This window comes from Salminus brasiliensis, chromosome 21 (assembly GCF_030463535.1).
Source record: "Salminus brasiliensis chromosome 21, fSalBra1.hap2, whole genome shotgun sequence".
NCBI lineage: Eukaryota > Metazoa > Chordata > Actinopteri > Characiformes > Bryconidae > Salminus > Salminus brasiliensis.
In genome coordinates this window covers 33,649,966-33,713,404 of record NC_132898.1, presented here as the reverse complement: position 1 = coordinate 33,713,404, position 63,439 = coordinate 33,649,966, and the positions used below count along the sequence as shown (strand labels likewise).

General features: G+C 42.0%; 3 protein-coding genes across 3 annotated transcripts; 1 reads left to right on the top strand and 2 right to left on the bottom strand.

Annotated features, from left to right (window-relative positions):
• Nucleotides 1-2,701: 2,701 nt before the first annotated feature.
• On the bottom strand, nt 2,702-3,851 carry gpr25 (G protein-coupled receptor 25). The gene has a single exon (XM_072666306.1). It carries the CDS (start codon nt 3,849-3,851, stop codon nt 2,730-2,732), a length of 1,122 nt encoding a protein of 373 aa, XP_072522407.1. The 3' UTR covers nt 2,702-2,729.
• Nucleotides 3,852-25,139: 21,288 nt separating this feature from the next.
• Nucleotides 25,140-31,197, top strand: olfml3b (olfactomedin-like 3b). The gene is made up of 3 exons (XM_072665483.1): nt 25,140-25,512; nt 27,478-27,763; nt 29,583-31,197. Exons 1-3 carry the CDS (start codon nt 25,249-25,251, stop codon nt 30,365-30,367), a joined length of 1,335 nt encoding a protein of 444 aa, XP_072521584.1. The 5' UTR covers nt 25,140-25,248; the 3' UTR covers nt 30,368-31,197.
• Nucleotides 31,198-31,337: 140 nt separating this feature from the next.
• Nucleotides 31,338-40,216, bottom strand: syt6b (synaptotagmin VIb). Its single transcript, XM_072665482.1, has 6 exons — nt 39,847-40,216; nt 37,880-38,450; nt 35,417-35,537; nt 35,131-35,302; nt 34,390-34,540; nt 31,338-33,351 (listed from the first exon to the last, which is right to left on the bottom strand). The coding sequence occupies exons 1-6, from the start codon at nt 40,128-40,130 to the stop codon at nt 33,280-33,282; spliced, it is 1,371 nt and encodes a 456-aa protein (XP_072521583.1). The 5' UTR covers nt 40,131-40,216; the 3' UTR covers nt 31,338-33,279.
• Nucleotides 40,217-63,439: the final 23,223 nt, after the last annotated feature.

Below are 63,439 nucleotides of genomic sequence, written 5' to 3'. Positions count from 1 at the left end.
AGTCATACAGGAGGAGATGTGCATGGGTAAGTTTATGAAATGTGGTGCTCGCTTTTACATCCACCCACTACACTCCTAAAAAGAAGTGGAACTTTTATTTTCTTAGAGAATCTTTAAAGACTCAGATTTGTGTTTATGAGACGCACAGGTGTGAGGAAATCCAGGATCTGAAGGAAAACCAGAAAAACCTCCACACAATGTAAAGCTGCCACTGTAGGTGTCCCTTACATCCAGACATCCAAGCCATGGACCACTTAAAATTTTTTCAGGCTTAGGTTCAGTAGGCTGTGCAGGAGAAGGTCTGTGTAGGTTAAAGACAGAAGACAGAAGATCGGTTCTACCCAGGTTTGTTCTGTTCCCTCAGAACCTTCTGCTTTAATACCCCATATGGCAAGGTGGCAGTCTTTCCTGAGAACTGTTGCCCACACACGTCCTTAAGAATTAAATTCATAAATCAGTGAATTAATGAAGGTTCTTTTTTAGTTCTCTAAAAACCTTCAAAAAAATGTGAAGAACCATTTGAAAGTTTTAAAAACTGAAGAACCCTGAAATTAGAACCTGTACATTAGGTACAATACGGTTTCTTTAAATTGTACAAAGGTTCTTCACCCTGGTGATGGGAAATCTCCTCAAAAGGCTTCTTCAGGGAACTGAAAGTGGTTGTTCCATTGCATCACCCAAGAAACCCTTGGTGCCACCTTTCATTTGAGGAGTGTTATTGACCCTATTCACGGTACCGACTGGTTTAGGTGGAGCAGATGGTAAGACACTGTAGCTGGTAATAAAAGCAGTATAATATTAATATTTTAGGTGAGTGAAGTTGAGCTTCAAGTTATAGTGACCCGTGTAGTGAACTCATGGAAATGCCAGGCGAGATGTTTTTCCCCACTGCCTCAGACTGATCGCCGTGAATCATTTCAAAACTCCTGTGCCAACAACATGAACTGCTGAACTCTTGCTGTCTGCCCTCATGACTGATTTGAGTCGTAAATGATGGGCATCAAAAGTAGGCTATCTATAATCAATAACGTCTTTTCTGAGTTTTAAAGCTCTGTGGAAAGTTATTCACTTCGACAAAAATGTTTTTAATTTTTCAAATGAATTTCAGAAGCCGTGTGTGTCAGTAAATTAGTAAACACACCATGTCCTCTTTCAGTCGTTTCACTTGCTCGACTGCTTCTGTTTAGACCTGAAAGAATATATTTTAATTTACTTAATTTTTATTTTTTATTATTTTGTCTATTTTTTAATTAATTAAATTAATTTAACACGCCAATTTACAATACAAATCAATAGAATTTCAATTGTAATGATTTAATTAAAAGCAACAGAAAAGCCCAGTGTCAGTGCTGTCATTCCCTGTTAGACAGAAAGGTGCTACGGACGGCTCTTTGAGCGAGGCCATGTCTTTATGTTCTCTATGGAACCAAACACGGTTCTTCTAGACCCATTTGTAGAATCTTCATTGTTAGCAGAGATCTTCAGGGCTCTCAGGCTGTGCTGAGAACGCTGCTCACTTTTTGACCACTGTTGCCGAGCCACAGGCTGAAAGTTCACGCTGGCATATACGGTAACCATTGTCTCTGAAAAGCCGCTGTGTGACTCATTTCTAAGGGGAACAGCAGAACTGTGTGGCCAGGCATGAACCATTGAACTCTCATGTCTCACAACAGCTCACTCCGGTTCTCGTGAGAAAAAAGGCTTTTATGCAGAGCTGTAATTTCTCCTGCCTGGTTTGATCATTTCTGTGAGAATGTCCAGAATGAATCGCAGAGGCCTTTCCGTCTCCCCGCCGAGACGCGTCCATTACAGGCAGGCTGAGCTGTAACGGTATAGCTACCGTCCCCGAACGAGGTAGGAGAGCATTATGTTGGGTCAACAGGTGCCAAAAGTCTGATCAATGTCTGATGAGGATTTAGAAGGGGGGGGGGTAATGAAATGTGAAATAATACTTTCATAGATTTATTTGATTGACAGACTACCTTGATTTGACGGGGCACGAAAAAACACATCACTGACACTGCTGAACAGAAATGCTGACAGACAGTCCAACACACTGAGACCAGCTACAATAATAATACAACAATAATACAAAATAAAAAGCATAAAAATGAGATATTTAAATGTTTTAAATGAATGCTTTAAGCTTAGTGAGGGTAAATAATCAGCTGTGATAGTATAGTTCAGTCCTGCTGTTCATCTGCAGTCTTTATATGGAGTTTAAATAAAAGTACAGATCTACAGAACAGCTGAAGTACAGCATAATACTGATGTGCTCTTTTAGACATTTACTCAAATCTCAGCACGGGCTTTTCTGAAAGCTTAAAGGAAAGAGCTTGGGGCACATTTCCCCTGTACGGTTTAGAGATCAACAGACAGAAAACCACATTAAAAGGCTGTAAATGTCTTGTTTTGCTGGCAATGTTCATAAAAACTGTATTAAACACTATAGTTTGGCTCACAGAAATGTATCTAAAAGAATGAATATTTCATAAGTATAAAATCTGATCAGTTTTTAATACACACCATAACACAGATCCCTTTGAACCAGTTCATGTTTGGCAGCATTCCTTCTTCTTCTTCTTCTTCTTATTATTATTATTATGGTTTTTATTATTATGGTTATTATTATTATTATTATTATTATTATTATTATATTTTATTATTATTATAATAAGACTAAAGCAGTAATGCATGGAAAATAAAAAGGTTTGGCCAAAAGCTTCAGTTCAGGTCTTCTGGGTGAGGGAGAACAGGCGACCACGGCTCGACACGCTCCCCAGGCTCTCCGTGGTGCCATTGGAGAAGGAGTTGGAGGAGACGTAGCTGTGCTGCGTATCTCCATGGCCCAGGCAGTTCCAGCACAGTGCCGCCGCGCTCCGCCTGAAATGCTTATCCAGAAACAGGTAAATGGCCGGGTTCACACAGCTGTTGATGAAGGCCAGGCAGGAGGAAACAATCAGCCCCTGAATCAGGCTGTACTGGATGTCATCATCTAGCACAGTGTTACTCATACTGGAGATCACCTGGATGGTCTTGAACACGTTGTAGGGCAGCCAGGACACCAGAAAGGCTGTGATGATGGTGAAGACGATCTTGAGGGAGTGTCGGCGTCTGGCTTCGGCGCGTGGGTTGCCGGCAGAGATGGAGTGACTGCGCAGTTTGACCAGGATGGATCCATAGCACAAGACGATGATCAGCACGGGCAGCATGAAGGTCAGGAAGACTGTCAGCAGAATGATGGCTCTGAAGAAGGAGGAATTTAGATCATCTATGCAGGAGCCATCTTCTTCATTGCTCAGGTCTCGGTAGACCAGTGAGGGAGCTCCAAAGAGCAGAGACACTACCCACACCACCCCGCAGGTGAGGTGTACACACTTGCTGCTCCGGAGAACATGGGAGTCCAGGAGACGCACCACGGCCAGGTAGCGGTCCACGCTCATGCATGTGAGGAAGAAGATGTTGGAGAAGCGGTTGACGGCAATGATGTAGCTGCTGATCTTGCACATGACGCTCCCGAAGGGCCACCGATGATCCTGCCCGGCCGAGACGGCCCACAAGGGCAGAGTGAAGACAAACACCAGGTCGGCCAGAGCCAGGTTGAGCACGAAGATGTCGACCAGGCGCCTGCTCCTCTTGTGTCTACTGCCGATCACAACCAGCACAAACAGGTTCCCTGAGAAGCCAGCGAAGAACATGATGAAGTAGAAGACAGGCAGGTAGATGTAGGACGTGTCCAACACCCCTGAGCCATTTGTGTAGTTGAAATAATCCTCCTCGTAGTAGTACACCTCCTGAGTTTTGTTGTCCATTGTGTGATGAGCCAGAGCTGCTTCTGAGCTGCTTACCATCTGTGCACATCAGACTGGCAAAGGAAAGAAAACCTATTTAGTCACATGCTTGAAAACCACAAACAGCAACATCTCCTTTTTGTTGACCTGATGCATATGTCTGTCAGAAGCATCAGGCTTAACTTGCAGTTTCTTCATCGAGTACAGGATCTAGCTCTCCGGTCTGAACCCCTGAGCTTGTAGTTTATTGATGGAGAGTGGACAGACCACACTGAGCATAATTTCTGCTCCTTTAAACATGTTTAGAACCCCCCTCTCTTTAATCAGTGTGAAACTTCCACACACATCAGTCCAGCAGGCTCAGCACCACCAGCAGCCACAACAGCTCACAGACAGGTCAGAACCGGGTCACAACAGTAGAAATGGCTCCAGTAAGCAGGGTTCGAGCTGCAGATAAGAGCGGTGGAAGTTTAGCTGCATGTTGAACAGCCTGCCACAGCTTTACACACACAGGCTTTGAGGCGTTTTAACTGTCGCTGTGGTTTCCTGATATTCCTCTGAAGATAGATTTACAAACATGTCGCACACGGCAAGTAGTTTTCTTTATGCAAATTATGTTCATGTTCTACAAGAAACTCCAGAAAATCCACTGATTCAAGCAATGTATCAGAGGATTCATATTTATTATCATATGTACTTAGAAATCAATTATATATAATATAATACACTGTACAATACAATATAAAACACTGCTAGTTCAATACTCAGGCAGTTCTGAAAATGCTTTAACACCGTTTATCTCAGCAGTAAGTGAACATTAGAATAAATGCAATAAACTTAAATACAGAAGTCAGGAGTCAGAGTGTGCAGTTTGTCAGTTCATTTAATGGGATGTTTGGAATTGAGAAAATGAACATTTGCATTTTTACAGTAAAAGCAGTTTGGTAAAAATGAAGAATTAATTTTCTGTTCAGCGTGTATCAAACAATGCATAGGTTTTTTCATATTCGACCATAGTAACAATAATCTGTGACTCTGTTGTGGCTTTACTCTGCAACCATAATAAGTCACAGTATTGAGAAATGAAAAGGTGACAATAGATTTGATTCTGCATCGTCATCAGTTACAGCTGTAGCTTTAGATTCATGAATTTTAAATCAGAAATTTCAAATTTCCAAACTAAAAATAACAATATGTTAAATAAACACACACATATATTTACATAGATACAGATATTTTGGACTCTATACTTTTACTTTATATTCATGACTCAACCAAATAAAAACGCCTCAGTATATCAACAGACAAATATATTAATGTTAAAGGTACAAATATCAATATAAAAAGACCTGTTTTGTGGTTTGGGCCTGTAGCTGATGGTACTGTGCAGGAGTTCCTCTATGTAAGGCATCAAAGGCATTTCCCACGTCTCAACAAAGGACTTCAGGACATTCAAAAGTCTGGACACTTTAAACTGAAATGTTTTGACATTCAAACAGGAAATGTGGTTCTAAGACAAACATAAATAGTTAAAGGTTGAGTTTTATATATGGATTTATGACTTAAGTAAACATTTCCATCAAATGTAAATAAACCAATTAATTAATTTAAATTGTACCTAATATTAAACACACCTCATCCCTGCCAACACAGTCTCAGTATATGTGGGAATTTGAGCAGTTTCAGATTGGATGGTATTCTGCCCTCTTGTATTACTCTGGGTCCAAAAACATAAAACTACTGAACTAAGAATATTTTGAACTTGATTTAATTTGTAGATAAAACTAAAGTTATTCACCCACTTCATGTTTACAAATACGCTCAAATAAGAAGGCCTCTACACCTTTAAAGAAGCATCCCAGAATCACTCCACCTATTGAACACAAGTTGAGGACGAAGAGTGGAAAAAAGTAAAGTCAAACACAGAGTGAAACTTCAAGAAAACCAACAAAACCAGCCTTTAGGAATTCAGCGAGAACCACAGCTACACACACGAGAAGTAAACAGCCTATCACCTATCACAGGCTACTCCAGTGGGCCTTAAGCTATTTCACAAGTGTAACAACAATGCACTGCAGTCATGTATATGTTATCTGCAGAGGCAGAAGTAGAAGAAGTGACAGGATGGCTTTGAAGCACCTTTGGGGCTGAAGAACAAGAAGAAAGCTGCTGACAGTGAGATCAAACAACAAGATACACGCTGCTACACGTATCACTCCTACAAATCAGCACTAGGGTCTCCAGTGTCCTTAAAGAGTGACAGGGTTCGAAAGCACTTGGTCTCTGGTTCTTTTTGATGCTAGAGCTCCCAGGAGGGTTGAGCTAGATCTCTTCTGCAATGGCGTTGTGATCCCTATGTAGCACACTACGTAGGTCCTGCAATTATGACAAATGCATTATTTGGGGCTAGTGGTGCGCAATATATAGGGGATTGGGGGCAGATAGTCATTAAAGGAACAACCTAAACAACTAGTCTGAAACAGATGTTTATCTTAGGATGTCCTAAAATGATGGAATTATTATTGACTTTGTCTGAGGAAAATGTAGAAAGAGTAAATTAAGGTGAGACTGGACTGTTGGGGCAGTGTTAGCAGCAGGTGTCTGTAAGGGGATTTTATGTGTATGTGAAAACAGTTCAACACTTCAGAAGAGGATGCATGTGGTTTGGGTAAAGTGGGCCCTATGTCAAGTTTTGCTTAGATGAAAGGATCGCCACTGGCTTTACCCATTTCAGAACCACTGAAATATTTGTTTTGTTGTTTGTAAATTTCTGAGCAGGTGTAAAGCAGGCAGGTGCACACCGCCCTGTATACATTCACACCATTGCATTGCAGTTTGGTCCAAAAAACTCTGTTGTGCTTGAAAATGTCTTTCAGTTTAGTGAACTGCTTAAGTGAGAAAGTTTACTCATTTGTTTACATTTAATGGTATAAAAAAGTGATAAAGTAATTCCCATATAGCAGCAAATTATATTGTTATTTATTGTACAAATAATAATCAGCTTTATGTAAAATGTTTTTGTCTATTGTAAATAAAACCTGTTTAAATGTTTAATATGAAGCAGACTCAAACTTCTCTGAAAACTGTACTCTACAGCACAATCAAAATCAATTATAAAAGACATGAGAAAAAACAATATGTCAGTCCAGTCCAGCGAACTACAGCACAGACCATCATCTCCATTTGCTTTCAGTTAAATTCAGTTTACCCAGTCAGCCTATATGAGAACAGTCATGGTGCTGCTGGTGTGTTAGTGTGGGAGGCTTTAGGACCTGGGCAGCTTGCTGTGTCTGAAAAATACATTTTCAACCCGATATTCCCGCAGGACCTGAGGTCCGAACCCTCCAGTTTGGCTGAATTTACACAGCAACCCGCTCAGGTGTGAAAGACTGATCCCCAGTTATAGGAAGTGTTTAGCACATGTTTAGGGGGTAATAACTTTTTCACATGAGAGTTACAAAACTATTGATCTTTAATGAATGAATGATGATTAAAAACAGGGTTTAGTGTTTTCTCAGATCAGTTCTGTAGAAGAAATGAAACCCTTCAGTGAGAGATGTGTACTGCTGCTGGCAGGGGGAGAGTGAAGTAAGGGTTCTGCTCTAAAAATTAAAGTTTATAATAAAAAATCATATCAACTGTGAAATAAACATTTTAACACAGTTAAGAGTCAAGACTTACCTCTGTGCACTAGCTCGTCCACACACGTGACTTTCTGTAGTTTTCTGGATTTATTTCAATAAAATCATGAGAATTTAACTGATTAAACAAAAAATTAAATGTAAAAGGTCATTTTGAATTAGTACATTTTTAATCTATTTTAAAGTAAATATTTTGAGTCACAGGATTCACACCTATAGAATTTTAATTAGCATCCCAATGGCTGTGAGATGTGAGATTGTACTCAGCCAGGCTAAAGTACAACCTCCACACAGCAGGATTAGCTTAAACAGGCTGATGGACAGACAGACATGTTTTTAGCCTGGTTTAGATCTTACTTGACAGACAGATGTTGAGTGTGTTAGTGTAAACAAGGAAATTTATAAACATAGAAATGTGCAATATGGTGTTCCATATATACACACACACACTAAAAGTATCATTACATTTTATTATATAATAGCTTTCGTTAATGGTCTCCAGATCAGACTCGAGTACCAGCACTATTATTAGTGCTATTCCTGTGTGGGTATTGTGAGCTGCTGCGTGGGCAGACTGGATCTGCTGGTGTCAAACATTAACCTGAAGGAAAAGTAACGGCGGCACAGTGGCAGCGCAAACAGTATGTGTGCTGCACATCTCCCAACGAACCCGAGTTTGTGGGCTGGATCTTGGCTCTGGTTTCTGTCTGTGAGGATTTCGGTGTGTTGTAATCTAACCTGAGTTTCCTCCAGGTGCTCTGGTTTCCTTCCACCTGTGTTTGGTACATGAATTGGCCGTTTTCTCAGTGTTGTGATGTAATTCAGAAATGGAGCGGTCGGGGTCACGCTGAGGTTTTTATAACACCAAGAAAACTTCCAGAGAGAACTGCATGTAGATTCATAGAAATCCTCCTGTGTCCTGAGGCAGACTGCAGCAGACTCTGGAGTGGTTCTACGGTTCTGCTGTTCTGGATTATCATTAATTCGTCATAAAATCTCATCAAAAAATATCAGTCAAATCTAAATCTACAGCAACTGATACAGATATGACTGTGCATCCTCGCTTAATTTAGCCCTAATCTGAGGACATTTTATGGAGAATAGAATTAATATGGTATAATTAGTTAATCATACTAATGTCTATAAACCTGTGATTTGAATGTGTTTTTATTTGCTAAAGCTGCACATGAGGAGGTTCATCCACGAGGCACTCTTTCTCTTTTCTGTGTCAGTTTACCACGCAGTAAATACTCCGCATTCAGGTTGCATTTTGACTGTTGATGACTGTACAGAGGAAGTCTGACATCGAAATTTCAGAATGGGTTTCCTATGAAACGTGTTTATGCCCCCTTACACTCCTCACATGTGTGTGAGTCAAACTGCCCTTATTCAGTCGCCTACCATGCTTTACTGACTACACTGAAGTGCTGCTGGTTTGGCTGACACTCTTATCCAGGGTGACTTACATTTAAATGAATTTGCACAGGAAGGAAACTGTAGGGATAGGAGTCTTACCCGGGGGTCTGTGTGGTTGCCTGGCCAGGGAATCAAACCCTACACCAACTGCATGAGCAGCTGCAGGGCACTCTACCCGGGCTCGGCAAGCTGCCACTGTTGGGCCCTTGAGCAAGGCCCTTCACCCTCTTTGCTCCCTGGGTACTGGAGTAATGTATAATGTATAAAAAAAAGGAGCAGGATCTTCTTCAACACGATCTCTCAGCACTCTTTTATCAGTTCTTCCTCATGCACATGTATTTTGCTCAACAGCACTACTAGTGGTTGAGAAGGTAGGTCATATTTTCAGTCTGAAACAATGAGCTTTTTTGGTCGTTTCTATTCTGATCATGTTGATCAGGTTTCTGAAAAGGAGAATGAAAGGAAATTAATGGATGGAAAAAAGATCTTCTGACCTGTACGTGACTTTACACCACATGGAACAGGCCTGCGTAGGCAATACTGAGGAGACGTTGTAGTACGTAACTGAGATAGCATGTCGTTGGACCTGTGGTCTAAACCCACTTCTTCATTCTCAAAACATTCCCAAACAGCCACTGTTTCACAGAGTCCTGTGACAAAAGGCCTGAACAAACAGCCACCATGACTCAGTAAAAACACAGAGAAATCTGATCCACGCCCTCATTTGATCAAGCCAGAGGCAACTGTGCCGAGGACAAACCCCCCAGATGTTGATAGAAACCACCCCCCTCCCCCGGCTGGTAAGTTTCTCTTCACTACTTTTGGGGTAAATTGGGGAACTGGGTTTATATCAGAATTCCCTGCCAAACCAAGTTTATTATCAGAGCAATTTAGAGCACTTATAGGTGACAAAGCTCAACTGTAGTTGTCTCAGAGCAGATATGAGTTATGGGTTACATTATAGGGATTTTAACTGCTGGGGAATTAGGTAGATCTTACCTAGACAAGTCTGTTCCTAGTAAGTGCTGTCTGATCTTCTGACCTGGTATTAATATGAGCCTCAGGAGATCTGATCGCAAATAATTACCAAAACAGAGAGCTGTTCACACCTGCCATTTTAAATGCGTCTCCTGTGATCACTTGAGATCAGATCTCTCTCATTAATCTTGCAGGACGAGGGGCCCGGCCCACATTACTAAATAATACATGTAGATGAGGGACCTAGTTTTGCCTGTTTTCTTTTTAGATACTAAAAATGTGGTGTTGATTTCGCCTTGGTTTGACGTTAGCATTAGCTTCTACAGTCGCCACACATCCGGTATACAAATATATACAGCTTTAAGCACGTCTATATAAGTCCTGCTTTCTCACTGCCACAACTGGCCTCAAAAAAGCCTAAAAGCAACTGTAAATAACCACAAATCAGCCAAGAATCAATAACCAGGGGTACTGAACAGTGAAATAGTGAAACTTTTATGGGCATGAAACTAGAAAAAGGCTTTTGGTAAAAAGGGTAGGAGAAACATTTACCCTAGTCTTACTTAGACCTGACCCCCCCCTGGCCACAACATCTTAACCACAGTACTCTCTTTCTTGAAAGAAAGTTTTCCTCGACTAGCAGCTGCTCTGAACACGGTTTTCTGTTTTATGACCACTTTGTGACCCACAGCACTGTGCTAACTAGGACATGTGCAGTAAAATGAACAGTATCTATAAAGTTGTGTGTAGTTATATACTGTATACTGTGTGTGTGTGTGTATGTGTGTGTGTTTTATGCACAATGTACAAAATACAAAAATGCCCAAACATACAAAAAGCAAAGGGTAAGTAGAAGTGTTGTAGAAGACCTGAGAAGCTGAGAACCTCATCTGAAGAATGACACATAGAGAGATCGAGCAGAAGAACCCGACAAGCAGAGAAATGTGCAGACTTCCATTAAGACAGAGTTTGAAGAGAGAATATTTCCGATGATGGTTCCAGTTTATCCTAATCTTCATCACTGTTAAAAAGGCTGATAATTGATGTTCGACAAACGGAGAAGCACATCTCCAACATCACACCGCTGCTCTTTCTGAAAACAGAGCTGTTTAATGCAATCTTCATGGACCTGGTTATGCAGCACTGTCCTCAGAATCAGAATCAGAACAGAATCACTTTCTTCTAGTTCAAATCAGAATCGATGGACATTATCCAACCCTACCCATGACAATCTGATCATCTTTATGGGAGTGGAAGCTGGTTTTGATGGTTTTGAACGCTCTGATGATCTGATTGTTGCTAGGTTAATTATAGTTTATCTGAGGTCATACCAAACTTCTGAATACAGCCTGTAGATGCATACAGATGAAGAAAGCCTTACTTTCAAATGTACGTTGATTGTGTTCTCCTGGTTCCTTATCTTGACGTCTAACATTTGTGTGGTGACAAGTGAAGTGTGATTTTCCCACCGATGTCTGACACTGTGCAAAAATACTGCACGACTCAATGCTGTCTACTTTATTTCTGAGGGGACGAAGAATATAGTGTTTGCTTACAATCAACAGACCACATAAGATTCCACACACGCATGATTCTGTCATTTATTTTCACCAGTAGAATCTGTGTAAATCACTAAATTAGAGAAAATTCATCAACAGGATTCCTAGAATGCATGTTTGCAGTAATCTTGCTGTAATTAACAAAATAGAGGATGCACACCATCCTTTCTTTTCTACATTTGATCCTATTAATAATATTTGAAATGTTTGAAAGGTAGGATATATCAAACTTGTAAATAATTAAGCATTGAAAACAATACTTTTTTTACTCCCAGAAAACAAGTTGAGTATTGTGTGCTGTTAATGACATGGAAACATCATTTTAGAATGATATGTCTGTAACTGAATATTACTGAATATAATACAATAGTATTGAATATTATTAAACAATATTAAACATAATGGAATATAATTGAATTGAATTGAATATTACTGAATCACTTTTGGAAAGCCTCAGAGCCCAAAAGTCAGGGTGTAGTTGTCCCCTCGGTTCTGGACTGCCAGCACAGTTAAAGCCATTCTTCTTCTTCTTCTTCACTTCCTGAACAGTGCATACTTGGCAACTCACTCATGTTAACACACTTTAATAGAGGTATGAGAAAGGAGCTAAAAATGCTGCAGTAAATCTAACCCTAGCCGGCCAGCTGTCCCTTTCCAATGTCTGAACCCTGAACAATAAACCTAGCTACGTATCTCTGGATCAGGGGGCTACTCAGTGAGTTTCAATGCCATATATCTGCAAGTGCATGGATGAAGTAATGCATGCACTGCTGAGAAGCCAAGATGTGACATTTTCCAGGCCGTCAAGGAGGCAAAGCAATCTTGCACACAACTACAGCAGTGATGACGAGGAAGACCACCCCTTCCCCCAACGACCAGGTGCTCTGCCTGACCACAGCTCTGCATGCACTAAAACAGCTCACTCTGCAGGACCTATGAAGGGGTCCTGTGGTATCTGACTGTGGACAGGGGTTAGTATGGGCACTCTGACGGGTCTGCTGGACTTCAGATTCACTGTGTACATGTATGTGGTTGAAACGGCTTAATGAAGCTCCTGAAGTGAATGTGTTTCTTCAGTCCAGGCTACTGAACTGGACATTGACTGTCTTGAAGACATGAGTGTTGGAAACCTTCCCCAGCAATTAAAACAATGCTGTTAAAATCGATTTCTCTGAATTCACACCTTCAGTCTTCAAACACTGTCACATGACCTTTCAGGATACCATAGGCGTGAAGTTCAATGATATAACTGGTGAGCAAACCACAGACTAAACAGTGAACTGCATAGCACTAAATGAAGCCACCCCCGCAGGCTATAAATATGTACATAGCCCTAGATTATCAGGCAGAGGAGGTGGAGTATGTATAATCTATCAGAATACACTAGAGATTATTCAAAAACACTGTAACACCTTCACTTCTTTTGAGCTTATCTACATTAATATATCAAATCCAGCCACAAATAAAAATGTTTTCTCACTGATTAATATTTATAGGCCTCCAGGGCCCTACTCTGAATTTTTAAAAGAATTTAGTGATTTTGCTGCAGACTTGGCAGTGTGCAGCAACAAAGTTATAATAGTAGGAGATTTTAATATTCACTTTGAAAAAGCAGACGATCCATTAACAAAGGCGTTTGTATCAATTTTAGATTCTGTCGGCATTATACAAAACATAACTGGACCCACACATTACTGTAATCATACCCTAGATTTAGTCCTGACCCTGGGTGTTAGCATTGATCAGCTAAATATTCTACCTCAAAGCTCAGTGATATCAGATCATTATCTAATCTCCTTTGAGCTACATCTAAGGCAAAATGTAAATTCTTCTCCCCAACACTGCCTAAAACGCACAATAACACCAATGACAACTGTACAGTTTACTAAAAATCTCCCACCCCTATCGACCTTAGCTTACACTCCGTCAGACCAAACGGAGCTCGTCAAATTAACAAACGATCTAGAGAATACCCTCCGATCAACCTTAGACAAAGTAGCACCGTTCAAAAATAAAATGATGAGGCAAAAAAGGCTTGCACCGTGGTACAGTGATCAAACTCGTACCTTAAAACAAACAGTGCGGAAACTAGAGCGTAAATGGCGGACGACCAAACTAGAGGTGTTCCACTCTGCGTGGAAGGACAGCCTTAGTCAGTATAGAAAGGCACTCATTAAAGCTCGCTCAGCGTATCTGGCCTCGCTGATCGAGAAAAACAAAAACAATCCCAGAGTTCTTTTTAATGAGATCTCTAAACTTACTAAAAGCCAGGCAGATACTCAACCCCAGATCCCAACATCTTTAACTAGTCATGTTTTTATGGACTATTTTAATAATAAAATAGAAAATATTAGACAACAAATCCAACCCTGCTTATTAAATCAAACATGGCCGTCACCCGATGTAGTTGCTTTAGAACAAAACTTAGTTGTAGAACAAAGGCTGGAAGCCTTCTACCCACTTCCACAGCCAGAACTAGAAAAAATTATATCCTCAGCTAATTGTACAACATGTACACTCGACCAGATTCCCTCTAAATTGCTAAAAGAAATTCTCCCAATTATAATCGGACCTCTTTTAACAATTGTAAATTCATCCCTTAGCCTTGGGCATGTACCCCAAACCCTTAAAATAGCAGTTATAAAACCTTTAATCAAAAAACCAAATCTTGATCCTAGCGTATTATCTAATTATAGACCCATCTCAAACTTAACATTCGTATCTAAGATATTAGAAAAAGCTGTGGCCCAACAACTCTGCTTATACCTGAGTAAAAATGACATGTATGAGAAATTCCAGTCTGGATTTAGACTCAATCACAGCACAGAGACAGCCCTAGTGAAGATTACGAATGATCTCCTTCTTGCCTCTGATCAAGGCTACGTATCTTTATTAGTCCTACTAGACCTTAGTGCAGCCTTTGATACAATAGATCATTCTATATTACTAGAAAGATTAGAGAAAATGGTTGGAATCACAGGGACAGCCCTATCATGGTTCCAGTCATATCTAACGGGACGCTTCCAATTTGTAAAGATAAATGATTTATCTTCAAACTACACAGAAGTAAGATATGGAGTTCCGCAAGGCTCAATTTTAGGACCACTATTATTTACATTATACATGTTACCACTGGGCTCAGTTATAAGCAGACATGGCGTTAATTTCCACTTCTATGCAGATGACACACAGCTCTATATATCAGCCAAACCTGACGATAAATTTAGACTACAGAAAATGGAGGACTGTGTAAAGGATATAAAACTCTGGATGTCACATAACTTCCTTCTCCTTAACAGTGACAAAACCGAAGTTCTCCTTTTAGGTCCAAAAGACTCTAGAAATAAACTATCAGACTTAATGTTAGACTTGGCAGATTCTCCCATCATTCCTGGTTTAGCAGCTAAAAATCTTGGCGTCACATTCGACTCAGATTTATCATTTGAGCAACATATAGCTAATATTAGTAGAACAGCCTTTATGCAGCTTAGGAACATCTCCAAACTAAGAAACTCCTTATCACTACAAGACGCAGAAAAGCTAGTACATGCTTTTATTACCTCAAGGCTAGATTACTGTAATGCGTTACTGTCAGGTTGTTCCAGCAGGAACCTCAATAAACTTCAGCTGGTGCAAAATGCTGCAGCCAGGGTCCTTACTAAAACTAGAAAATTTGACCATATCAGTCCAGTTCTATCAGCACTTCATTGGCTCCCAGTTAAATTCCGTATTGAATACAAAATTCTTTTATTAACATATAAAGCCCTACATGGCCTCGCTCCTGAGTACCTGCAGGATCTTATAGTATATTACGAACCATCAAGACTACTTAGATCTCAGGGTGCTGGCCTCTTACGCGTTCCCAAAATTCTGAAAACCTCAGCAGGGGGAAGAGCCTTTTCCTATAAAGCCCCCCAGCTCTGGAATAACCTTCCAGATAATGTTCAGGACTCAGACACAGTCTCAATCTTTAAATCTAAACTGAAAACTTATATGTTTAGTTTAGCTTTTGGTAATTAATGTTTCTTAGATAAGGGCTGCAGGTCCAGGGGTTCGCGGACCCAGGGAATTGTAGTACTCTGAGATGCTGGAGCTGTCGTCTCGCTGCTTACACGCGATCACTCAGGTTTGTTGACGGTGGAGCAGATAGATGCTGGTGTTCTCAGGGTACGCCCGTGTCCGTGTTACCTTCTGGCTCTCTCCTTTTAATTATGCTGTGATAATCAGACCTGCCGGAGTCATCAGACATACCCAGATGCTGATGATCAACATTCTCTGCACTCCATAAAATTCCTCTTAGAACTAACTTCTCTCTCTTTGCCTTCCCCGAGTAAATGGCCACCCAGCCCGATCTGCAGGAAGATTGCCCGCTGAGGTCCCCTCTACCTGCATCTAACCAGCTGCCACCTACCAGTCCAGCCAGCGGGTCCCCCCCAACCCGCCACCACCCATGGCTCACCCGCCAGCCGCTGCTGCCTGTTTGGTGGCCGTGCTGAAACCTAGATGGACTCGTGCCTGTCTGACACTATTAATATCACAACTATTAACTTTCTGTTGTACCTGGTTTGGTAATTTTTATCATTAATGTTTAAAACAGTCTGGCCAGAGGAGGATGGGTCCCCCTTGTGAGTCTTGGTTCCTCCCAAGGTTTCTTCCTCCAGCTCTGAGGGAGTTTTTCCTTGCCACTGTCGCCGTTGGCTTGCTCACGGGGGTCTTTGACGCTTCATGTTATTTCTTCTTTCTTCTCTGTCTCTGTTCTTTATTAAGTAATAATTATGTAAAGCTGCTTTGTGACGACAACAGTTGTAAAAAGCGCTATACAAATAAATTTGACTTGACTTGACTTGAACTGATGGTTGCAAATCAGCTGCAGGCTGAAACACTTAGGACATGGCAGCGTGTACAACCATCCACTCCCTGCACACTTACACATGAGCTCCAGACTGAAGGGAGATGACACTGAGAAGAAACACTGGAGTAAAGACACCCCATAGCTGCAGATGTCCCTCAGTCTTTTTCTAACATTCCCAGCATTTGGTGGTGCATATTTAACAGTGTGATATTAACCATTACAGTGTTAGCAGGAACAGAGGACGGGCAGGTGCTATGAGCGCTGACCTGCATAAAAACTGATTATTGATTCAAGCAAAGATAACATTGATTTTTTAATATTTGTGAATCAGGTTGAATCAGTAACTAGTAGAGAGTGCAGGAGACGCTCCTTCTTTCTGGTGGGAGGTTTAGTCTCTCGAGCTCTGGGTTGTTTACATGCGTTACGGCAGGATAGATTAATAACACACCTCTCAGTTATCAAAAAGCATTCTGGGAGATTGATAATGCTGTTAGTTCACTTGTTCACTCCTGCTGAAAGAAGAAGTTTAGGGCCTGTATGTGCAGATATTCAGGACTTACCCTCACAAGCTCTTCAGGGGAAGGCCAGGGGCAGGTGTCAAAACTCAACCCCTCCACATTGAAACTAAATGTGGGTGAATGTCATCACTAAGCTCTCAGCTTTACAGAAAACGATTTATTGTTTTGGCTAAATGTAAGTAAATAAAGTATTTGGTCCTGTAATGGTCTTCCACTGTCCGCTTGTCCGCACCCTGTTCTGCATATTTACTGTAAGTGTACTGTTACACTGCTGTGTGGATTTTGATGGAGTGATTACCTGATTACCTTTTATTAATAATTCATAATCACATTTCTCTCTCTGTGTAGTTTGGTGAGTTGGAGCTGTGGAGGTGTGTGTTGTGCAGCAGGGTACATCAAACACAGATCATGTTGGAATTATTATTATTTTATTTGTGTGCATTTCACTTTTTAATTATGTAATTAAAAGCAACCTGTGTTTTCTAGCGTGGGTTGTTCAAACCTGAGTTCAGCCCATTGCCGACCAACCGAACACTTATTCAGAAGGGTTTACTGTGTAAAGGGAGGTATAATAGAAAACTGACTCTTCAGTGCGTTTGCACATTCGGTTGGGTCTTTGGAGGGCCTACCAGCCCACCCTGGGCCTCATAAGACAGACAAGGGAGCACTGAATATGGCATTCAGATTTAGCTCATCTGGTCATTTCAGCATTTGAGCCTAATCTCTGCCCCGCTGACATTGTAATGAATAAAATATGCAGAAATGACAAATACATAAAACCAGCTGTATAATCAGTTTCTGCATAATCTTCATCAAATCCACCCAATTAATATTTCATATTATTATTTTAAATATGATACAATAATACAGTAAAATGACTTTTACCTTAAAATGAATTAATAACTAAATAATGAAAACACTGCAGAACTGTTTAACTCAAATACTGTGCAAAAAACATCATGTCAAATTTACTGATCAAATCAAATGTATTGATAAAGCTTTTTAGAACTAGTGTTCTCACAGAGCAGCTTCACAAGCATCAGTAAGAGGACGAGAGATCAACAAATCATAAAAACCTGAACCCCGCCGGACATGAAGACTGCAGGAAATTACAGTCATGTGACTTCCAGGAAGTGACTTCACTTCATTGCAAAGACGAATAGCATAGAAAGCAGGGTACAGTAGCTTTTGGACACTGAGGCACAAACAGAACCACAAACACTCAAATCAGGCAGGAAGGATCACGATATTCATAAATCAAACATGATGAAAATCCGTGTTGAGTGAATAAGCCTCGCCGTGTCCTTCATCACTTTGCTGGCTCTTCCAGATTCAGCACACTAATCCTCAGCCCTGTCCTCGTCAGCCCCTCAGTGCTCTGGAACAGGGCTGAAACTGCTGCAGTGTGGTCATGGCTGGGGCACTGAACGTTTAATTATTGCAAATTAAGAAAAAGAATTTATAAACAAATTCTATTGAAATAGTTACAAATATTTTAACATTTACAGACGCTGGGTGATTTGAACAGGCTCTCGAACCGTCTGTCCTGAACAGGGCTGTTATTTTATTAAGGCTTCAGAGAGCTGTGCTGTGTCACCCCATGGAGAAGGGGGGTAATATCACCTTTAATATCATTGTTCCACAGGCAGAGCTGAAATCACTCACTCCGGTCACTCACAGAAGCTGACGGTATCAGACGTGTCCATTCTGAAAGTCCAGTCCAGAACAGTCCAGGGCTCATCACTCACTAAGGGGTGTTACTCAGTAACTACAGGGGCGTCTGTACAGACTCTCGCCCCGCCGGCGGACCGGACCCTGTTTACAGGTTTAAGGATAGGTTTGTACTGATGTTCATTGGGTTGCCATTACAATGACATATGCACCTATTTCAGAGTGTAATGTGATTTCTGTGTGATTTCTGTGTGATTTTAACATGCTATTTAAACACAGTTATTACTTCAAACCTTCTTATGTGAACATCTTTCATTTCTCTGTTTTCTCTCAGGAAATGCTTCTTTCTGAACACCACAGCCTCTCTAAAGGCTACAGATGGATATAAACAGCCAGTCTTATCAGGGAAGGGATCACTGTGAGAATATAACATGAGTGATATTAGTGGTGTTCTTATCTACAGAGAGAGGACGCCTACAGAACTGACGGCACTGTTTAAGAAAGCACTCTGATGTTATTTTAGGAATGAAATCTTCTATTATAAGACTGTCTGTAGACTGTGTCCCTAAACAGATGAAGCTCTACTTCCACTCTGCACTCTTTTAAAATAAAGGTGCTTCAAGGATTCTTTGAGTGAAGCCTTAGAAGACCTAGCTTTAGCTCCATAGAAAATTATAATAAAACATTTTTAAAAAATCAAAAATCAAACTGAGATCCTTTAGACCTCTAGAGGGTTCTTTACATCTCTGTTATAACATGGTTCTTCATGGAACCAAACATGTACCAGAAGGTGTAGATAAAAACTACAGTGCTTTCCAGCTTGTGCTGAGCTAGTTAAACTGTCTGACAGTCAGTGTATTCTTGCCCTGGTTAACATGTGAGCAATCAGACCACAGGGACATGGCCTTGGCTTCTCACCAGTAATTAAGCTGCATCTCCACACTGAGAAGACTTCATCTGCATAGATGTAGGTTTGGATAAAGGCCGCGGGTGGAAAGGGGCAATCCAGACATCTGCACTGTAGCAGAGAAGACAAGCTGCCACTGTTGGGCCCTTGAGCAAGGCCCTTTCCCACTCTCTGCTCCCCGGGCGCTGGAGTTGGCTGCCCACCGCTCTGGGTGTGTGTGTACTCACTGCCCCTAGTTCACTAGTGTGTGTGTGTTCACTACCACAGATGGGTGAAATGTGGAGGACACATTTCACTGTACAGTGACACTTTTACCTAATTACTGCTGAGAGAAGCTTCTGGATTGGCTGAAAGGGGGTTGTTAGGTTTGGGTTAAAGTTGAAACCTGCAGTAGGGAAGAGGAGGAGAAGGAGGAGGGTTGTTTTGTATTGTCATGGTCAAGCAATAACCTTTCATCTCCATGTTCACGGTTTCTGACTCAGAACTTGATGAATGGAGCAATAGAAATGCTCCAGATGAATAAATGTAGGCGTTTTCCTCCTCCTGTAAAGCGTGTAATATAAACTAAAATAAAACACAGAGGTGATCTGAATCAACATGTAAAATCATTTGTTCATCATAAATTCACTAATTCAGCAACTTAATATCATGAAGATTCACAACTAAAAACAAGTGAATCATAAATATAAGTTCATTCAGAGAGCGGGAACAAGAAGAGAGATGCAGACGCAGGGCAGGAACGGCCGAGCGAAGTGCAACATGCAAATGAACACTGCCAAGAGCCGACGGGTGAGATCTGTTTAACAGAGTTACTCTGACCAACAAACACTGAACAGCGTATCTCACTGACCCAGTTTCAGAGCCAGTCCTCCACTCTGCTCTTTAGATGATCTGTCAGCTGCAGGGAATCTAATACAGTTAGTTTTTTACTGAATAATTTAAATTTAAAAACTTTAACATGAATATATTTATCCAAGCAAGCCTCACCTTCTTTTGTGCCCCGACACTTTCCAAACAATTCAACTAAAGGAGGTTTGAGTGCAAATGTTACCAATAACCCCAAAGACATTAACTGGGCTATTTGTAGCAAAGGTTGATGAAATGTTCACTAGAAAAATCTACCAATTTGCTGAAAATAAATCCTGCATAATTCAATGAAAAGCTTTATAATTTAAAACTTACACACAACAAAAAAATATATAGCAAAAAAGAATAAATATATTTTCAATATTTTTTTATATTTATTTTTCAGTAACTATAAAATTAATCTGAACCTATTATACTTAAACTAATATTCATTCATAAATTCATATTACATTTGTGGAGTGTAGAAATTAAAGGCCCACATACAGAACTTCACACATTACTTAAGATATAAAGAGTAAATAAAGTAAATACCTGTAAATCCTGTGACCTATACACACAGCTCTGTGATCAGTAAACCCTTTGATCAGTTTTAGCTCAAGTCCTTTGTGTTACAAAGGTATAAAGGCAAGTCTTGAGGAACATTTGTCCGACTGCTGTCAACATTCACAAATGACACAGTCGTACGAACAGAACGTGCTTCTTTAATTAGTTTAACGAGATTAAATATAGCTGTATTGCACTTTCCTCTGCGGGAAGGTCATGCCCACACTCCCCTATAGGAAAGTATGTAGGGACCTACATACATCCAGCCTGGGGGAAGATCTTTCATGTGTAAGGTGAAAAGCAGTGGTGTCAGAACCGTCCCTCTGGCTGAAAGAAGACACTTTTCATGCGTCTGGTGTGATGTGTGTTTTTGGAGAATGAAGATTAGGAACACTGAGAGATGAAAACTTTTTGATTAATGATTATTAAACTGTAAGAAGGCCAGAGCCTGAAGATTATCTTTACCAGGGGTGAGTTTCATGTTGTTCAGTCTAAGATAAACTCTCGTAATAATGCAGATCCAGTGTTGAGCAGCTCCAGTGATTTCAGACCACCTGAATCTCCCAATTTAAAATGTGCCCATTTCATTTATTTATAATTTGCCATGTTTGTCATTTCTTTATTATCTCTGTACATTTCCTGTAAAAGACTTTCATGATTTCATGATTTTTGTAAATAATTGTGATAGACTATATAATTATATATACTATATAACTAAATAATTGCCAACTGTGTCCAGTAGTATATATCTATCTAAGACGTTGTTAAATAAAAGCATGTGAAAGAGAATTAAAATGGTAATTTGCATAATATAATTTGCATGAGGGCATATGGTCAGTTATCTGCCCAAGGCTCGTCCTGAGTCAAATATGATCTAAATTCCATGTTCAGAAGTTTTCAGTAAGTACAATATTTGCTACCTATCAGTGACTGCAGAACTGAACTGAAACAGTTTTTCATTTGGAAGCAAATAACAATTTTTAACATCATTCAGTGAATTTAAAGTAATGTATATTAGCTTAGCAGTGAGAATCAGTTAATTACAGTCAGTGAATCATTCAATAGTTTCAGAGTTCAGAGTTTCTTCCTTTAACAGCAGCAGGTAAAAGAGCAGTGTTGGTGCAGCTCAGCCTGTGTGAATAGAAATGTTGGATATAACCTGGATATAAAAGTGATCTAATAGGTTAGATTAGATTAGATTAGATTAGATGATAATTATAGGGAAGGACTCCATTTTAGTCTAACACTCACATGTTCAGTTTAGTTTATATATTTTATTTAGTCAGTGATGTTACATTAGTCTCTAAAGAGGAGATCATTAATAAGATCATTTCCATCAACAGTTTTAATGATCAGAATATCAGATATTTTTAAGTCTGATATTCTTGTATAATTCCCATGTTTCCCACAAATGAAAACTTGTAAACCTATGTGAGGTCATGCGGTCCAACAACAGCAGCTACAGAAGTAATTAGTGAAACTTGGATGAATGAAAAATAAAGCTGGTTGAATTTATTACCAAAATGGTCAAAAACTGCCAGCAAGACCTGCTACAACTCAACAGCGACATCTTGTGTTTAAAGAGGTTCAGGGGGTTCAGAACTGATGGTAGTTCAGTTTCCACATATGGAAATTTCTCAAAGTTCTGAATTCGGGAATGAAGCGACAACAGCATCAAGAACCACATTTATAAGCTTAAAGTAGCTTCAAGAATCAGCCGGAACAAATGATAATACAGGCTTTTTAAATCACCATTCAGAGGCTCGGAATGACTCATCCTCCTACAGTCCATCACAATAAAGACCAGATTATTTTTAATTGGCAATCAGATCTCAGTGGACTATGCAAGACTTATTACTGAGCTTTGGGGCTATAATATTGATTAAACTTTGCTCACATTGAACATGAAGGCCTCGCCAAGGCCAGGGATGACTGCTGTTAGACTTAATAACAGCTAATTGCACTGTGCTTGTGGAAGATGTAGACTACACACCACTGTATGGCATAATATATGGCCTGTATATATATATATATATATATGAAAACAGTCTCTATGTATTTAGAATATTTACCCTCTTTCTAAAAAGCTTTGGGCCACAAATGACTTTAACACTGTAGCTGTTAAAGTCTGCTAATGGTGATGAGGCTTTCAGTGGCTGGTATCATCTTTGCCAGTTTATAATATAAAAATATATAATTTCATTACCTTAATCTCTATCAAGTATTTTCTTTCCCCCCAAATATACACACGGCACAGCTTTAGACCAGCTACAGTGTTTTCAGAGTAATAAAATAGGAGTGAGAAAATAAAACCCAGGGGATCTTTAACCCTGCCACCCCTGTACTTCAGCTAAGAGCTCTAGATAGTTTCAGTCCTATAATAAACATCCTGGTCCTTTTAAATGTCTGCAGGAAAACCCACAGAGTGATCCAGAGAGAACCCCTGAGTCTGGGACCTGCTGCCGTTCACTGCGGTCTGAAGGCCAGCAGTCTGTAGGCCCGTGGTCTATAAGCTGATGTGGAGCGTGCAAGGTTTTGGGGATGGGGATGGAGAGGGAGGGGGAGAGGGAGGGACATGAGTCGTACTTTAAAAATCAGCAGAAAACAGCGAAGCAGGACGGAAAGTCCCCCACGCCCACGCCTGCACCCACACCGTCTGCAGCCATAGGTTCTGAAATGACGAACAACAAAAGAGCAGAGAGGAGCTCAAACATAACACAGCTCTGTTACCAGTTATCAGAGTCACAGAAAGCAGAACATTCATACTTTAGTTTTGTTTATTATATTTTATTATATATTTATTTAGTGTTGGATGTTTTTATTTATTGTCAGCTCTGTTTCCTAATTCAATCACTAATAAAAGGTATTTGTTTATGATGTACTGCAGTGCTGTAGAGATATTATCAGGAGTTCATGTTTAACATATTTAATGAAAAGCATAAATAAAACTGTAAAAAAGTTTGATTTTGGTGTCTTGAATTAGAGCTCTGTAAACTCCTGCAAAAACGCAAACAATTCAACTGAATTGGATCTAGAATTGAAACAGTGTACTAAACCTGAAACTATGTGCACACTTAGACCCCAGTGTGCATCCATACAGGCTGGACACAGCGCATATACTTTACAGACTTTACAGAAGGCAGAAATGCTCTGAACTCTAAATGGAAGTAAAACAAGATCTGGAGCATTTCTATTGGCCTGTTCATCCAGCAGCTCCCTGGATCAAACCGTGACAAAACTAAAAACAGACAGGATGGAGATGAATGCTGTTTATTGGACAGCAGCGATATTCACATTAACATATGAACAGTTGTCTGACTTTCTGACTCTCCTTTTTGGTGTATTAATAAACACAAACAGTGGATGGACTCGGCTGTTACGCCCCTGCTGTGTGATGTAATATGCACAAAGCCGTGTCTGCAAGTTAAGAACAAATGCACAGAATGAAGAGCCTCACTCAGAGTCTGTTTCCTGTGCAGAACAAAGGCTAAAATGGAATAATTGCTTGCAGGTGCTGCAAACTCATTATTAGAGTAAGAGGAAGCGGTGGCTTTAGTGGTTAGAGCACTGGGTTATAAATAAGTATACTGTATATATGAGGTGTTGATGGAGTTGAACACATCCTCCACGCTGTGCTGGCTGGACTGGGGGGCGTCCAGGAGAACCCTGGAGGAACCGAGCTCTGTTCTTCAGACTAGCTCACCGACAAGATCTCACTACTTTCTTTCTTCAGAATGAGAAGCTCTTGTTTCTCCTTTTTACTGGATTCATGTTCACCTGCTTTATCTGTTCTGATGAGATCTGGAGCTTCTACAGTAGAACTCTGATTAAATATTGGGATTAAACTTCTGTAAAGTTCTGAATACGTGATCATCTCTACTGTATGCCTCTAGGAACATAAGTCTACACTGATGGAAAAACACTGAACGTTTAGATTGCCTCAGTGCCACTGAGGTCCAGTCGGTCCTGTCTCGTCTCTCTCTCCCACACTGGAGCACTTTTGGCATTTGGAGCTCTTTAAGGTTTAGACTAAAGCAGGCAAATACGTTTTTCCGCTGACCAGCTGCTGCTGCTGCTGCTGCGGTGTTATGCAACATGGAGAGCACTATCCAGCTCCAAAGAAAATACAGAGGAAAACAAAGAGAAAAGGGCGAGTGAGGCCTTTTCCTGAGAGCGCTCCCGCAGTGGTGGAAGCAGTGAAGAATATCTTTATCATTTAAGGCGTAATTCCTCTGACGTCTCTGCCCGAGCACCTAGATTAGCATTTTCCTCTTTAGCAGGGACAGACCGGCTGTTCTGCTGCAGTCTGACTCAGGAGCCTTTTTTTTAGGTGGAGAAAGTTTCAGTCCTGAGAGTCTGAGAGATGTCTACTTTCCCCTGGACATCGCTGACCGACCTGACTGGACTGCCCTGTTTCAGCTCGGGTTCATCCAACTTTGATTAAACCTGAGAAAAGGAGGAAGAGAGGCAGAGCAGCTCAGCAGAGAAAGAAAGAGCAGTGCCAGATGTTCCAGGCTCCTCCTCTCCCTCTCTCGGTAAAACATTCCAGTGGAGCTGGAGACTCTCAGGGCTTCTCCTTCTCCCTCACACACACACACACTCACACACACACTCACTCACACACACACACACTCAGAGGACTAGGATCTCTCTTTCTCTCAGCCATGGTGAGAAACCTCCAGCTTCTCGTCGTGCTGCTTTGTGGCCTGGCCTCGGCCCAGCAGCAGGCCCTGATGGACTACTTGGAGAGGAGGCTGCTGGCCATTGAGGTAAGTTAGCCCTTGCTCCCAGCAGGTCCTGCACCTCCAGGATTCTGTCGAGAACAAATGAGAGACACTCCTGCAGAGGACTGAGACAGGCATGCACCTCTAAATGCAGCTAAGGTCCAAACGTCGGTGGACATCTGCTCGTTCAACGTTTCTAGTGAAATGAGGGGGACTATTTAGGAGGTTGCCCCCCTTTGCTGCAGCAGCAGTCTCTGTTCTTCTGGGAAGTTTAAGTACTGGCTTTTGAAACATTGCTGTGAGGATTTGATGGCATTCACCGACAAGAGCATGAGTGAGATCAGGTAGTGATGTTGGATGGTTAGTTCTGGATCGCAGACTCTGCTCTGTGTTGGGAAGGGGTGGGATTAGACTTGGAGCAGGACTCCTTAAAGCCTGAGATTATTGTTCAGTTCTTCATTCTTATGCAGAAACAGTTTGGTTCAGCGTATCTTGTGGAGTCCCGCCAGGTTTTATTCTAGGGCCTATCATAGAGAATAGCGTTAAACAGAAGCTGTAAGTCTAATGGAAGGACGTTGCTTTGAAAGCACAGAGAAAAGGGACTTTTCTTCAGCTTCAGCTGAGCTCCTTCCTGACCTGTTCTTTCCATTATCCTGCTTTCTAAGAGCAGCCTGTGCTTCTTTGCTGAGAATACGAGCATATTTTTAGTGGCTGTTACATGGGACGCTTCATACACACAACACGGGCTGCTCTTTATTTGCTTCTGCTCGACTGCCCTCATACACAGAGCCCCCTCAGGGTTTATGAACACACAGGCTCACCCCCCCTCCTCTTCTAAGCCAGCGCTTCAGCTTTATCCTCCCTCCCTTCTCCTGACTATCTCCCTCCATCTCTTGGATCCTGTCTTGTGAAAGAAAGCCTCTCTCGCCCCTGCCCCCACGCTGACTCTACACTCCTGTTCCAGCACAAGCAAGTCAATTCATGCGACTGCGTTCAAAGACGCTTCGCTTCTAATTCTTTCCAGTGACTCACAGATGAGAACAGCCGTTTGCGGAGCCAGAGGTCGTTCCCTTTGCTGTGTTACTGATGCTAAAGTTGAAGTCTTGATGAAGTCCCCGAGCTCTGTGGAAAGGAGCCGGTGTGGTTTACTCTAATTTCCACAGAACACTTCCCTCAGCACTGCAGCATCTCAAGTGTCAGATTAGTTCTTAAAGAGTTCCAGCTGGAGCTAAAGGACTTCTGCAGATGTTAACAGCCATGAATTGTGAACATATTCATATCTACTGTCAGTGTGTCTCTGAATAGACATCAAATCTCTTCATTCACATTTATATCCTTGCTGTCGCACAACAAACTGGCAGCTCCAGCTTTACAGGAGAAGAAAAAACCTTCTCACCCTCAGTGGAAGTCAATGTGAAAAGATCTGATCAGATTTAAACTCTATCAAAAATTCTAAACCAACAAAAATGACATTTTTTGAAGGACAGTGGCGAAATAGTGTATGGACATCAACCATCAGAATGAAGACAACTGAGCGTGGCGTGACTGTAGTGGTTTTTTAAGCACAGCAGGTTTTCTTAATGGTTCTGCAGACAGAAACCCCTTTTTGATCAGAGCGCTGCAGAAAGGCTGCAGTGACGCAGATACTCACTTCTGTTGTGAAAAGCAGAAAAGCATCTGAGAATGAACAACACCCACAACTTCCTCTACTGTCCACCAAGAACAGAAAGCTGAGGCTGCAGTAGGTCAGCACAGGCTCACCAACACTGTACAGCTGCAGATTGGAGAAACACAGCCTGGTCTGATGAATCTGGATCTCGGCTGGTAGGGTCAGAATTTGGCACCAGCAGTTTCTAAGTGTCTTCCTTACGGCTGTTTTGAGAGAAAAAGCAGTCCTGTGTAGTACGAGTACAGTGTTCCTAATAAATTGCTAAGTGAGTGTATTATCAGGCTTAGAGAAATCTTCATCCCGTTGAAATCTCTGTTGTGCTCTTTTTTGTCTTCCACCAGGACCGCATCTCCTTGTGGCATGAGCAGACGAGCCGCTACGCGTCAGAGCTGCGCGAGCTGAAGCAGCAGATGGTGGCTCAGCTTGAGGGCCTGGACAAGAACAAGGAAGCGCTGCGGAGCGAGCTGGACTCGGTTGGCTCACGAGTGGATCGGGTGGAGCGAGAGATGGACTACCTCGAGACACACAACAGTGCCCAGCCCTGCGTGGATGTGGACGATAAGCTGGTGGAGCAGCAGGTGACCGTGGCCAAGGAGAGGAACAAGGCCAAGTACTCCAAGCTCACGGGTAAAGAGAGAGCCTCTGTGGCAGCACTGCAGCTGAAGATTAGCTGGGGATGTTAATGTGCCTGTGAGCAGGATGTGCTCCGAGAGCGTGGCAGGGTGGGCGATAGGACAGTAGGTTAAGTCGTTTGGCTAGATGGGTGCCGTTTCCATCTCACAGTTTTTAAAAACATTCAGTCTACAACATGAAGATATGCTCATCCTCCAAACATCAACAACATAAAAGAGGTCCGAACTTTTGTGTTTCTGGCTGCTCCAGTGCAGTTGGATGCAAATGTAATGTTGGTCGGTACAAACATGTTAAAATGGCCCTGTACGCATTTCAAACCATTAAAACCAGTAAAACCTGGATTAGGGTTTTCTGATAGAACAAGAACACCTGAATTAAAAGCTTTATGCATCTCATCACCCAAACGGCACCTGTTTATTAGAATGACTTAGCATGATCAGCTCAATCATGATGTGTTTTCAGAGTGTATAATGGGTCAGTACTTTCAGGACACTGTATAATACTGTATACTGAATAATAAGAAAGACAGAGCAGTTACAGAGAGCCTGTAAAGAGCAGTACTGTGTTGGCCTGGCGATTCCCCCCACCTTACATCAATCGACCATTCTCAAGCGTTTATTAATGCGGAGGAGTATATAGTGTAGCATAAAACGGCTTCCGGTCGTGTCGAGGCTGCTGCACTTCCCTAAATACACCCATAATTCATAACACACTTACAGTCAGAGATGTGATGTCGTGTTAGCATAAAGAAACGCTACGCCATTGCTTTCCACACTGAGTGTCCAGCATGTTGGAGAGAGCTCCAGGAAAGCTATCTGCCGTCCTGTTGGCTGTGCTGAAGCCCTGTGAAGATGTTTTAGGGAGCTTAAGAGCTACTATTCAGAGCCGGATGTTACCTGTATGTCATGTAAGTTGCTCTGGAGAAGAGCATCAGCCAAATGCTGGAGATAGAAATGGATGTACAGTAAGTGTTTAAGAGGAAGTAGGCAATTTCCCCATCTAGCTCATACTTAGTGTGAAAAAGGTTGGAGAAATTAAAGCAACAGTGTGTAAAAAAATCATGGTTTAATGTCACAATTCACAGATTCTGGTCCTGTCTGTCTGCTTAATTAGGTTCCCGCTAATTCATCTTATTACAGAGGCTCTGTAGGTTGTGGGAATATTGGAGTAATTTATCCAGATTCTCCTCACAGTGAGACGTGTGCTTTCCTGTATTAATTAAACTACCAATCATGATAATACATGGTATGTTTAATTCACTGTGGAAAACAGCAGAGGTAGCAGCTTGCTGATTTTAAGAACCCCAGCTGACGTTCATTGTTAAACACTGCTTGAGAAAGAGAAGACTATTATCAGCATAGCATCTCTATTCGCTAGGCCTGCTGGCACATCTAGATAGCGGCTATAGCTACACATCCAAAATGTCATTAACCGTAGCATGGTGTTCTGTAATTGATTTTATTTTAATTTCTTGGGTAATTAAACCAGAGGGCTGGTAGCAATACTTTTATAATCAGGAGGAACATTCAGAACATGCTGTTGGATCAAGTGCATACTAATGCGCCTGCCATTATAAAGTGCAGAATAAACACTTTAATTCAACACAAGAAGGAAGGACACAAACACACTAATTAAAGCAAGGGCACGGAGATATTACAAAAACGATGACAAGTAAATATTCAGTGACTAATTGCACACGAGGTAATGAGAAATCCTGAGGTGAAGCAGCTTCTGCACTATAGCACAGTGAGCATATATGCACAGGCGTACATTCGTTTCATGGTCATAATCTAATCCGTATCCGTCTCCAAAGACTGCAGTGACATGATCTCCAGCATCAAGGCCATGAAGATCCTTAAGCGGATTGGCGGCAGCAAAGGAATGTGGACCAAAGACATGGGCAGCTCCTCGGGGAAGGTCTACATCTTCAACGGCACGGGGGAGGATACGCTGTACGAGTTTGGCTCGGTCCGAGACTTCACTTCCTCCCAAGGCACTTCGGGAGCCACGACCGTCCAGCTGCCCTCGGCCTGGGGAGGCATGGGCCACGCAGTGTACAACAACCACCTGTACTACGTGAAGGACGGTGAGGAGAGAAGACTGATGAAGTTTGACCTGCAGAATAGTAAGGTGGTGGACAGCGCGGTATTCCCAGCTAAGGACCAGCTGCCTGTCTACACCCTGAACCCAGAGACATACATCGACCTGGCCGCAGACGAGGAAGGTCTGTGGGCCATTTACGCTACTAAAGAAACCGAGAACCACATCTCTCTAGCTAAGGTGGACCCCAAAACGTTGGCCATCGAGCAGATGTGGGATACTCCATGCCTGAGAGAGAACGCAGAGGCGGCTTTTGTGGTCTGTGGCACCGTCTACGTGGTGTACAACTCCAAGCTCCCCAGCCGCTCTCGTATCCAGTGTGTCTTCGATGTGAGCGACATGGTGACCAATGATGATGCTCCGACGGTGTATTTCCCCAAGCGCTATGGAACGCATTCAAGCCTCAAATACAGTCCTGTGGAGCAGCTGCTCTACGCGTGGGATGACGGATATCAGATTCTTTACAAGCTGCAAATGAAGAAAAAATTGGAGGTGTAGGAGGTATTGAACAGAAAAATAACACGCTGCCAAACGAGAAAAATTATGTTACTCCCGAGAATTTGATCCTGTACGATACAGAAAATAAACGTTCGGTGAAACTGGATTTGATACGATCTACTTTGGCTTTGATTTACTTGCTGAGGTGTCTTTTATAATGATCCTCACTTTGCTGTGTAAAGCAAACCTGAGTACAGCCCAGAGAGGTTTCTTAACAGCAGAGTTGCTGGAAAAGTAAAAAGCATCATTTGGATGCAGTTAATTACTTTTTGCTTTACTGAATGAGTTTTAATGCCTAGGGCCTGAACCTGCCCAGACAGAATACCTCCCTCATTTCTACTCTATCTTCCAGACTGTAATCATAACAGCTCTGACTATTACCAGGATGTTTTGAAATGAATATATTCATATTTGTTAAATGCAGAAATTGTCCATGATCACCTACTGTACTGGTTTTGAAAGTGTAATTCTTACAAATTGTCACGGTCACACAGAAACATACGAATCTCCAAAACAGCAGCTTTACAGGAGAAGGATAAACCTTCTTAACTTTCAAAGGACGACAATGGAAAAGAAGTTTTCATCATGTACAAATCATGGTACAAATGGCAGATTCAAATTATGTCAAAAAGTAAAAAACAGACCCGATTGGTCCAAAAACTGGAAAAATGGAGATCCAAGTGTTTTTTCCTGACAGTGACGAAATGTTAAAATTTACTGCCTGTAGTTATTTGCAAATGTTTCTGCATACTCAAAATATTTCCATTTCTTATGTTTAACACTTTTCCTAGTTGTTTACTGAGATTATAAACAACTGAGATTTACAGTTATTGTGTTGTTCACTTCTTGTCTTATACATTCTTACATGCACTGGCCATGTAATTCTATTTCCATTCACTGGCATTTCATTACTACACATATTCATAATGAGAACATAAACCCACCAAAAAAAACTATCCATACAATAAAGACTATTAGAACCAACAACTTTAATCACATCTGAAATCTGACAAGGGGAGCTCTCGAACAAATAACTCAATAACTTTACATTACAAATACAAATTCTCAATATAAAAGTGAAAAGGTACTTGTCGCCACCTGAAAAATGGAAGTACATTAGGTCTTTGATTGAAAAACATTTATCACTATGATTACGACAGCAGCGGGTTCCTGCCAAAGCAACTAACAAAACACATTATATTATCTGAGAAATGATCAAGAAACGAGTAACGAGAAAAATCCAGTGCAGTGAGTGTAAAATCATACAGAACAAAACCTAGATGTTCGTTTTGTAGACTGTTCTTCCCAGTGCTGTAAAGGTCCAGTCAGGAATCAGAGAGATGTTCAGAGCGAGAGAATTTTAAACAAGAACAATGCTACAAGGCTGCGGTCACTGAATGATGTGACGAGCAGGTTTACTGTGCATCTCTGCCGTACACTCAGAGCCACGGTCCTGTTTACTGCAGCTCCTGATTGTGGCTTTAAGGACGTGGACAGTAAAGTACAGAGATCCTCCTCTTTATGGCTTACTCTGCAACAACCTGGAAGCCTCTGATTACGCCTTGGAGAAATGATAAGGGTCTCTGCCAGTGTCATTTTCACTCATTACGTAGATTATGGAGGCTGAAATGAAGATGAAGTGTTGACTGGTCCAGACATGATCACACAGATCTCGGTAATGTGCTTTAATGTCAGTCAGGGCTGCCTTCAACATATGATCTTCATCAAACTGAGAGCGGCTTCAAACACATACGCAGGTGGCTGTACAATGATTGGCTACGCTAAGAAAGTTTTGGGAAACACAATCCAGATTGTTTTTCCAGCTAAATGTGAAGAACACTGTGAGAAAAAAGCCAGCCTGACTCCAAGAACTGGTCTGATATGATCAAAACCAAGAACCGACAAAAACAACTGGCAGCCTTGGAGTCTACTGAACAGGTTATCTACTGCCTATCTACTGTATATAAGCGCATGAGGAACACAGAAAGGTAATGTCAGAAAAATATCAAAAATAATCTACTTCTAAATCAGCTGGATTGGGGCTTCATAAGACATTTGCCAGTCTGGAGTGTACCTTAAAAAATACTGGAAATGAGGGGAAAACAGAAACATGACAAATATAGGAATTAAAAGGGTTTTGTTAGCTCTGAGGATAAACACATAACCTTTATATCTCCTGGTATCAAAATATCTACAATATTCTGATATCTGAGAAGAAATTTCACATAAAAGCTAAGTCATTCTGAAAGGCTTTAAATAAATCTATATAATTCAAAGATCATTTGTAAACAGCCAGTCAGACACTATTTAAGCAATATAGACTTGTCTCTTGGTATTGAGCTTATACCCTGTTGGGTGGCAAACAGGAGCACAACAGTAAGTAAGATGGAAGGAGTACTTCTGCTCTGAGAGCACACAGCAGTTCTCCTGAATCAGCTCACACAAACCCAAAATCTCAGTTATACACCTCTCCTCTCTAAGCCAGTCTACAAACAAACAAACAAACAAACACTGGTTTAACATAAAATCCCCTTAATTAATACATGTATTAATTGCCTATTGTGGAGGAATTAAATCCATACAAGACATGGCAACTCATCAACATAACCATCTGGACTGGCTTATGAACTCAGCTAATGGGGGAAATCAAACCCTTTCTAGATAAATAAATAAATAAATAAATAAATAAATAATTAAAGTACCCCCCACCCCATTCAGAAGCTTGGCTAGGCTCAATATACATGAAAGGCTTCGTCTTCGTCTTCTTTCTGTCTGTACCTTAAGCCAGTGTCCACACAGACAGACGTTGTGCCACAGGTCGTCTCAGGACGTGTGAATCGTACCACAGCTCCCTGGTAGATCCTTGGCTTTTCAGAAGCCTTAGAGAGAGGCATGTGCTTCAGGCCCCTCCCCTACGGACTGGATGGGAGGCGAGGGGACGGACAGGACCCCTGACTGTCGAAACTTGCAGTGCGGGTCTTCCACTGAGGCAGAGAGCAAAGCAGAAACAGGAAGATGAGAGAGCAAACGAGCGAGACAGACCTCTGTGTACGGGTTTGACTACTGGTCAGATTGGCTAAGTAATGTATTGATTATTTTGCTGATTTATGAACTAATCAGAGTAGAAAGACCAAACAACAAAGGTGTTGAGCCCTCCTTCTGACTGTAAGACAGACCAGTGACAGAATGAAAATCTGCATTATCATAATGAAAACTGATTAATCGAGAAGGTAGTTGACAATGACTTAATTCATTGCGACAGCTCTAATTTAGCATGTGATCAGACACTACTCAGGTCACTGTATTGGAAATACCTAACTTGTAGCTCTTCATTAATCACAGGGCTGCTGTTGGATGGATGTGTAATGTCAGGGTCAGTGCTGGGTCGAGATTGGTCCACCATAACAACTCATTACAAACCATGCTCAGATCCGTTTGCTTTGGCATGGCAAGCTAATTCAGAACCGTTCAGGTGGGCTGGCTTAATGACGTAGCTGTTCACGTTTCGGTTCTAAATGCTCACCGCAGAACAGGCTCGGTTCTGACTAACTGAAGTTCCACTCACATAAGTTTAGGGCGATAACTCAAACCTGAAAGACTCTCCTAAACGGGTTTGGATCTGTAGCCTGCTGGCTAAGCTAACATTAGCTTAACTAGCCAGCTACAAACCCAGTTAGTGTCTCACACCACGGTACAGGTTAAACTGGAATTCAGTGCTGCACCACTGACACTGCAGGCAATACACCTCTAGCTGAAAACACAGCTAGCTGAGCTGAGTTAGCTTAGCTTAGTTAGCAGGTCAAAGTTCATCCTTACAGTACAGAATCAGCTCCAACTGTTAGGAGGCTAAAGACCTGTTCATGAGGCAAAGCCACAGTGCTGGTGTTTCCTGGTCCTGATTAAGGGACCGTGGCCGGTCTTTGTGATTCAGGCCTGAGAAACAAGGCCGTTGAGTTCCAGTGAAGGCAGAGGGAGGATGTGTCTGATTAAGTGGATGACGTGGTAATTATATCTGCAGTCACCTCTTTCTCAGACTTCTTCGGTTCTAGGAGTGGATGCCAGTGAGCGATGGGTTTTCGAGGGTAAGCCAGCATCTCATTCCAATGGTCTCTTCCAAGCCCCTCAGCATGACTGCCCACACGGTTCACACCTATGACCTCATTGTGTCCCACTCTGCAACAGAGAACGGAGTTAAACCTGGGAGGGCAACTCCAGAGAGTCTACGGATCTCCCACACTAACAGGCCAGGTAAACAACAATAATTTGGCAATAATTATATGGTTAGTGATATGAATGCTGATGCTATTAAATTATATTAGACCTATATGTCATTATAGGGTGCATGTGTCTAATTTTAATAAATATGATTTATAAAAACACATGGATTTTTTTTTTATTATAAAAAACATAAGTGGGGACCTTAAATTGGCTCTACTAAGAACCTGCCATTGTTGCACTGTGCTGATTTATGTATTTATTATTTAATATATTTGATTTTTTAAATACATTCTTTAAAAAAAATTCTCCCAGTTTAGTGTAGACAACTCTCGCTGGAGTTGGGTTTAGAATTACACACTTAGCTGCTCAGAGGAGGAGAAGGCAACTATTTGATGCTACATCAAAGGCAGCAGCTCTTTAATACAGACTAATGAATAAAGTACTTTGCTACATATTTAACAAACTAAACCCCAGACTGAGGCTCAGTGAGGGGGGGTCCATGATATGGGCCCTTTAATAAATCAGTCACACAAACTATGACTCACAAATCGTAGTCCATCACAGATATGTGTAAGCTGACTTGCTCCATGTTTTCTGGAGGGATGTCGAAAATGATGGCTTCGTTGTAGGTGGGGTTCAGGGTGTTCTTCTTTATTGTGGTCTTCTTCTTCTTCAGCCGCTTTCCATCACAGATCAGCGACACTTTCACATATGGATCTGCCAGCAAAACAAACAAGTGTTGCATGTCTGTCTCAGACTGTGCGTTGGCGTGAGGATTTATGAGGAGATCATGTCACTGTCACACACCCACACCCACACACGCAGATGTACCTGAGTAACCAGTTATGTCCATGGCTTTGAGATTCCTGCACTTGATGACCGTAAGAGTGAGTCGTCCTGCAGTGGGCAGGTAGCAGAGGGAGAACATGATCTCCCCAAGGTCAACACTCTCCTAATGGGGTAACCAACACCCACAAATCACACAACACACACACACACACACACACACACACACACAGACAGGCATTGGGTGCTAATTAATTCCAGTGCAAATTTACACTTTTTTTTAATTCACACATCCTGCTCACAGCTGCATTGTCCCGTTCTGTCTGCTTACAGGGGGAATACTGAAGGTCTGTCTGCCTTTGGGTTATTTAATTTGGAGAAAACACAGACACAGGGAAGTCACTGTCTAGTCGGTCATCAGACATCAGATCATTTAATCACTTGTGGAGCCAACTCTCAGAACAATCTCCACTATAAATAAATCAAACTGAGACAAACATCTGAGACGATGTTTATGAGCCTTGACTGATATATATATATATATAAGATAAGATAAGATAAGATAAGATAGTCCTTTATTGTGCGTTTTATATATATATATATATATATATATATATATATATATATATATATATATATATAAAACAATCAGCCATAACATTAAAACCAGAACAGCTCTGATCCATGGAGGCAAGGACTCCACAAGACTTCTGAAGGCATCCTGTGGTTACTGGCACCGAGACTAACATTAGCAGCAGATGCTGTAAGTTCTGTATGTTGGAAGCTCAGGCCTCTATGGATCAGACTTGCTTGTCTGGACTGAGATCTAGGAACTTTGGAGGCCACAAGCTAAGAACACTTAGCAAGGGTGTCTTCTTAAAGCCTCCTCAGCCCTGTGGGCAATGATTACTATTATCTTCAGATTTGTAGACAGTAGCTCAGAGGAGCTCATGTTTAATGAGGTTTAGTACAAGGTTTGAAGAGTCAGAGAATGTATAAAGATAGGATTACCTGGACTCTTAGAGCTGTAGCTGTCCTGAAATCTAATGTGAATATGAAGGGTAGATGGTGTCAGCTGGTTTCAGCTGATGTAAAACCTTTGTTAAATGGTAAACACAAAAAGTCGTTTGCACTGTCGGCACTTTTCAAAACGGCAAACACTACTAAAGCATACCACCACCATCACATCTCATAATTTCATGAGTCACTGACTAACATCAACTCATTTGGACCTCAATTTGCCAGACTCCTATGACATAATTAACATTAGCATTAGACACCTACAGTCCCTTTAACAGACTATCAGTGTGCTTGGAGGCGTTTATTCCCAAACCCACAGAGCAAAATTACTGTCTCTGCTTCAAGGCCTGCATGAGAGATAATTAAAAATGCAATTATGGCCTGAATGTGCAAGTGATCATATGATGAGCTTGCACTTTGTGGTTGGCTCGGGTCAGTGGACAGAACACTGCAGACTACAGTATGTTTGCTATAGAATTATGTGTAGATTGCTGAGACCATGTGTACCAGTGTGCTGCAAATCTGACTATGGTGACCCCCACTCTAAACCGAGCATGTATAGGGTCCCGGGCGAGGCTGGAATAAATACTCTAAAACCAAATTTTTGGCAGAAATATATGGTGCTGTGGAAGTAAGTAGTGAGAAACTAAAAGATAAAATAAAGAAATGATAGCTGTGTCCAGAATGATGGAGGTAGTCAGTTATCAGTGCTAATAAGAAATCATAGAAAGGCCAAATACAAAATATTAAATAATCCCATACCAAAAATCAGCCGCCATGTGTTCCTCTAAGCATCTCCCTAGCACCCAATAAAATGTAACTACCTGATGCCCACAAAGCAGGAGGAGACATTAGGAAGATAGCAGAGTGTTCTTTAGGCCTAATGGAATGAAGAAATAGCAGTTCACAAAAACAGTGGAGGTCAAACTAAGATCTGGAAGACGAAGAGAACCTTTAGAGAGAACTGCTCTTAGGACTGATAGAAAGACAAATCAGAAAACCCGTCTGACTAAAAGACTATCTGGAAGACTGAGCAGACTCTGGAGTGGTCGAGCACTGTTCTACTGTGCAGCGACTCTAATATCAGCTTAATGGAATGGAGTCCTGACAATAAGGCCTCTCAGCATCAGAGTATGTATTGGTATGTATTCTAAATACAAACATGTTTTATCAGGTTTATTAGGGTTTAGCCTGACCTGTGGGTGTCTACAGACACTTTTTCATATCCAAGTTTGTATTTTATACACACACTTAATAAAATAATGGAAATCACATCTGATATTCATCCTCAAATCTGGATCAAATCCTGATCAATATCATTCATATATTCAGAAGAATTGTTTCTGAATTCATACGTGAATATATCAGTGGCTTTCTATATTAGATGCTTGGCCATTATGAGCGCATTACAGTGACAAATCACTGCGGCTTAGGAACAGCTTTCCTGCCTCAGTTTATCGGAGTAATAAAAAGGATGGATGGTCTTACGCTAGTGGCGTACTGAATGTCTCTCCAGATGGAAGTCTCCCGCGAGAGGTCCGACACTTCGAAGAGGTTATCCAGTATCACCTCGCCAATCATGTCGTGTCGTGAGAAGCGATCAAAGTCGAAGACGCTCAGGTGCAGTTTCCTGGCCGGGAGCTGCTCGTAGGGAACAGGGAACTGGAACGTTTCATCAAACGTGGGGTTGAGGGTCTTGCGGTGCACTCGGGTCTGGAACTTGCATTTGCGGTCCGGCAGCAGGTAGATCTTGACGTAGGGGTCTGAGCTGCCACATAAGTCCTTGGCGGGCAGGTCCAGGGCCTTGAGGATGGTGACGAGAAGTTGTTCACCCTCGTAATCGTACTTCAGTGAGAAGTTGATCTTACCACAGGCCGTTTCAGTCTTGGACGATTCCTCTGCGTCCTGCGTGCTCTGTTTGTACAGTTCGGGCTGTATTCGGCCAAGAGCAGCAGCGGTGCAGGTGGGGTGGTCTTCCACGTCTAGAAAATCGCTCCCGCGGTCCACGCTGGTAACATGGTGCATCTGTCTGGGTAGGTGCTTCTTGAAGGAACTATGCCTGTTGAAGTTTACATACAGTTTACACCACTGAAACATTCATGTGCTGTGGGTTTTCACAGAGAGTAGAGGCGCTCACCATACACCTTGAGATGAAACCTTGTGGATTTAACCCTTCAAAGTCAAAATCATTTATGGTGATAAAAAAGCACTGTGTATATCACTGCATTCATCACTCATGTCTAACTTGGCATCAGCAGAGAAAATTTGAAGAAAGTGCTGATTTAAAACATTTCAAGCTCTTCCGTCTTTGTGTTTTCAGCAGACGAGGAGAAATGTACTGATTTGAATTTGGTAAAAAAAGTTGTGGAAATGTAATATCCTTAAATACGTTAATATCAATTCTCAATTTTTTTTTCTAAGGGTTGAAGAGTGAAATATGGCTCTGGGTACAACATTGGGGTAGAACAGTGTATAAATGTGTTCACACTCACAGAGCATTTAACACTGATCACAGCAAGAACTACTGTTGGCCTCAAGCATCCTTCTCCATCTAGCTCAATTATAATGAGAGAAAGATTTCCTGTCAGCTAAACGCACTCAATAAAAGCCTGGGACCACCTTCAGGTCTAATGTTCCCTGACAGTTATGGGATTTTGAGCCTTAACTCAATTAGGAATGACTGCGACTAACCTCGAAACTCCTTGCCAGTAAAGCATGTTCAAACCACAATGATATAATAACAACATCACCACCAGGATCTGAACTCACACTGTCCCAACAACAGCAGCCCAATAAAAAACACCCCTATATCTATACGAGAGCAGTACAGACTGGAGAACTGGTGAATTTCAACACACACAAAATGTATTTCTGTTTATAAACATGTTAAATGTACTCAAACATAATGAGAGGAACCCGTCATCACACCACTGATGAGCAATCAGAAAAATAAAACCAGCAAAAATCTGACTGTAGGGGGCGCTCAAGAGCAGGACTTTTTTTTTGCATATTGATGCTTTAAACTCAACTCATCTTACCAGGTCCTCAATCTTTCCTTGCCTTGCACATTAAATCGCCACATTAAAAACACTTTTACTTCCCTATATTAATATATTTATGTGTGTAATTGCATTTCTATATAAATATTTGTTTATATATTTTTTACTTTTTATATTTCACTATATTTCATTATATTGTTTTATTTTGTCTTGCTTTTTATATGATCAGACAGCATTTCACAACTAGTTATACCGTGTATAATTTAAATTCATTTCATTTGTACATTGAAATCTTATGGTAAAAGGACTGTTAAAGTTATCAGTCAGGGCGTATTAAAAAGCTCATGTAGTCAGTGCGTAGGGTCTTGATCTGGGTTTGGGGAAACAGCCCTATTTAATGCATGGTGATGTTAGCAGTAGGATAATATTTCAGTCAACCTTTGGCAAAGAACTGACCTGTTGGAGGAGGCTGGCTCAGTGGTCTGTCGGGATATGCGTGTGCGTCTCAGCAGGTGGTCCTTCATGGACAGCTGTACGTCTGCAGGGATGTCTGGTGACGTATGACTGATCTTCACCGCCGCCTCCAGGAAGTTTTCAGGATCCTTCAGCTTGTCGGCCGCCATGATGTCCACTTGAGTATGGTAATAGTCTCTGTCTCCTTCTCTGCTCGGCTCTCTGTCGGGACGGGCGGGGGTGAGGGCGGTGGCGCTGGATGAGAGGGCTTCGCTGCGCCAGGGCATCCAACACAGCTTCCAGGTGGCGAGGCTGATGACACCCAGAAGGGCCAGGCCACACAGCACAAACACCAAGAGCAGGACACTAAAGGAGATCTCTGAAGAAGACAACGTCCGGACAGGAGAAGAGGAGAAGAGGTCGAGCAGACGTGGAGCAGATGCAGGTGATGGGAGGAAGAGAGAGAAAGAGTATTTAGGAAACGGAGGGTGATGTTCTCACAGCAGCCACAGCTAGCCCAAACTCAACTGTGTTTCCATTCATTAAAACTTTCAGTAATTAAGTAAGCAGTGATGGTCTGGTGGGAAATATACAGGATCTTACAGAAACATCTATGAGCAGAAACCTGGTTTCTCCTTTTCCTTCATTTCTTTATTCTTATCAGTCAGAGAGGACGGGTCATAGAGTGGTCAGATTTGTCCAACATTGTCTAAGGTTTAATATAATTACCTAAACATAATTAGGATCTATTATCTTTATTCTCTTAGGCAGTACAATGCCCTTTCTCTAATTTTATCTCTATGTGTTTGTGGCAGCAGATCTTATTCATTCGGCCTTCGACACGTTTCTTACTGTTCAGGTGTGAAAGTTTTACTGTGATCTAAATAGTTTTATACTTTTTGTTTGCACTTATCAGAAAGTAGACTAAGACTACTTGACATGAAAATTATAATATTGCGAACTCTGCTCATATTCTGCTCATATATTGCTAATTTTGCTCATTTAGTTATGCTGTCAATGCTGCTGAGGGACGAGTCGTTTGGGAGTCGTTGAAGGAGTCAGTTCTTGTTGGTCTGATTCACTGAACAATGCTGGAATGTCCATCTGCTTTCCACTGCATTTTCTATAAAACGCTACTGATGACACAACCTTTACAGCACAACCACTAACTCTATAAAACACACTTCCATAGCTTCACGCTCTCTCTGCAAACAAAAGCGCTCCATTAGGATTTTTAAATTGTTTTCATTTAATGTGGCCGTGTAAGCTGAAAACACTGTGGATGCCCTGCAAGCACTGAACAGAGCCTGGTTTTCACACTGCAGGAATCCCACAGTTTTTCATAGTTAGAAAGTCTAAAAAGTGTGAGATTACCTTTCACTGCTGTGAGGCTGCAGACTGTTAGCTTTAATCTCGTTGAAGCTACACAATTTTCATTGATGGGTTAGCACTGAGTGTCCAGTTTAAAATGTTAAATTCTAAGACTGTGAGGTATGCTAGAATACTGCTACCAGAGACTAGTTAGAATGGATCAGGCTGAACCCCACTGTGCTGTTCTTATACTGTTTCTAACAGTGAAATTAACACAACTTCATGAGGAAGATCTGTGGTGATACTACATGAATTCCTAAAGAACCATTAACAGATTACTACACACGTAAATATTATTTATATGCAGGAAAGTACTCCCTTTATTATTAGAGAAGGGTTATAGACGGATGTATCTGATGTTATTTCTAGGGTTCTTTCTTTTATAAGGGCATTAACATAAAGCACATCTCAGGTCATTCCTATTGTTGCTGTATTGGGATTGTACTGACTGAGACGCCACTCTGTATCAGCTCAAATTCATCATATCCATAACCACGTGTTTCAGCATCTACCCTAAATTCATTATCCCAGAACAGTCCCAAACCAGCGTCTTACAGTATCAACAGGACGTGTAAAAACACTGGTTTCACAACTGACACCAAAAACCACACCAACAGCAAAAGGTACCGTAAGAACCAGAATCTAGTAAAAATCGAGCCTGTTTTCGAAGTGCTATTCTGCCTCAAGCTCTCTGTGCCTCTGGCTGGCCTGCAGTGAACTACTACTGGTCTAATAAAGCTGTGAACACTTTGCATTCCTCGTGTCTGTGAACAGGAAAAACCCACGGCAACAATAATCCGAGAAGAACGCACTCATTGAAAATGATGACCAAGTATCATCTGCTGTCCTCAGCCGGGCCTCGCTGGATTCTCAGGAATGAGAATGGTTATTATTTCCTGTAAATGAACCGGGCTGAGAACCAGCGCCTAATAACTAATCCCTCAGTCAGCTCCAGCTTCCAAGAATCATCACACAGCGACATTAGCACTGGAGAGTGCAGATCTTACTGAATTGCAAAAGCACTAAATGTAATTATGGACTTCTCAGTGAGAAAAACAACAACACAGGGCCACAGACCATTTTTCCGACGGGGCAGATCGAGCCACACAGGAAATATCTCAATGCAGTCTACGGCCCTCGGCTCAGACGATTACACATCTGAACGGATGAGAAACTGCTGATCTATCCATTTTTTTCATGATTATTACAAATGTGTTGCTGCGGGATCCTCCGGAGGATGGAGCATTTGGACGGGGACCAAGAAAACAAACAGAGAGTGCATCAATATAAATTCAAATTTCACTGGAGCTCGCAGCTTTATCAGCTTCTCCCAGTGGGGCGATTCTGGGAGCTTTACAAACAAACAATCTGACAGAGTAATTAACGCTGCTTCAACTGTAAGACTGGGGCTACTGGGGAAGTAGGCTGAAACTGCCATACATTTATAACCAGACCTCACTATATCACTATATCACTATATTCACTATATTCACTATATCACTACATTCACTATATTCACTATATCACTATATTCACTATATCACTACATTCACTATATTCACTATATCACTATATTCACTATATTCACTATATCACTATATTCACTATATCACTATATTCACTATATCACTACATTCACTATATTCACTATATCACTACATTCACTATATTCACTATATCACTATATTCACTATATCACTACATTCACTATATTCACTATATCACTACATTCACTATATTCACTATATCACTACATTCACTATATTCACTACATTCACTATATCACTACAATCACTACATTCACTATATCACTACATTCACTATATCACTATATTCACTACATTCACTATATCACTACATTCACTATATCACTATATAACTACATTCACTATATTCACTATATCACTATACTCTGTGATGAGAATGGGAAGGCCATCTCCCTCTACTACCTTCCAGTCCTATTCAACTGTAGTGCTGGACAGAATCCCACTTATACTGGTCTACACTGACACACTGCAGTACTGTTTTATGGTACAGTGGTATTCAAATGTTTCTTAAAATAATCATCTGCAACAAGGTTTAAGGAACCAAAAGTAGTTCCTCGAAGGCATACATATGTCTAACCTTTGTTCTGTTTATGAGCGACATATAAAACAATGTTTACTGTTTCCTTGCTTGATCTCTTTTTGTATTTCCTGTTTTTTTTGGCTCTTGTTCTTTGTATGTCTTCTATTGGTCAGTTTTTATATCATGGAAACCAGACACAGCTGCGTTACCGTGGTAGCGACAGATGCAATGGATTAGCGGGAACAAGGAATCACCAACCGTGTACGTAGTTAAATGGTGACTATTTTATGGAGCCCCGCTGGTGACATCACAACTAATAAAAGTTTCGGCCACAACTCAGTAACCTGTTTTTAATTTTACCTCAGTTTTTATAGCCAGTTTGGAAGGCCAATTATTCAATCCCTGTTCTCCCCCTATCACTAGTAACGCCCACAACACTAGGAGTGTCACTAGGTAGTCAGCAAGCTTGAAGGAAGGCACGGCTCTCCAGCTCCGACAAAACAGCAAACAGACGCCTGTGCTGACCGACATCACACTAGGAGTGACGTTGGGGAAGTGCCATCAACCCCAAGCTTAGAGAGCAAGGCCATTGTGCTCACTCTGACTCCGGCTGCTGATGGTAAGAACCAGGATTTAAACCAGCGATCCTCGGATCATAGTGGCAGCACCTTAGTCCACTGGACACAGAACTTTTTTGCCTTGTAAAATAATCTCATAACAAAGTCAGACTAAAATATGCTCTAGGCACTTATTTTGTCAAAGTGTTCACAAATTAATGATATAATAGTCAAAATGTCAGTTTGGTCAGTTTAAGAGAGATGGTCAGAAATGTGCTCTTCTTCTAAAGAACAGCCGTCTTTGTTTTCTTCTTGTATTGTACCGGTTTGTTCTCAGGTTAATATTGTATAGTCCTGCATGGGTCAGTGCAGTACTGCTATCTAGATGCTCTGTAGACCCCAGAGCTCTAAAGGGAGATCTGGGCAGCTGATATGTCCATTCACATTTCTTCTAGCTCTTATCTCTGTCCGTGTCCTGCTACAGTCCGTCCGGCTGCGGTGCAGATGCTACTTAGTCTGGGGAAACTCCTGGTACACTTTGCTGCAGTGCAGTTTTAAGAACGGTGGACCTCATTGGAGAATGTTAGACTCTTTGTAAGAGCAGCGTAAGAGGGTTTTAAGAGAGGAACGGCTGGCGATTGAGGCCCAGTGATCTTCTCGCTAGCTGGTCGGTGTGCAGGTAAAGACCATTCTACTGAAATGCAGCTCTGCCAGCACAGCTTTTAATCTGCATCATTTATGAAAAACGATGAAGCTGAACTTAGTGTGTGTCCTCATCAGGCTTTAATTTGAGCCACACCTTGTCTAGTCTATGACTGTACTCAGCAAATCTGTTATTGTGAAAAAGACAGCGTGCCATATCTCTGAATGAAATGTGCTGCACTGTAATTGGAGTCCAGCAAAATCCATTGCAGAGGCAATAATAACTTCTTGTCTTTTGCTTCATGACCTTTAATTAAATGCCTAATTGCTCTGCCAGTGATGGGTGGATTTCACAAATTATAGTCATAAAAATGAATGATTTCTAAATCAAATTTCAGTCATTGTGCTTTCCCTTGTGATTAGTCCTAATTATTGGACTCATGTAAGTTTGTGCTGTAACTAAATTCTCTTATTTTATAACAATGTGGAAATACTGAGCTTTTATATACTGAGGTTTTTTCTTTGTTTTCTCTGTATTTCATTTCATTTTTACACTATAAGTAAGAGACAATTACACAACCTGGTATCATGTGTACATTTTTGGAGGCGTGCGCCCCATTATGCCGCATTGCCAATCGCTTCAGCATGCCGCGGGAGTGCACAGAGAGTTAATCGTAGCTGAGCGTACAATGGTTCTGTTTTAGGTGTGGTATCAGGTAGCTAGCACTGTATTTGTTCCCATGTCAGCTTCAGAGTTAGAGGCTGAAGAAAATACACTGCTGAGTTTTCTCTCTGAAAGGAAGCGCAGTGACAGCACTGACCTTCACTTTTTGGGAATAAAACATCATAATCAACGGTTCTTTAAAAGTTAAGGCATACTTTCACCTTTAAATAATAAAACCTGCAATAAATAATGGAATTATAACAATAAAGAATGGAATTTCAAACAACACAAAAATCCCATCATCTGAGGCTGCAAAGCAAAGCTTCTTTTGAAACAGCCTGTTTGGTATGGAAGCCCGAGAGCTGAGACTCGATTTTAGATTAGGAGATTTAGATTTTTTAGCACTGGCCAGGGCTTGCTTTGCTTTGTTAGAAGAACTCTAAAGAGCTTTGGTTGCAGACAGTCCGTGCTGAGATCTTTGTGAATATTTCATTGAGGTCCATACAGGCCTTGAAGAACTGAACACTAGTAAAACGAGAGCAGAAATATATTCTGACACAAAACAGAATATCTGCACTTAAAGACGAATCCTCTTCATTAGGGGAAAAGAATATACAATAAAAACTGGTCAGTACCGTGTACCATCATACCACCCAGCACTAACGCGTTGATGTAAGTGTGATGTAGGTGTGAACATGAAATCGGATCTTATCTGGTCACATTGGGACACATGTTAGTGAAAAGTGTAAACAGGATCCAGATGCAGGTGTAAACAGGCTCATGGCCTGATGTGTAGAACAGTATATAGACTCTGTCCACTGTGCAGTATGTCTGCTAATCCCACTATTCCGCAATTCCACATTTTTAACAGGTGTGTGAAATTCCTGTGTAAGCAAAAATTCTCCAGTGCTGCATTTTACTGTGAATACTTTACCAGCACTTTCAGACTCAGAGGAGGGATGATTTTCAAAGTTGGTAGATCAGCAAGAGAGATGCAACAGATTTTCAGACAGACAGACTCTCTCTTCTGCCTCAAATGAAATATTGATGCTTGTGATGCAAGGTTATGCACTCATTACACAGTTTATGCTTTCGACCGACTCCCTTAACGATGCACTGTAGCCTCAGAGCAGGAGAGCTTCAACCACAACCGACCCAAACCCTCCCATCGCTGGAGGGGGAAGTTTGCGTCGATGTCTGTGATATCTGACTGCAGACAAAACAGAGCTATAAAAACACCCCACAAATAAAGCCTGCATCGTTCTGGCACTGCCATCACTTTAACAGGGCTGTTAAAGCACTCACTTCATGGGCAAGTTTCCTAACCTTTTATAACTGTTTTTAATATTATTATTTTATAATAATACAACTGTAATAATATTTGTGCAAAACATCTGCCTATTGAACCTACAGCAGTTTAGATCCATGTATTCATATTATTTGATTAGTTTTAGCCTGGATGGCAGTGAGAGTGGAGGTCATGTACGGTTGTCGTCAGATGAGATCAGTTGTTTGGCCACAATGAACAGAGGTATGTTTGGGGGAGTAAAGCTGAACACGGGAGCAGCTGTTAAGCACGGTGGAGGTAGTGTCGAGCTCTGGGGCTGTTCTGCTATGTTACACAAGTAGGATGGAGTAAAGAAGAAGGAGGCAACTTCAGCTATTTTTACTTCAGCCTAATTTCAAACATTCAACTGGGTGTTTCAACAGGACAGTGACCCCAAAAACATCTCAAATTTGGTTGTGAAATGGACAAAGCTAACATTCACCTAAAGCTTTTGGAATGGCCTTCACAAATCGTAGGACCTTAAGAAGTTTTTGCCTTGACAAGTTAAAGTGCACTGAATTACTAATCTGTATGAAGTGTATATTTGTTGCCCGAGTGTATTTTAACCCTCTGTATTTTAACCCTTGTGTTCAAAGTAATCAGGTATCTCCGTACCATCCATGACCATGATGAGTGTGTAAACCACAGATAGAGTAAACCAATTCTGCAATTTTCCATAGTTTTTAAAGCACAGTAACAAAAAGGCTGAAAAAGTTGTCAGAAATAAATAAAGCATTAGTCAGTAAATATACTCCATAAAACCCCAACTGTCCCAATAAATGTCCCAACTGGCCGTCAGAGTAAAAATATCACACAGGAAAATGTAGGACAGGATCTTTTTAAGTAAATACATTAAAGAAGATATTTAAAGAGTTATTTCGAGATGTAAGTGAGGGAGAGAGAAAGCTAAATGATGTATTTGCTGCATTCCCAGCCGAGGCTGAAGCAAACCCTGGACTTGTGGAACATTTCCTGGGACCAATAAATCTAATTAAGGCTTGTTTGGTATCAAAGGCAGAGAGCAACCAAAGCCCCAGGGTTTTTCCCCTCTTCAAGCGCCTTCAAATGCAACCTGGTCTCCATAGAAACCTGTCCATTAGTAATTTCCCAAACCCTATATTAACTTGCTTACTCTGGAAAAAAAACGGATTCAGTAGGAAATCTCGTTAGCGCTGCTGATAGCGAAAGTTGCAGTCATAGCTGTAATACTGTAGGTTACGCTCAGCTTCCATTCGTTCTGGTTAGTGTCAAATGCTATGTTCAGCAGCCCTTCTACCCTGTGCATTACCATTCAGATGTTGCTGACCATAAACGCTCAATTATTTCCAGTAACAGTGGCTTAGTGGGAGGAAGCTGCAAAGTCCGTCTTCAGCTGTTGCCATTCATGCTTTTGCATCATGGCTGTACATGGATGCAGAATTACTTCAAAGAGGAATAAGGCCGGGAATATCTTCAGGACTGATAAATCTGATGAAACAGATTTTTTTAATGTTCTCGTGGCCTCAGAGTAACTCTGAAGCTTTAATAATCTCCCTATTTAAAGATAACCCTCCCTGGGTTCTTAGATTCGGTATGGCTTGCTAAATCACCAGAGTCAGCATCAGTGAGAAGATTCGGTGAATAATTCCAGTGGCCTAAATCTGCCTCTCATCTAGTCGGACTGTGAGCGTATCCAGTATAAGTCTTTCACACGGCTGCACATTCACAAAGACATGCAGGCTCCTGACATAGCCTGTGGTCTTTCATACAGCTCCCTTCTACACCCCTGTGACAGCTGCGGTGTGCGACACACAGGCCCGTACACAATGTAGAACAGAACACGTTCTAATGCAGCCATGCATTAAGGTAGGCTTTAACAGCGCTGTATGAATGCATGCACACTGGAACACAGTTGTGTGCAGAAGTTTGGGCACCCCTGGACACACTAAATGTCATGTTGATTTGACATTTGAAGTTCAAATAAATACATGTCTGCTTTGGAGAACATATTTCAGCTTTCCTATATTAAAGCTGAATTTACTGTTTAGAATGCTGTTCAGTTCACAACTAAGCTTAATCCTGCAAGTGTAAAAAACGTTACGCCACATTTTTTATATTAGGTTTTATTTTTTCCCATATGTTCTATGAGCTTGAAGCAGATAGAGGATAGTCTGGAGTGGGTTGTACCAATGTTTTGACTTTTTATTTATTTATTATACTAAAATATAAAATGTTAAGTATAAAAATGGCAGGAATTGAGGCCAATCCTGAGCCTGTGCAAAGAGGCAACATAACAAAGATCAAATAAAGAGCTATACTGAAAGTAAAAGGCAACTGACAACCAGTCGAGCATAATTATGCTACGATATTATGGAGTAGGTGTAGTAGAATCTAAATGAGAATGCAGCATAAATTGGCCGAAATGAAAATGGACTTTTGGACGTCCAATCAAGTATCTGTGTGTAAAGATATTCTGAACTGGCTAATGAGTGAGAATTCCATTAACCTGCACTGCAAGTAACTAGATTTCCTGACCGGTTCTAGACTTTGAAGTCTACCACCAGTAAGCCAAATAATTCCTTAAGGGACTAGAAACGTTCAAGACAATCTTAAATCCTCAAATCCTTGTCAAGAACTGACTTGTGGAGTAGATTGAAATAGCCTAAGCCTCCAGCTTCTGATAATATTTCCCTGTGCTTCTGCCCTTGTGACCCTGTTGACAATACTGAGAAAATCCACAGCCTTCTTACCCCTCACTAATAGCAATTTACAGACAAGCAATTACTGTGATGGCTGCAGGCCGGCTGATGATAACCTCACGTACAGGTAAGCCTGATGTCCCTCGTGCATAGAATCTCATTTCCACACCATAATGGTTGCTCTGGGTGTTATACCCTCTATCGATAACGCCTCGAAGGCTGGAAAAGCACCACTTACTGAACCCGACAAGTTTTTACTAGTTTCATCGATGAACAGAAGACACACATGTTAAAAATGCTTTTCCAAATTTGATGGGATGCGGGGTCCAGTCTTCCAAATCCAGACTAAAAAAACAGGACTAAACCTGGACTAACCTATCCCTAAGCTTCAGAAACTGCAGGTGCTACATTCTTAAAAGAAAGGTTCTTCAGAGGGTTCGAGTGATGCTATAGAGGAACCCCTGTTGATTTCATAAAGAACCGTGTTTGGAACAGAGATGTGTGAATAACGGGTCCCTTTACATCAAGTGAAGGTTCTTTAGACCTGTAAAAGGATCTGAGCACTCACACATCTCTACCACAAACCTGGTTCTTTATGGAACCAAAAATGGTTATTCTATGGTATCGCTCAAAGAACCCTTTGAAGCAAATCTTTAAGTTTAAGAGTCGGTTTTTAGAGTTCGAATGTGAACATATTGGTACTTGGTTTAATAGCTGCAAATACCTGCCTCAACCAAGACCTCTGAGGATGTCACCGTTAGCATCCAGAGAAGCCCAGGCGGCTCTAAGCTGTTTTTGGAGCTCCGCTCTGCTCTGTGGTTGCCTGATGAGTTTCAAAGCTAACACATTGGGACTGATCGTTTCACAGGTCTTGAGCTTCAGGATTAAATCAGGAAATTCACTCAAGATCCAGATCCAGATCCACTCACTCAAACTACTTCAGGACGTGGTTTGCCCGCCGTCTACCAGCCAGACTTACCAACCAAAACTCCCGCATTACTGTGAGAGGGCTCTGCTCTGCTGTCCTGCGTGTGGGGACGACCCCGGCTCTCTGACCGCTGCCATTTCACAGGGGCATTCCTGCTCCTCCGAGGTTAATCCTGTAGGGCACTAGCCAGGTTTTCACGTGGAGCTAGCTGGCTAATAAAAGCACCGGTGTAGTTAATCTTTAGCTTGCCTTGCTGTTTTTGCTGAGCACCCTGAATTTTAACACACATGGTTAATGACAGTGATGGATGGTACCGGGTCTAATTATTATAAACAGTCGTTTTATAAACATGCAATGTTGATGTAAGGAAATGAATGAGGGAACAAGTGGCGCTGTATGTGAGATGAATTGCAAATGATGCAGCACATAACACAAGGCTGTCAATCGGATTCAACAGAGACCAGGTTACAGTCCATACTGCCAGAACGGCCCTCGGAGATTTCAGTGTTTCTATTGGTCAGTTCATCATGAAGTCTGGATACAATATAAAAGACAGGTATATTTACATTTTGTGAAAAAAATATTAAAAGGTTAAAGACTTGATAACAGAACTGCCTTGTTTTTGGGGAAGGGCCATGTGTAAAGAAAGAGTGTGAAGAACCTTCAAATGGGTAAAGAACCCATAAGTTACATAAAGGTTATTTAAAGGTTCTTTACAACCTATTTTCCGAACATGGTTCTTTATGGAAACATTAGTGGGAGGAACAAACGAAACCCTTTACATCACGGCTAATTTAAGGAGTGTAGGAGGTTTCATTTTTACAGTGAGAAATGTTTCTCATGAATATCACAGTGTCAACTGAGACACCTCAAAGAACCGTTTGAGTGCATATGGGGTTTAGTGCCTGGTAAAATGGTTCTTTACATACAAGACAAACATGGTGTAGATGGCTCTTTATTGATGTGTTAAAAAGGTTGCAAATAAAAGATTGCTCCGAACTATTTTAGAGCTCTACAGCATGCTTTTAGTTCTGACATAGTCTGACATAACAGCAACACTGTAAACCTGCAGTCCTGTAGTCTGTAGCTCTGAAATCCTGCATTAGTGACTGCTTTCTGAGCTGAGAGCTGGTGTGACGGGGTTATTACAGAAAGTTATTGGTTCCAGTTACTAAAATCAGCAATACATACGCACCACGTTCTACATAAGCCGTGAACACGTCTACTGTAAAGGTAAATGATTGTGTATTTACAGCATTCAGTTCAGTAATGTTAGCTCTTGAAATGACATCCTACCTCTTTGTGTAGGTGTAGCAGCTGTTTGCAGTTACTTCAGCAACGATCTGTCACTGATCCTTCTGCTCACTTTCTCACATAGCAGTGTAAAGAAGTCCTGCCGTCACACCTTTTCTCCTCTAACCATTCAGTTTCTCACAAGTCAGAAATGGTACACTCTTCTTTAAGGGTTCTTTAAAGGAGCCCTAGACTGTCAGAATGTGTTTATCTTGGTATGGTTGAACAGTGAGAGTTCAGAACACCCAGGTGGGCAAGTCTGAAATGGGCCACCATGTTTTTTTATTGAGATAGCAGTGGCTTCCTTCATGGTATCTTTCCTAATTTTCTAATAGTGGACACATGAACAAAGGTTTCTGCAGTTAGTAGAGTCTGTAGGTCCTTAGGATCCTTCTCACCTCCTTAGTCTTAAAAGAACATGCACTCCTATAGAGAGCAGCAAGTCCTGACTTTTCTATATCTGTACCATGCACTGGTGTTCACCCAGGCTTTTAGTACTTCTCAATTCTCTTGTAGCCCCTTCCAGCTTCAGGCAGCATCTTCACAACACGTCTTCTGAGCTCTTCTGAACGTTTGAATCAGAGCACTGGTTCAGTTTACCAGACTTTGTGTGTCTTTATTAATGAGCAAAGCACCTGTGACCCCCCACACTTCCAATCTAATCTAATCTGTAACACTTTTTGACAATTAGCTCTTGGAGAAGGCTACAGTGGTTCACTTACTACAGTGGTTCACTTACTTTTTCTAGCCTGCACTGTGGATGTTTGCTCAATGTGCTCAATAAAAGCCATGAGCAGTTTGCATGTGTTTATGTTCAATTTAGTTTAGTTTAAATCCAGGTCCTGATAAAGGGTTGATTAACTGTTTTTTGCAGCTGATTAAATGCTTTCACTCTAAATGCTGTGACATATTTAAACACGGGTGAGCACAAGGTCTTGTGTGACATGAGTGATAAATAATCTTTCGTTCTACTTCCTGTGAAGTGATAACGTTGTTCGCACATCCCTACAGTTAGACGCTCCTTTCCAAATAAACATTTTCACTCCCTGTGGTTTGGAACCACCCTTAAGGAGGCTGCATGCCTCGTGTAGTCCACTTCACAGGGAACTACTAGGGCTATTGGAATGCACCTGCAGTGTGGAACACAAGCTGTGACCAAGCGTTTACTGGATTAGTGAGGTCTGTGTAGTCAGTCCTCTCACTGAATCAGTGAGACTCATGCTGTTTTACTGTTTGGGTAAAGTGCCATTCCTCCCAGAAATAGAGATTCTGTGTGGTTCTGGCTCTAAGTTTGACTGTCCCCCAGCTGATACGGAGCTACTGTCTGTTCCTGCTTACCGGTCAGTGTCAGTGCTGTTGAAGGACAGTGGGGTATTTTAATAAGCAGCTGAACAGCTGAATTCTGAATGTATTTGGCTGGATCAGAATCTTTATCAGGCTGGTCTGAGCCTCCGAGCCGTCTGTTTGACACCCCTGCATTAGAGAAACAGCTTTTGTAGATGGTTTTATTAGGAACCTTTAAAAACTGATGCTCTATGATTGGTCTTTTATTATTTGGAAGATTGCTTAAATATTAATAGCAAAAAGTGATGCACCAAAAAGAGCATTCCTGGCTGAAAATGAAATTCAGCATGAGCTGGCAGGCCTGTCACGACAATCATCCTATCAACTTAGCACACTCTTTTATATAGAACCCCAGTGAGCAGCCAAAGACCACAGTGCAGGAGAACCTCCCTCACAGCTGGAGGAAGAAACTTTGGGAGGAGTCGGGACTCACAAGGGGTTCCGACCCATCCTCCTCTGATCAGAACTATTTATAAATTATTAATAAATGTCACTGAACCACCGAGACTGATCTACTGCTCGGATGATCTGATATCATCATAATATCATATCACTAATATAATTAAAGTGATGATAATGGTTATTATTATAAGTGTTCTTCTTCTTCTTATTATTATTACACGTCTGCTGTTGAGTAATTAAAATTCTAACGTCTGTACAACATTGGAGGTTGATGTCAAACCAAAGCTAGGTTTTGACGTGAACCTGATATTCATTTTCTGACGTTAGAGTCCAGCTCAGTGTCCTGAGGTCAAATTGAGGTCTGGTGCCTGCTGAGATGAAGCTGAAATAGAAAGGTTCTTGGGAGAGTGGAGAAAACAAACGACACTGTTAATCTTCTTATTTTCATCAGAATGTTTGGTCTATTTTATCTTCCAGGAAAGTGCCATTCTTGAGAATCTCCATGTGAAAAGAAGGTCTGATCACACCACACGGGCAGAAGAACTCCACCATCATCTCAACTTTTAATGAGGCTCTTTAGCCATGTCATCAGCAGAGCCAGATTAAGAAAGAGGTGAAACAATCCCAGCAATTAAACAAGGCACAGAAATCTGGCTTCCTTGTTAACAAGTTAATAACATGTTCCTCGCCCTCTTAGCACCCTTCAGGCCAGTGTGTGCTCAGCAGAAAGGAGCAAAGCAGCAAGTGTGAACAGAAAGCACTTAGAGAAGCACAGCTCATTACGTGCAGAAAAAAGCCACAAAAGCTCTGTTTTCACCCCTCAGAGCGACAAGAATAGCCCCAGTAATGAAGGCACACAATACAGGACAGTGTCCCCCACAGATAAGAGGACAGAATCGTGGCGTGAGCCACTCCAAGTGGACCCTCACCTTCAATCTGTGGTGAAAGTGGGTTAGATTGGCATTTGTTGTGCTGCTGACTGGGGGAGTGCAAGCCTGAGATAAGCGAGGGAAAGAGCAGGCTCTCCGATTTTGATGGACACGGACAGTCATTCACAGAAGGAGCCGGACCGAAGGGCCAATAGGAGCACTGAGCTGCGCAAATATCCCTAAATCTCCCTGTCACCTCATTTTCATTCTGAAAAGCAACAACAAGCCCCTCCAGTGGGAGAGGATATTAAGCCATTTGAAGGTAAGCCTTTGAAGATCACAATTATAACCCCGTATTAGCATCAAAGTGTCCACCGTAGCCTTGGCTACAATGTCCCCCCAGAGCCAAAGGGACCAGGGCCAGGCAACAAAAAAGCTTTTCAAGGTGTACAGTAGACCCAGCTTTAAGGCTTTATAGTTCCGGACCCAGAATCACTGGCTACTTTAGAGAACCCACAGCCACTTTAAATACATCGGTTCCTCAAACAACTCAGTCCACTTTATCTTACCAGTGGAAACATCCTAATGCCTCTCTGCAGCTAAGCAGGAGTGGAGCCTAACCGGTTTTGGGTTGCAGATTGGATTTGGTGTATCCAGCCACCCACGTGATCTTTTCCACTGCATCAGTTTATTATAGATGCTTTCAACGGTGGACAGCACTGTTTCCTACCGTAACCATCATTAAAATGCTCTTCTGTTGGGTTGGATCACACGGGATAGGCTTTGTTGTCTTTGTCCATGGACGAGCCTTGAATGCCCAACACCCTGTTGCCCCTGACGGTTCATGGTTGTCGGAAGGAACTCCCCACTGCAGGCCAGGAATTCAAATCAAGAATCTTGACACTTTTTAATTAACTTTACTGCAGGACATGAACCCATTAGGCTCAAGAGAGTCCACTTGGTTTTAACCCTTTTTAACCAGTGTTGTGTGCTACAGGAGTTAAATATGTAAATAGAATTAAGTACAATAATCAGTGTACAGTATAAACCTTCCTAAATAAGATTTAGATCTAGACAAAGACAAAGTGTTGTTCAAACACAAACCACACACTACTCTCCTTTTAGTAAGCCACTATGGATACCAGTGTGTGCTAACAACAATTGTTTACAGCCGTACAATATAGGCACAAAAGTATTGGTACACCTGCTCATTCACTGTTTCTTCTGAAATCAAGGGCATTGAAAGAGCTCTGCTCTGCTCTGCTGCTTTTGTTGGAGTAACTGTCTCTACTGTCCAGAGAAGAAGACTTTCTACTAGATTTTAGAGAAATATTGCTGTGATAATTTGATTGCATTCAGTGACAAGAGCTGCTTTAGTGCAGCATTTAATTAGTTAAAAAGCTGCACGCAAATGGAAGATGGGAAGGTGTGGCAGTAAGCTCTGAGAATTAAGTTTTGTATAGGTCAAAGTTAGCTGAGGGAAATCAGTAGTTTTGGTGTAGGATGTGTAGGAGCATCTTTACCCCAACTTTAAATAAAACTACAGACAACAAGTAAAACAGCAAATAAGAAATTGTAATAAACTGTTGTCTTCTCCACAAGATGTTTTCTCCTCAGTGAACAACATGCCAACTTGATGGTTCGTCAGAGGAAAGCGTGCTACAAGCTCAAACTGCAGAAACATCAAACTGCAGCACAGAACAGTAAATTCCAATGCAGAGGTTCACAGCATTGGATCATAATGATCCACATTATTCAGTTACATTGCCCTATAGCCCAAGCCTAATCATGCCATATTTTTTTAATCTTTCGCATAAATCAACAATTAAACATTTCAGAGATTTCTGAGCTCTTCCACAGCTGTAAAAGACAGCTTACATTGTAATTCAGTATGATAATAATTATTTATTATAAGCAGAAGTGCATCAACAGGATAAAAAGCAGTTCCAGCAACTAACCCAATTCAGTGGGGTATGCGAGCCAGATGTAGATATGAGTGCTGGATGGGGCTGGTTGGTTCACTGCTATGCAGTTATTACTTCACTGCTATATTATTATTAATATTATTATTTTATATTTGGGTAATTTTGCAATTAGTCAAGTAGTCAGTTAAGAAATGCATAGAAACCCAATTCTTCCATATAAATCACACAAAATACCTTTCTAACACTCCCAAAAAAATAGAAATGACTAAAAATCATTTAGAAAAATGTATAGATATAACAGCAGCTTTATTTTTTATTATTATTATAATTACTGTATATCTACCCACCCACCTACACTGGAGCTATAAGCCCAGACTGTATTATGACAAAAAGCACAACAGATGGCAGTCAATCAGACCAGAGCTCATACAGTCACACAACCAGCCCTTAGATTTTAAAACTATATAACAGTCTACAACAATGTGCTCTTTTATCAGCATCCTGCACCTGTGAGAGAAACCATTTAAAATATGCCATATCATGCCAATCGTCACTCAATTTTACTCAGAAGATCAGTTTTGAACATTGAATTTTAATCAAGTAATTAAGTTTAATCGAGTAATCATGTACGCACCGCTCCCTTTATACATCAACAAGTCCAATCAAATAAAGCTCCATCAGTTCCTGGATGCCCCGAATGATTGACTTTATCATTAAGAGCAATCCAGCAGACTCCTTAATGGCACTTGAGGAACTTACAGATATCATATCCAGTTCTATTGGAGTTACCTAATGCACTGTCTGGGGACGTCAGCGTGCAGAACTCTCTCATGAAAGCATAATCACATTTCACGCAGGCCACTGAGGAATAAATCAAATATTAATTGTGTAGTAGTGGAGTTAACCTGGACCTGGCGGGGTGTGTGTGTGTGTGTGTGTGAGACCTGCAGACAACAGCAGCATTTGTCTTTCGTCTGCATGCGGTAACTGTAGCGTTTTCTCAGCCCTCAGCTCCCGATGCATAAAACATAAACCAGGACTCTACAGACTCCACCACAAAGCACCAGGATACATCGCCGCACTTCGCTGATAGTCCCTGCAGAGTGCTCCTTTTGAGCATTTCCTTCTTGAAAATGCATTCTGAGTGTGTGTGTGTGAGTGTGTGTGTGTGTGTATACATGTGTGTGTGTGTGTGTGTGTGTTTTCCCTCTTTCCACTTTGTTTACAGTGACGGGCCGCTCGGTGTGAGCTTGGGGCAGCTGTGGGACTGATGCGAGCAACAGCACTGTCACTGTCAATTACATCCTGACTCAGTGGGTTAGTGTAATATCGGGGGGGAGGTGGGGTGTTTGTGGGGTGGGGTGTTTGTTGGGGCAGTGCACCATTCACAGGCTCATCATGGTGCACATCACCACGTTGGAGCACATGGGGTTAATCCAGAAACACCTCCACTCTTGGAGACCCACACCTCTCTCTGCCAAGGCATGAGGTGCAAAGGGACCATGCAGTGCCAAGCAGAAGAGCAACAGTGATGGACTGGCCTGTCACTGCACCAGAGAAGCAGGTCACTGCCCTTGCAGCACCCTTAACGCACACACACACACACACACACACACACACATACACAGCAACCCCGCAACACCAGCCCCCCTCCCCCTCAACTCCCTCATCCATACGCCTCCTCTTCTCTCTTCTTATGCGCCTCTATAGGCTGCACTTGTGTGATAACGTGTGTGTGTGTGTGTGTGTGTGTGTGTGTGTGTGGCACAGCACATTCATGCCTGCTGCTCTTACAGCACTCCATTCACAAAGGGCTGCTTTCACAAAACTACACAAAGCCAAATGAATAAAACTAGAAAAGGTGAAAGCTCGCTCGCTGCAGTGAGAGGCTCGTGCGCTGTGGAGAGGACATGAAGGAGTGACCACCTGGACACCAGAGCCTCTCCTCCCACAGGACAGGGGTCTCGGGTAGAGGGGACTAGAAGGAGACGATAGCGAGCAGTAAAAGCTCAGAAAGATGAAACACGGGCTTTAAAAAGTTCAGTCAGTCACACAGCCCGCTCCGTCCCGGGTTCTGCTCACAAGAGCTGACCGAACCGAACTGCCTCCCCGACTCTACGCGCAGGAGCCCACAGCACCCCCGCTCAGAACCAGAACCTGCCGAACTGCGAACTCTGCTCCTACAAGTTCAAGAGAAATGTTCTGGTGCTCCAGTTCGGTCTCTCCGAACCGCACACTCAAACACACTGCACACAGACGACGAACCACACAGAACCGGGTCCAGCCCGCTGCTTCTTACCACACACGGACTCTCCGTCGCTCTGCTTTGCAGTAGTCCAGCTCGCTGAGGCTCGGTTCTGACACACTTCCACTTTGGAGATCTTCTCTCTTCACCTCCTCGCCTCCGAATGAGCTCCACACACGCGCGCAGCCTCGCGCTCGCGCACGGGACCCCGTTTCTATGACACCCTAAGGAAGCCAGTCACCGTTCAGCGCGAGATGCTGTGTTGCAACTGTCTATAGGGACGAGCTGGCTATAGCTAAACCTAGACACACACACACACACACACATACACACACACATACACACACACACACACATACACACACACACACACACACACACTCACACACACACACACACACTCACACACTCACACTCACACTCACACACACACACACACACACATACACACACACATACACACACACACACACACACTCACACACTCACACTCACACACACACACACATACACACACACACACACACACACACTCACACTCACACACACACACACTCACACACACACACACACACACACACACACACACATACACACACACACACACTCGGATAACACCCGGGGGCTAATTCGATTCATGTTCCTGCTCTCAGAGCAGAGCTCATGACTACAGAGCTGGTTTACGCAGCGTATTATCTGACCACCACCATCACTTTACACCCAGCACTAACAGACCTGCCTCTGTCCTTTTTTCATGTCCACCAATGAGGATCTGGAGTGCATGCATATTAACTGCAGAGCCTCATGAATTTCAAACACAGATAGAGCAACAAAGGACTTCCAGCAGAAGCAGAAAGCGATGGTGTCGTGTAGCCCTCCATCCACTCTGCTCCTGTCCACGCAGCGAATGCAGTTTCCCTCCACGCTGAAAAGAGACCTCAGTCAAAACACCTTTCAGAGCATTCACACATGTCACACTCCGGCCTGCCTGTGCCTGTCCCGGGTGATGCAGCGTCTGCAGTTCACACGCTGCAGAGTGCATTAACATGCACTTTAACCACACCAAGCCTCTCGTTTGGTGGCATCCCTCCAAGCAAGATGTTGCATTACCTCCTAGTCTAGTTCTGGACTGATACTGATACCGAGGCTTCATTACAGCTGGCGTTCTCTCGTTGCGGAGTACGGGGCAGCTGGGGAGGGAGGAACCCCCGAGTTCCATCTTTGACAGCAACATGGATCAGTTTTAACACAATCCTGCTGACTGCCAGGAGCAGTGTGAGGCACAGAAGACACCGCTCACACACCACTCACACACTGCTCACACACCGCTCACACACCTGCACACACACCTGCACACACACCTGCACACACACCTGCACACTCTTAAATCTATATCAATAAAGTCATGCTGTGACATGATGCCTGGTGCAGTATGCTGCTCCTGTAGAAGACAGCTGCATCCCAACTGTGTACTAAACACTAATACTGTAAGGCACAGACTGCAGACTAAGCGTAATAGTGCAGATTAGGTGGGGTAGAGCACACACTATTAGCACACCAACCATTTTCTGTACTAACAGGAAGTGATGAAGCGCTGCTATGCCAATAGATATAACTGAAAGTTCTCCCGCCGCCGTCGCTGCTGCACTTTTCTTTAGTAATGGCTCCAGACGCAAGTAGCTCCTCCATTTCCGTTTCGCATTGCATTGTGGGATAATAATATACTCAACTTTCAGAGGTGCTGCCAGCAATTTTGGACCCTGTGGAAAGATATTACACTGAGTCCCACAACTCCAACAGTTCTGCCAAAATACTCAATTAATACAGCCTGTCAGTCACGGGACCCTAGAATCATCCTAACCCCCCCCTGTCCAGATTAGATCAGTTTCCAGACTCCAGCCCCCACTACACCTCTCGAAGACGTCTGATCCTTCATTAACAGACATAATATATATATGTATAAAGTAACATGTAGTAGAGGTTTACTTTACTACCTCACTGGACTCTATTTATCGCACATTGCACAACTTGCACACTACAGTCATTATTTATTATCCTCTGTCTGTACTGTGTTGCACTTGTGTCTTGTATGCACTGTCTATGTTGCACCATGGTCCTGGAGGAACGTTGTTTCGTTTCACTGTGTACTCTGTATGTAGTTGAAATGACAATAAACCCACTTGACTTGACTTGACTTGACTTGAGGTTCCTTTATTCCAAAACAGACCAGAGCAGTCCCAGGAGATGAACAGACGTCCTTTACGTGCAGTATATAGACCCCTGGACTCACATTACCTAATGGCCTCAGTGTCTTCCACATGCACCTGGGACAGTTCAACTTCCTTACACACATCAGGTCCAGCTACTGACTTTGTTGATGTTCCTGCGTTTATTGGGCATGATGACCGCAGCTGCAACCTTCATTCCCCTGACTCTACTGTCACTTTGTCGGATTCAGCTGTGCCTGTACTGCTCACATCTCAACAGCCCTAGTGCCCTGGAGATGGCTTCAGTGCACTTCTAAGGCCAGCTCCCTGGCACAGTTCAGGAAGCAGTGTGGTGTCAGCATGGCATTATGGATTTGTTTGCCAGCATGTACAGAACATGCCCTCAGTAATTGTCAGTGCATTTTCCCAGGCCATGGGGCCTGTAGACATTAGTCCAAACCTGGTAAACTCCTCGTAACCACCGGTGGTTCCTGGCCTTTTTACCCACTGTTATAATCAGAACATCTCAGTAATCCTTAGGTTCTAATAAGAGTCATGGAGCATAAGAGGTTAAACGAGGGATGTCTAACTGGGTTCCTTCCAGGCCACAGTTCTGCACATTCAACTAATTAGTTAATTAGCAAACTCTTTATTGGTTAATCCCTGTTTGGTGCCCTTGCTCTCTTTTCCACTCACTGTAGACCAACTAGGCTTCAGGTGCTTCATAATTACAACCACAGTGTTCTACTGGTGGCTCTATGAAGGTCTGTCAGCGTTTTCACTGGTCCCACTCGAGAAACAACGTCTGCTCGATACCTTTGGGGACCGAGTATGGTACCTACATTGTTTGTGGCCACAGCTAACAGACTGTGAGTTAGCAGTCTAGCACTGCTCAGGACCTGCAGTCCTGTGATATCTCTAAAATCTTACTGGAGCAGTGGCTCCGCTTATCATGAGCACATGGAGTAGACATCATTCAGTCAGTGCCTTCCGTAAGAACATGCAATGCCTTCCCTCTCTGCGCTCAGCCAGAACTCTGCTGTCGAGTTCCACCTTTTTTGGGCTTCTTGCACAAGCAGACCTCAAGTCCATTTCTTTGAACAGGTACAGTAATTACCTCAGCTAAATGTGTGGAGGAGCTACACTCCATCTTTGACCGGGCTATGCTTGCAATGCAGTCTGGGTGTTTCTGGCCTGACAGTATGGCTCAATTCGACATCTTTACCACAGTCCAGTCCTTCAGTTAATGACTCAACATATTCTGTCTTCCTTTAAAACGAGCAGGATGCTCATCATTAGCGTTGTGCCCAATTTGGGCTTGAGACTTTATGTAGATTAATGCAAAACTGCTGGCAGTCGTCAGACAGACCAGCTGTACACTTGCATCAGTGGCAGGAATAAAGGGGCTCCTCAGTAGAAGGAAGGGGTGGTTACCTCTATGGCCTATGAATGGGGTTTCGCTGAGGTGCAGTGGTAACCTGGTCTTCACCATGCATATTGTTCTGATTCTGTAGCATCACAGTGAGTTTGGCAGTGTGACTTGGAGCTACAGTAGTTTCACTCTAGGTGAGTCCTATTATTTGTGACTTTGTCAGAATTCATTATCCATTGCTTTGCTGTAGTCAGTCACATTGTGCAAAATTTCCAGTATTTACCGGCTGACCTCATTATCTTGACCTGTGCTCATACACATCCATACAGCATTCATCCATATCCAGCATTCATTCACATCCCAAAACAGCCAGTATTATGCATGTGTACACTTAATCAAGTTAATAAGGATTTTTTTCTTGATCATTTGGAATCTGGCATCTGAGATTACTGGACTATACTGATGACAAGGTGGATTAGGCTGAATTTTATTATACACAGAAGCTCATGAGGGTGCTTGGTCCAGAGGACAAGGCTTGTACTGATTTTCATATTCTGTCTAGAAAGGATACTGTACAAAGCTTATTCTAATGGAAATCACACACTGATTATTCATGCACTCATTTGCATCTGATAGGCTTCGCCTTCGCCTAGTGTTATTCACTAATTGAATGGTGTGCAAACAGCACATTGAGGTTTTAATTGGAAATTGGTTTCCCGGACCTCAGGGTGTGTGTAGAGCAGGATACTGTAAGATCTAAGCAGAATAGCAATGACCGAGGTAAGAATTCTGCAGCTCGTATGAAATTTAAACGGTTCATATTAACCACATAGTGTGTGTAGAGTCTTACTATCAAATACACAGCACTAAACCAGACAGACCGGGCTGGTATTAGCAGTGCAGCCAAAAAATACTGCATTTCAATTAGGACTTTTAGTAGATGTACATCCCACTGTCTCGAGTTTATTACAGAGACTCTAGAAATGTCAAAGCGTGTTTATCTTGGTTGAATAATGAAAGTTCAGTAGATGGAAGTGATGAACCCTAAACCTCAAGCACTGATGTTCCTTCAGAAGAAGAAGAACATCCAGCAGAACCAGAACAGAAAACTAGACTAGAAAACAGGCCAATTACAAACCCCCAAAACTGTTACATCACAGCCTTGAATCATTATATTTTATTATGTATAGAGGAGCTCAAACTCAGCACACCACAAAGCTAAATCCTGGGGATCTCTTCTCTCCAATGTTCGCTTCCATGTCTGACATCAGCTGACTATCAAACTAGCTAACCAATCAGAGGCGAAAGTACTTTTTTAACAGTAAAACACGAGAAAGCCAAACCTGGGGTAGCAATGGGGGCCAGGCTAAAAGCTAAATGTCTGCAACCTGTTTAGCTTGCTAACAGCACATTGCGCTGAGAGGACACAGTGAGAGGACAGCAGCACTATCCGGGTAGAACTAGAAGAAGAAGAAATAATCACAGTGTTTTCTTTATGGGCTTTCTGTTAACACAGGACAATCAGCATGTTTATTCTAAGACAAAATAACAGGGTTGTAAACAGGCTTGTAACATTCCCAAAGCAGCTGTACAGAGAACCGGCTCCGAGCCTTGTAGTGATGTGATGTAGAAGGTTAATGTAAAGATTGTTAATAATTGTTGATGAATGTTTTCCACCACCAGCAAGTGGCAGCAGTTGTAACTG

Coding starts and splice junctions, on each gene's coding strand:
- syt6b (XM_072665482.1), bottom strand. CDS start 40,130: ATGCCCTGGCGCAGCGAAGCCCTCTCATCCAGCGCCACCGCCCTCACC. Junction 35,538..37,879: donor ACATTCAGTACGCCACTAGC/GTAAGACCATCC, acceptor TTACCCCATTAG/GAGAGTGTTGACCTTGGGGA. Junction 35,303..35,416: donor GGACATAACTGGTTACTCAG/GTACATCTGCGT, acceptor TTTTGCTGGCAG/ATCCATATGTGAAAGTGTCG.
- gpr25 (XM_072666306.1), bottom strand. CDS start 3,851: ATGGTAAGCAGCTCAGAAGCAGCTCTGGCTCATCACACAATGGACAAC.
- olfml3b (XM_072665483.1), top strand. CDS start 25,249: ATGTTCCAGGCTCCTCCTCTCCCTCTCTCGGTAAAACATTCCAGTGGA. Junction 25,513..27,477: donor GGAGGCTGCTGGCCATTGAG/GTAAGTTAGCCC, acceptor GTCTTCCACCAG/GACCGCATCTCCTTGTGGCA. Junction 27,764..29,582: donor CAAGTACTCCAAGCTCACGG/GTAAAGAGAGAG, acceptor CCGTCTCCAAAG/ACTGCAGTGACATGATCTCC.